We start from the raw sequence: 72,089 nt of genomic DNA on the forward strand, positions 1-72,089 counted from the left end.
AGATACAGACACACACTGCACCTGGGAGGCACCCCTTTTGCAGTGAGTGTGAGAGGATGACCTGAGTCTGCATTACTAGAGGGTGTGTGTCTTAAGATCATACACATGCACACACACACACACACAAACTGCAAAACAAACTGAAAACCCACCCACCGAACTCTTTTTTAATAACTATATCTTCAATGGTAAGATTGGCATCATTATTCAATATTGTTTTGCACATGGTGCAGGATAAAGCAAATGAGCATTTATATTGGTGTCAAACCAACTGGGTTTATCAACATGAAAGGAGAGAAAACAAATATGATGCCAATGAGTTTGGAGTGCTGTGGTCCTGAGTTAGGCTGGAAATATGAGTGTGAACTCACGATGATATTATGTGATGATTAAAATCCACAAGTGTTCTGGCTCTGGAAAGGTGTCCCCTGGCACCTGCACCCTGGTCTCCAGAGTCATGGGCACCAAGAAGAGCGGGTGGAGGTCAGCTCCCAAGGGGACTTCGGGAGGGCTCATCTGAGGAAAGGGGGTGATGGCCAAGAGGGCCCACCCAGAAGCAGGCGGGTGCACATGGCTGAGAGCACGGACCAGTCTCTCAAGTGAGCAAGGCCACTTGCTGAGAGCCAGGAGGGTGAACAGGTGTGCAGGTGTGCGAGCCAGTCCTCCAGGGCCTGGTTCTGGGAGGGGTGGGGAGGATATGGGTCAGGTCAGCAGATGGGGGAGGGTGCCTGGCTGCCCTGTGCTCAGAGAGCCCCAGGTGTGTGGTCTTCAGTGACCCGCGGGAGCCAGTCAGCACTGCTGCACTGTCAGCCCGGTTGCTGAAATCATCACGAGGTGTGTAGCACTGGCATGGAGAGAGGGCAGTGGTCCTTGAAGTGACAGAGGGGAGTTCTGGGATGTGGATTATGCAAATCAGCAGGGCTGGCCTGACCACAGCAGCTTCCAAGGAGGGTGTTTTTAGGCACGGGCAGAGAGAACCATCTGGAAGCAGCAGTGAGGAGCGCCAGCCCCCAGGCTCAGTAATGGGTGGACAAGAAAGAGTAAATCTGCCATCCCTGGAGGGGACAAGGGGGAAGGGGACACCAGAGGGCCAGGTTCCAGTTACAGGGAAGGGGGAGACCGTTGAGAGATGTGAGGACAGAGGCGCTTGCTTAAGGCTGGCCTGGCATTCCAGAGGGAAGGGGGGAGCTGTCCAGAGTGAGGAAGTGGGGAATGTGGACTCAGGAAATGAGATTTACAGCACGATATGGACAGCAGCACCCCGAGACGGGGCGTCCGGAAGGGAACACTGATGTGAACTCTGACTCGGCAATGCCGGGAGTCCAGCGAGATGGGGTGAGATGGATGGGAATCAACTTATATGACTGGAACCCTAAGAGGAAGAGAAAGGATGAGAACAACCAGGGGCTCACAAATTCCTGGTTGTGTGCCAGCCTCCACCCCAGTGATCAGAGCCAGAGTCATCAGCAGAAAGAGGTTAGTTGAGGAAGAGGCAGTGCCAGGGCAACAATTCTATAACTGGAGGAGATAATGAGAGTCAGTTTTATGAAGGTACGGAGACCTTGAGTTGTGCTAGAATGAGCACATTGATGTAAACGTGGGTAAGTGGAGCTGAGATTCAATGATGAGATTTACTCGAAGCTCAAGGCTGGCTCTGTTCTTGCCCCGGGTGACAGGTGGGGACACACCCAGGTGCCCAATGGCTGGGAGGGCAGAAAGGGTCTGGTAAACCAGAGGGGAGGGGCCTGCAGGAGTGACCAGGGCTCGGCAGTCAGGGGCCCAAGCCCTAGGGGACATTACCGAGCCCACCCTCAGGAAGGGGCCCCAATGTCTGAACATCCAAAGGTCTGAGCCAGACGAGAACAGGACCCCAAGTGCACCAAGGGCTGAACATCGGGGATGTATTTGGATTGCACCAACAACAGGTTTCTTGGTATCGAGGTGCTTAAAAAAGCTCAGAAGAAGCAGAGAAACAGCAATTTCTAATTAGCTTGCCCCATCTATTAAATATCCATAGAGTGCACTCTGAGTTGGACTTCTATCAAAATAAATTGAATTATAAAAAATACAAAAACCTGGTCTTCATTTACAGAGTCATGCTGACTTACATGTGACAGTGGTTAATACACTGTAATTTTTTGTCTCTTGGGCAAAGATTATACATTTTTCATATGTCATTCTTATTCTTTTCCTGATCGAAAACCCAAGTTTTTCTACAAATCTGTTAAAATACATATTGTTAGAAAATGATTATTGCTGATTTTGAAAAATTCTCTATTTCCTCATTATTTCATTCCATTTATTAATTTATTCCTCATCAAGTCATTTATTAAACCTGTTGGATTTTCTGTTCTACCAGGAGAAAAATCACAGAGCTATGTGGTTTCTTTCATAAAGCTGTGGAGCAGAAGCTGGGTCCTGAGTGGACCCCCGTGATGTCACATCACCTGGACCAAAGTCCCTGAGATCAGCCCACAAGCAGGAATCAGATTGGTCCTTGTAAGCGTTTTGTCGTCAGCTACTGTATCAGTTCACCACTTCCCTCTAGAACACTCTGGGAGGAGGATTGTAGCAGGAGGTAAGGACCAGGGAAGGTCCCCTCTGAAAGCACAATTTCCCGGGTGTGGCCAGGGGTCCCAGAACCCGACTGCATTCAGGCTTTGTAGGGTCCAAATAAGCTGGGGAGGAGAGAACCTGTTCCAGCCTGTTAGAGCAGAAAGGGGTTGGTAAAAGTTGTCGGCAGCCCTGGTATCTTCAGGACAAGTAAGGACCAGAGGTAGGTCTGAGAACAGCATAGCTGGAGGCAATGCCAACCAGTGGGCAATGTTCTTCTAGTGTAAAATCCCTCTTGCTACCTCACCACCCCTGAGTGGGGGCAGGGAGCTCCATGGGCTGCTCCAGGAGAACCAGATGTGGAGCCATCAACTCCCATCACCTGCTTGCATGCAGTCGGGCGCCAGCACATGAGGTCCCCTCTAGCTGTCTGGGAGTCTAAGAAATAAGGGTCTCTCCCCTCTATTAAATGCTGGTCTAACAGACTCATAATGTGGAAAGCTATCAAAATGTGGAAAGAATGTTCAAATGATTTGGGGGCAGCCACCAGGAGCACGTATCCAAGATGAGCCTCACTTCTTTCATGGGCTGAGTTATTTGTTTCAACCATTTTTCTCCAGAATTTACACTCAAACAGAAGAGAGACACAATCTTTTGAATGTTCTCAAGATATATTATGCATTATTTAAGAAACTAATGCATGGACTGGGTCTTTAAAAAAATTAACCTATGAATTATCAGCCGCACAAATGGGCACTGGCTATCTGTAGGGAAGCACCATAAAATGTGGACTCCCCCAAAAAATAATTCTTAATTTTTCTCAGAAATAGTCAATGACTGCTAGTATATGCAGGAACCACAGAGCAGAGCAGGGCAGGATATATGCCCAGGACGCAATTACTTTTACCAGACATAGAGATAACTATTATCACCTTGAAAACCTGATGTGTGAAATGTAATTATTTTAACTTTCTCAGGGCTTGAAAAATATTCAACCCCAACTCACCACCCCATGCTTTCCAAATACATCTTTTTTTTCCCCTCCTCTTCTGTGTCTTGGTAGAGATTTTAAGGATTCTAAAGCTAGTCCAAGATATTCAAATTGGGCATGGGAAATCCACATGAATCCCTGAGTGAACATCGAGGCTACAGATCAAGGAGGCAGCATCATATACTCCGCCGGCGCAGGCCCCCTGTCTCCACTCCCCCAGCTCTTCTGTAGAAGAAGCTCATAGTGGCACCAAGCAGCCCAGACAACTCTGGCTCGGGTGACCTGCTGCCCAAGACCTCAGATCACGGGAGGAGGCTTGAATAATCACAACACAAAACCCGGGGCTTCATGAATTTCATTTCTCACTGGTTATTGTTAGAAAATGCTCACCTTGCTTTTAAAATGCCCACAACATTAGATAAAGTATCCAGAAAGAGGGCCATAATAATTGAAGGAATAGAGTGACATGGAATTGACGGTTAATAAAGCTCTCCCATTCGTCTCCCAGATTCGGTGTTAACGTACTTGAGATGTGAGGTAAGTCCTAAAGGGAATCATAGCTGATGTCTTTTCCCCTTTTTTTAGGTTTTAACAGTCTTCAAAAATTTAATTTAATTTTAATTGAAGTATAGTTTATTTACAATGTTGTATTAGTTTCAGGTGTACAGCAAAGTGCTTCAGTTATATATATATATATATATATATATATATATATATATATATATATATATATATATATATATATATAACTTTTTTGAGGCTTTTGTCTTTACATTCACCTTATCATGAGTGATTTGTGTTTAATCATGGGTTCTTTTAAAACACAACCGTGTATCACTGCCCGTTTTTTTATTATTCTCCTTAATTCAGTCTTCTTTGCTCCTTGAAGAAGTTGGTCTTTCACCAAAAGGGCTAAACCAAGAGTAAAGGGACCCCCAACTCTGACAAGGGGATATAAATGTGTAAGTGTGTGTGTAATTGTAGCTAAATAGAATTTATTTCCAAATAAACACATATAATTTCTTTCAATATTTCAAGATAATCCCATTACCCCTTTTCCTCTCAGAAATAAACTGGAATTCATTAGATGACTAAAAAGAGAAACACTTAGAAGGGCTGGACCCGAGCATTTTCACGAAATGCTTGTATTTGACAGCCCAAGCTGACCCCTGCAGTGATTTGCATGAGAATAGTTACACTATAAGTACACATTTTTCTGTCACTATGATATGGAGGGTTCATATCACAGCGAGCCTGAGGTGTCTGAGACTGTAAAAGGAGAGTTTGAAAACAGAGTCGTTTCTGAAGGTTTCATAAATGACTTATTTATATACTGTCCATATAAAACCAGAAGCTAATTTGGCAAGTCTTTACTTTACAGCCTCCTTTTCCTTTCACCATTTTTCAACTTAAAGTAAGTTGTGGCTGGTCTTTTCGAGGGGCGGGAGCATTGCTCGCTGCTAAGCCCATTCTCCCGCATTCACAGCAAGCAGGCTGAGCACAGTCGGGCCCCACAAACATCCCGCTACCTGGAGGTGAGGAGGGAGAGCGGCAGGACTCCGCCAGCTGAGCGCTCGCACACCTGAGCCCCTGAGAGGCCTCCTGCTCCTGCTCCGCTCTGATTGGCTGACAGTGACGTCACGGAGCCAACATGCCAGCGTTCCGGGCAAGCTCCGCTGCCGCAGTGTCTGCTGTGATATGCGCCTCATCAGTCTTCCAGAACCTACCGGGTACCAAGCTGAAGTTAAGAAAAGGTGAAAGGGTTGTACATAAAATGAGGAGCTATTAATCCCTTTGTTCTAGGACGCTCACCTGCAGGGTGGTGGGGAAGCCCCATAGGTGACTTAGCAGAGAGTACTTCCTCTGATTTGAAGGGACGTCTTTCACTCAGGTTTATCTGTCCCCATGTAAATCAGAGGTGCCAGTGACCTCCTTCAGGGGTATTTAGCTGTGGTGTTTCCACCTTGTTTACATGGAGCTTGGCCGCATTGGTTCCATTAATAAGGGTTCAGAAATTTAGGGCTCTAGAACATTCAATGGAGAGAATATTTAATTTTCTACTAGAAATTCATACAGAAATCACCAGTACTCTAGCATCATCATTAAAACAGGGTTTAATTTCTTCCACATATAGTTTGAATTCATGTCATCCAAATATGTCAAAGAAACCTATGTGGCTGCTTTCCTAATTTTTCCAACACACATTTATCAACCACCTACTGTACAGCAGACACTCTACCAGGTTATCAATATAAAAATGATTATGGGGGCTTCCCTGGTGGCACAGTGGTTGAGAGTCCTCCTGCCGATGCAGGGGACACGGGCTCGTGCCCCGGTCCAGGAAGATCCCACATGCCACAGAGCGGCTGGGCCCGTGAGCCATGGCCACTGAGCCTGCCCGTCTGGAGCCTGTGCTCCGCAACGGGAGAGGCCACAACAGGGAGAGGCCCGCGTACCGCAAAAAAAAAAAAAAAGATTATGATAACAAGCCTAGCAATTAGACATCTGACAAAGGAAAGTTTATGTCCTGAAACAAGACAGTCAGGGGCCAGAATCCATGTAGCACTGAAAATTTGTGAAGCAGTTCCTCCCAGCTTTATATACGTTACCTGTTTTAATACTCATGAAACCCTACATGGTGGTGTATCCATCAGAATTGGCTAGGTTTTGCTGTAGTAACAAACATGTAATCATAAGAGGTTTACACAGCTGATATTTACTTCCTGTTGGTGCAATGTTTTTTGGTGTCCTCAGGGCTTCTGAGGACAGCTCCCTCCATGCATTGGCCCAGCTGCAGGCTGATTAGTCTTTGGACATCTTTCTGTTCACACATCCCTCCATGAAGTCAAGGGGAGGGGAAGATCAGGATGGAAAATAGAGCACAGGCTATTCAATGCTTCTCTCTGGAAGTGACCCAAGTCACTTTCATCCACATTTTATTAACCAAAGAAGTCACATAATCATGACTCCCTTCCAAGGGTTTGGGAAATGTGTCCTCCCTCTCCATGCCTGCAAAGATAGGAGAACTGCCTCTAGTGCCCTGCAGCCATGCAGACCCCAGGGTTGAACTACTCACAATGCAGTTTTATCGAGGAATAAAATGCAGTACAGGCAGCTTACATGATCAGCAAAGACTGTGCTGAGCTTGACCCAGGTAGCCCCTCTGTGGAACTGACCCTTTAACCACCATCCTAGTTGCTCCATTATAATGTGGCATTGCACCCAGAACCCAAGTGGTGGAGTAAAACACAGAGTGGTCACCTCAGGGAGTGGTGCCTAGAGTTTCCTCGGACTCCAGCTTTCCAGGTCTGGGAGCTGGAAAAGGGTGCCCTGCCAGGCAGCAGTGGCCATGGTCCTTCAGAGCCAGAGGAGGCAGTTAGGGGATTCAGGAAGGCTGTGTCCAGCATGGGCAGTAAGGATCAGGATATAGGATGGAGAATGAATGTCAAGTGTTTGCATGGCCAGGTCCAAACGAGCCCTAGGCCACAACTGTGGTTCATCTGCAGGAGGCCCTCATCTGGCCACTGGCCTCTGATTTACTGTTGAAGCTGCCTTGATGAACTGAAACAGGTGGATGCATTTTATTCTTGTTTACAGCCATTTACTCCACAGCAAGGTGTGTGGCATGGCTGTGACCCATGGAAGGGGGTCACTTGTCAAGCTTGTTGATACTATCCCTGAGAGACCAGACAGTGTGTATAATTTTTTAATTGAAATATATTTGATATATAATATTATGTAAGTTTCAGGTGTACTATGTAGTGATTTGACTTTTGCACATATTATGAAATGATCACCACAATAGTCTAGTGACCATCTGTCTCCATACAAGTTATTATGATATTATTGCCTATATCTCTTATGTAGTTTATTACATCCCCTTGGCTTATTTATTTTATAACTGGAGGTTTGTACCTCTTAATCCCCTTCACCTGTTTTGCCCCCACACCATGCCCCTCCCCTCTGGCAACCACCATTTTGTTCTCTGTATCCATGAGTTTGTTTTTGTTTTGTTTCATTTGTTTGTTTGTTTTTTGATTTCACATATAAGTGAGATAATATGGTATTTGTCTCTTGATATTTGTCTTTGTCCATCTGACTTATTACACCTAGCATAATATCCTCTAGGTCCATCCACTTTGTTATAAATGGCAAGATTTCATTTTTATTATGGATAATATTCTATTATTTATAGATCTATATCCATATCTATATCACATCTTCTTTATCCATTCATCTATTGATGGGCACTTAGGTTGCTTCCATATCTTGGCTATTGAAAATAATGGCACAATGACCATTGGTGTGCATATATTTTTTTGAATTAGTGGTTTTTTTTTTTTTCTTCAGGTAAATACTCAGAAGTGGAATTGCTTGATCATATGGTAGCTCTATTTTTAGTTTTTGAGGAACCTCCATACTGTTTTCCATAGTGGCCGCACCAATTTACATTCCTACCAACAGTGTATGAGGATTCCCTTTTTTCCACATCTTTGCCAACATTTGATATTTCTTGTCTTTTTGATGACGGTCATTCTGATAGGTGTGAGGTGATTGCCTCATTGTGGTTTTGATTTGTGTTTCCCTGATGATTAGTGATGTTGAGCATCCTTTGATGTGCCTGTTGACCATTTGTATGTCTTCTTTGGAAAAATGTCTGTAAGTGTCAAGAATGGGCATCTTTGTCTTAATACTGACTTTAAAGGAAATGCTTTCCACTTTCCACTGTTGAGTATGATGTTGACTGTAGGTTTGTCATATATGGCCTTAGTATGTTGAGATATGTTCCCTCTATACCCACTTTGTTGAGAGGTTTTATCATAAATGTTTGTTGAATTTTGTCAAAATATTTTTCTACATCTATTGAGATGGTCATATGGTTTTTATTCTTCAATTTGTTCATGTGGTGTGTCATATCAACTGATTTGTTGATATTGCACCATCTTTGGATCCCTGAGATAAATCCCATTTGATCATGGTGCATGATCCTTTTATTGTACTGTTGAATTTGGCATGCTAACATTCTGTTGAGCATTTTTGCATCTGTGTTATCAGTAATACTGTCCTGAAATTTTCTTTTATTTGTGGTGTCTTAGTTTGATTTTGCTATTAGCACAATGATAGCCACATAGAATGAGTTTGGAAGCATTCCTTCTTCTTCAGGTTTTTTATAGTTTGTGAAGGATAGATGTTAACTTTTGGTTTGGTAGAATTCACCTGTGAAGCCATCTGGTCCGGAACAATTTTGTTTGATGAGAAGTATTTTGTTTGTTTGTTTGTTTGTTTTTCCACTTATTCAATTTCATTACCTGTAATCAGTCTTCATATTTTCTGTTTCTTCCTGATTCAAGTCTTGGGATACTGTATATTTCCAGGAATTTATCCATTTCTTCTAGGTTATCCATTTTATTGGTGTATAATTGTTCATAGTTGTCTCTTATGATCCTTTGTATTTTTGTGAGCTTGGTTAAAACTTCTCTTCTTTCAGTTCTGATTTTATTTGGGGTGGGTGGTCCTCTTTCTTTTTTTCTTGATGAGTCTGGCTAAAGTTTTATCAATTTCATTTATGTTTTCAAAAAACCAGATCTTAGTTTCAATGATCAATTTTTTAGGCTCTATTTTATTTATTTCTACTTTGATCTTTATTATTTCCTTCCTCCTACTAACTTTGGGTTTTGTGTATTCTTTTTTCTAGGTCCTTTAGGTGTAAGGTTAGATTGTTTATTTGTGATTTTTCTTGTTTCCTGAGGTAAGCTTGTATTGCTATAAACTTGCATCTTAGAACTTTTGCTATGTCCCATAGATTTTGGAATACTGAATTTCCATTTTCATTCATCCTTAGGTATTTTTTTATTTCCTCTGATTTCTTCAGTGACTCATTGATGGTTTAGCAGCATCTTGTTTGGACTCCATGCACTTGTGTTTTTTGCAGTTTTTGCTTCTTATAGTTCATTTCTAGTCTCATATCATTGTATGGGGAAAGATGTTAGGTAGGAAAAGATGCTTGATATGATTTCAATCTTCTTAAATTTATTGGGATGTGCTTTGTAGATTAGTTGTGATCTATCCTGGAGAATGTTCCATGTGCACTTGAAAAGAATATATATTCTTTTTAAAAGAATATATATTCTGCTATTGGACAGAATGCTTTCTATATATCTATTAAATCCATCTGATCTAATGTGGCATTTAAGGCCTGTGTTTCCTTGTTGATTTTCTGTCTGGAAGATCCATCCATTGAGGTAAGTGGGGTGTTAAACTCCCCCACTATTATTGTGCTACTGTCAATTTCTATCATTATGTGTGTTAATGTTTGCTTTATGTATTTAGGTGTTCCTATGTTGGGTGTGTATATATTTACAGTTGTTATATCTTCTTGTTGAATTGATCCCTTTATCATTATGTAATGTCCTTCTTTGTATCTTGTAACAATCTTTGCTTTAAAGTCTATCTTGTCTCATATGAGTATTGTGTATAATTTTTGTTAAGTAGAATTTTTTGACCTGACTAATATAATTTGCTTAGTTCCAATGATTATCTACAAATTTTTCTTTATTTGTTGCAGGGTTAAAAATAATAATGCTTGAAATTGCAACATAAAATGTGTTAGCCAAATTTCTTGAATCTGAATAATTCTTAAACCCCTTCAAAATTCTTGCATGCTCCCATTGTTCACTTAATTTGACTTTTGTTATACTATTTCTTAAATATGTATAATTTGAAAGGTGGGTATAAGTGTCTATTCTTACATCAGCCATACAACTATACAACTAAAACATATTTTAAATTAAATACAAACAAAATTTCAAATCCAATATGATTCCAATTGCAATATAAATGTAATGGGACAGATAAGATTGTTTTGTTGAAACACAATTGGAGAAGGACAGAAGGTCAGCCCGCCTCCTGATCTTGTATTACTTGTCCATAGTGCCTGTAATCACATACTAGAGAGTAACTCAACTAACATGCAAGTATCCCAGGAGGGGTGATATGTTAACTCATGTTCATCAATCAACGTCTCTGCTCTGGAGTTCTGAGAAAATTCAAGGTTCTCTGGTTCCACAAATGTTTGATCCTGATTTAACCATAAGAAGAATGCTTTTAAACTCTAAGTTTAAAATAATACACAAGTCAATGCACTGTAAACCAGATGGAACCACTGGGGGTCCTGACATGTGATAAGTAGCTCTGGTCACCAGGCAGTTTCAGAATACAGCCTTTCCTTCAATCTGTGCCTACATCTAGACATGGCTGTTGGATGAGGAATGCTGTGGCTCTGTATGGTCATTTAAGAACAAAGCCTGTGTGTATCTGCTGATGTAAAGCACATGGAATCTTGGCATCCCAAATAGTTGTGCAAAAACAAATGAACATATGACACATCCCGCATAGTAGAGCATATACTTATTACATTTTGGAAGTTTTAATAACTCTTAGCTGACCTTTAAAAAGGTGAATAACCTAATTGGACAACTCAGGGTCAAAATATTATAATGCTTAGACCTGGGCATCAGGTTAGGGAAGAGATGGAAATTTTAAGAAACAGACATAACTTCTGGTTGTTTTGAAACTTTGAGTAGATACCTGACTGAAGTCAACACTGAGGTGTGTGAGGTATTAAAGTTATGATACCATTTAAGTTACACTTGAAAAATACTTTATATGGAAGAATGAAGATTCAAACTGACTGTTGAAACATCCATCAGATTTATGGACTCCCTCTGATCACATGCTTAGAAAACACAAGATGTGGTTTGGTGCTATTATGCATCCTCAGTGATTTAACTTCACAACTGTAATTTTCTTTTTTCTGTTCAAGCTGCTATATTGGTTCAATTGAAACACTACTTTGCAATTAGAAAAGTTGACTTTTCAATTTAAAAAGTTGCCACTAGCTGCAGTTGCTTATCTTTGTAAGTTGGAGAATTCGTGATGCTGTATAAGTTGAATAAATTATCATAAAAATGAGAGATAAGGCAAATATGAGTATAGTTAATAACCCTAATTAAAATTTTGTATTCATGAAAACATCTCAATTTTCTGATTGATGTTTGCTAAATGTTTATATAAATGTGAACATATCTAATTAATTTATATATGACTCAAATACTACTTTCCTCTTTTTTATATTCCAAGGCTTTAAAGAAAAAAAAATAATTTTAAGAAATAGCTATGCTGTAAAAAAAAGTTATCAATGTGTTGAAAACACTTTTCCTTGAAAAGTAGAGACAGAAATATTGGAAATAAGGGTTAAATTTTTTTTAATGAAGTCATTTTGATTAAAGAAAGGAAAAATAGGCATAGAATATTATAAAGAGAGAGTTTAGGGATAGGACACTGAAAGCTTCCTTGGAACAATGTGTAAGCACTGGATCCCTAGGTGGGAGTGAGGAAGGGAAACACAGTATCATTTAAATCTCACTCAACCCATTGTCCTGAGTATGTTGAGACGTCAATATCAACACATAGGCTACCACATATAAAGCTAGTTTGATACTGAAGTTTTCAAATTTTTCTATTACTTTTGCAATTCAAAATTGATGAAATATAAATTTACTTATGCAGTTCTGGTGTTGATAATGCATTATTGAGTATATTAGATATATAATACATCATGATTAAATTGAGTTGATTTTACATATTCAGTAATGTTCAATGATAAGAAAACTATTAAGTCTTCACATCAACCAGTCAATAGGCAAAAACAGATAATTAGATGATAAAAATATTTTAAAATATTAATTACTAACTAAAAATTCTCTTAGTGATCAAGAAATAGAAATTAAAATTTCTTAATATATTTTATAAAGATATCTACCTCAAGCAAATAGCTAAGGTCAGATTTAGTGTTAAATCAAGAGAAGTTTATATTAAATTTAAGAACCAGAGATAATCCCATAGTCAATACTATCATTTTTTTCCCTATTGGTTCAAGCCAATGCAATAAGGAAAGAAAAATATATGATTTATGAATAATGGAGAGGAGACAACATTGTCATATTTGCATAAGATAAAAATGTCTTCCTGGAAATTTAAGAGACTTAACTGAAACACTCTTAGAACTGATAAGAGAGGTGGCTTGTTAGGATAAATACATACAAAATTTACTTGCTGATCAAATATCAGCAGATGCATAAACTATATGGAAAAATATATACAATTTATAGTGATGTGTAGAGGGAAAATATGGAGATATGTACATATAATAGTACAGCTTTAGTAAGGTGCATAGAAGGAGGATTTGAATAAGGGAAAATACACAAATAGGTTTATGAATGGAACTCTCAGTGCTATAAATATGTCAAATTTTGTAAATTAACTTGTAAATTGTTAGTCCAGCATATATTTTTTTCTAAATTTACTTAGAATATTACTAAATCTTCTAAAGGTTATTTGGAAGAATAAATACATAGCAAATTGTCACTTTATGATGCCAAGCAGTAAAGCATCTTACAAAAGCATGATAATTAATACATTGTGAGTGGGCCAATGAGATATGCTGTGAAGCCCAGACACAGGCCCAACTATGAGTAATAACTTAATATAAGTCAGTATTTCCAATCATCAGAAAGGAGCCATTATTAAAAAAACAAATGGTTTTGAGCTATTGCCTAATCATTTCTTTAAAAAAATCACATAACACCAAAACAAATTTCTGATGGCATATATATAATTATACATATATATTTATATAGGTGTAATGTAAATACACATTATACACAAATAATATGTATGTGAAGGTATATGTATATGTACATAATATATATAATATGTGCATAGGTACACATATAGATAATATGTGTATATAATTATAAATGTAAAGTAAAATACACCAGGACAGTGCTGTACAATGGAAATATAATGTGAGTTACAGATACAATTTTTAAATGTCCTGGTAGCCACATAGAAACAAAAGTATGAGAAATAGGTGAAATTAATTTTAATATATTTTATTTAATCTAATATATCATAATTATGCCATTTCAACATGTACTCAATATGAAAAATATTTTTAAGTACTTTTAGTTTTTTTTTCATGCTAAGACCTTGTAATCCAGTGTGTATTTTATATTTTAAGCACACCTCATTTACTTTAGCCATGTTTTAGCTGCACTGGGCAATAGGGCCCCAGAAGATAAAAACAAGTGAGCATTTACCATTATAATCTCCTATGAGAAAAGTCCTCCTAAGCATAACACCAAAGGCAAAAAACACAAAGTAAAAGATTAACGTTGTGTCCATATTTGTTTAAAATATTGCCTATGTAAAAATAACACAAATATCAAGGTAAAACTTGAAAATGAAAAAATGAGCAAAGATCATTCATCAGTTCATAAAAGTAAAACACAAGAAGTCAGTAAGCAAATAAAACGGAAAAGAACTTTAAAAGTCCTGCAAATCCAAACAGTGGACCCTTTAAGACAATCTCCCTCTGATCCGCTGTTGCTTCATTTGTCAAATTAGAACAAGAATGAGGTCTCCACCATATGGCTATAGTGAGGATTATATAAGAGAGTGAACATAGGACCTGGAACGCAGCAGACAAGCAATAAATCTTACCTCATTACCAGAGACAATTTTTTGGATGATAAACATATATTGAGAAAACCAATTTGTACATTAGAATTATTTATACAATTATTTAGCCAATTAAAACAATTTTATTTTTATAGCACATTGATCATTTTCTGTAAGTAAGAGAAACATAATTTAATTTGACAAGTAAATGTGCATTGCACCTTCTTATCTCTCTCTGGGTTCTTTTCAGTCATTACTTGTGAATAAATATAGTTTAGAGAAGGCCTAGAGAGTTCAACTTAACAATCATTAACTTTTGCATTACAGGGCTGGGTTTCATCCAACCCACCAGCACCTGGGGACCCTTGGTACCTACGAGCCCATCTATTGCCTAAAGACCAGTTATAGGGGGCTAACCCTGGGATGGAAGGACGATCAATATGAAGACTTCTTAAAGCTTTTTTACATTTGTATTTATACGTGTTGTTGTCATTCCTATCCTCAGTTCTCTATGAACGATAATGCACTCAAAATTTGAATTTCAGACACTGTGCAATTAACTGTAAAAAATGCCATTTAATTATTATTTTATCATCATATATTTTTAGGACTGGAAGGCATTTAGAAAATATTTAGTCTAAAAGTATTTTAAGTAAATTTGGAAATGAAAGTTGGAAAAAAATTGGTGCAAGCCACGAGCCTAAAATCCAGAGCCTCAGGCACCCAAGTCGTGATTTTTTCATGGTGTCTCCTTGGGCAGAATTTTTTTATGTTAAAAGACGTCTAACTTTCAGAATGGAGTTTAATTTTATGTCTGTTTAATAAATTGTGCTTTTCTGATGGAAACAGTTGCCATGGGGGTGTTTGGTCTAAACACACAGGCACTAGCATATGCATTCACGCATACCCTCATACACAATCCACACCGGCAGGGGCAGCCAAGCTTTTGAACCTTCAATGTCACAGAACTGCTAGATCCTGACAACGGCCAGAAACTGAAATCACTACCTTGCAGGTGTCCACATTTGGTTGAGTCTCCAAATTAACTGCTTCAAATAAAGACTTAATTTAAACTTAATAGGACAGCTAGTGCATGCTAATTAAAGACAAAATGATTCTTTAAAAGGCATTTACTGAGGTTTAACAACTATGTGACAGAAGCAGACCAGTCATATACTGTGCTTGCTAAACCTCCATAGCTGGGTTTTTATTAATCACTTGGGGTTTAATCATCAGGAAAGACCTTTCTCGATAAATCTCAATCACTTTATAGGGTGGATTTCACTACTGCAGCTAAACGTCTGGGGCTTAATTGTTTCGAAGCACACCACGGGCATTCACAAGACACCTCTGCCATAATTCACTGAGTCCTTTTACTTTGTTATCCTTTTCCCTCAATGTAATATTTTTATTTTTTCTTATTTTAATTGATACCATTCAGACATTCTTATACTTTATACTGCTTTATATATTTTTATAGTTTATAGTGAAACATTAAAATTAAAATGAGATTTCAGTACTTTTCTATTTTTAGGGTAGAGATATTTTTAGGCACTGCAAAATTCCATGTTGAAAAAAACAGAGGCATCATCAGAAATACATTCAAATGATTAAACTTTTTGATCCAGTAAAAATTGAGTCAATAAATCAGAACCCACTTATTTTAGTCAGCTCGGGCTCCAAAACAAATACCACAGATAGGGCAGCTTAAACAACAGACGTTTATTGCTCACAGTTTTGGAGGTTGGGCGCAGGGTCCAGCAGGGTCGGCTCCTGGTGAGAACTCTCTGCCCGGTTTGCAGATGGCCACCGTCTCATTGTGACCTCCCATGGCCTTTGCACAGAGAGCATGTGTGGAGAGAGATCTCTGGTGTCTCTTCCTCTTCTTATAAGGACACCAGTCCTATTGGATCAGAGACAACTCCTTAACTACCTCCTTAGAGGTCCCATCTCCAAATACAGTCATGGGTATTAGGGGTTCAGCATAGGGATGGGGGTTCAGGTCACTGTGGAAAGACTAAAGGTATGTTTCCCATTGAAAATAAGGGATCAAGGAAAGAATGTAAATATAGCACCATGATTTCCTAATCTTTACCAAATTCTTTTCTTGTAGCTAGTTTCCTAGAACATCAATAGAATGACCCTCTTCCCTGGTCCTGGGAATATAGGAAATACTGGACCAGCTCCAAGTCTGCACAGGTATTTTAAGTGACAACCAACACATAGTTCATAATAGTTGTATCTGATATTCAGTTTTGTAAGGACAGAGCAATGGCCAGCAAATACACCTGTTTCACTGCTTGGCTCCTCCCCAGCTTGGAGACTCCCAGGAACCAGGTCCATCCTTCCAATGGATGCCTTGGACCAAGGATTCCACATCCTTCGGTTCTGCCTTCCAGGTAGCTGCAGGCAACTCTGGCTGCCACCTGTGGACCCCCTTTCTGCCGAGGACCACACTCTGGGGAGTGGCCACACGGCACCCTGGGATCATGCAGGAGCGGGTGGGCTGAGGGTGTCCAGCTTTGTCAGAGGTGCCCCCTCGTCTCCTGCTGGCCAGACTGTCACCCCCCTGCCCTCTGGCCTTTGGGCCCCCAGCCTACTTCCCCCTGCTATGGGGGTTCTGTTTTCTTGGGGTGATCCCTGGGTACTGGGAGTCTGTTTGGTGGTGCAATAGGAAGCGGGCTAGCAGCCTGGAGAGGGGAGTACATGCAGGGTCGGGAAGGACAGTGAGGAAGACCTCGTGAGGCTCCTGCCAAGGTGAGTGGGGGGGTGGGGAAGGCCCCAGGTAAAGCTCATCCAAGCTCTTGTAAGGATCCAGGGTGACCTCTGCCTGGAACCCTGAAGAGGGAGGACACACACTTTGTTTCCTCCTGGCTACACTGGGTGCTCAGCAAATAGCTGGAGAGTAAATGGTTTATCACAAACACTAGGGGAAGCCTGAGACCCCAACACACTCTTCTCTTCACATGGAGCATGAACACACTTGGACAGAGTAGGCGCGCCCCACGTGCTAGATGGAAATCTCGGCAAGGCTCCTTCAACCTCATTTATAATCAGAGGAGACTTTTTCTTCGTATTCAACTTCCCAGAAGTTTGTGTTATCTGAGAGGTTCCTCTGGGCTGGGCTCACCCAGACACCAGGAGCTGAGCCCTGGCCTGAGACCGTGCTGCTCTGTACCTGGCATCACACACGACCTTGATTCTCTCTTCTTTACAAGTGATGAGCTTCTCACCGTGGATGAGCTTTCAAATCCAGTGGCGTGCCTTTTCCCCAACAGTAACACCAATATCAGAAAACCACCGTCTGGGAAGCTAACTCTGATCATAAAATTATTAAATTCTAATTATAACAGCATATTTAGACTGGATGTTTTTCAAAAAGAAAAGCTTCGGAAGAAGCCTCATTGTTCATTTTTCTGAATGGCACATGCATCTGGGCAAACCTGTGTAAATGCAATTCTATACATATAATTTTAAAAGTAATTTTTCAAATAGCATTTAAATAATTTTTTAATAATTAAATAGGAATGTTAGTGGAGATTTGTTCTTTAGAAAGAATTACATCATTCTTCATCTTTTTTTTCATTACTAATTTCACCTAACGGATCATGATAGGATGAGGGTGGAATTTTAATTTTAACTGTACACATCTCTGAGTGATGTATACTCTACTGAATGCTCCAAACTTCATCATAATTATGTCATGTATCATTGGAATTTTAATAATACAATGAGTTTGATGGCTGCTGGTAAAAGCAGATGTGGGTGTGAGGCACAGCCAAAGAGGTGAGCATTTAGTCTCTCCCAAATTCAATAAAAGGGCATGAGAATTTATAATAAAGCAATGATTTCAAAATCTTTCTACCTAAATAGTGAAGACATATGATTTATTATCCACACTGAAGTGAACCTTACATTATTACATGTACCAGGACAACAGGCAGAAAACAGACGGCTCCAGGTAAGTTCAGCCACGGGGTCAGAATAATAATAATGAAATTAACAACAACAACCACAGCCAAGAAGATAGCACAGCCTCTGAGCCTGGTCTTGCCAAATCGGCTCACACAAGGTCACTCGTTCGCTTGTCACAGTGAACCCAAGTGGAAGGTTCTGTTAGGAGGACCCCAGTTCACAGATGAGGATGTGGAGGCTCAGTGGGTCTGAGTAACTCACACAGGACTCAGGGCCAGACTGTGGTGGCCCTACGCCCAGACTCAGCTGCCAGCCAAGAACAACTGTCTCACTGCTTTACACAGGACTGCTTCTTCCACAGCCCATGTGAGCACACACACACACACAGAATCCCAGACACCACATGCACTCATGGACCTTCACACACACATCTGTGCACCTGTACACATTCACACAGGTGTGTTTATGCACCCACAGCCATGTGCGTCTGCATGTGCACACAGACACACACATGCACACACTCACACACCTCCCACTCAGGTGTGCACACATGTATGTGAACACACCAGGCAGGCACTGACACAGAGACACAAAGGCACACATGTGTAAAATGCATGCACACAAGCAAGCACATATGAACACATATAGAAAGCACGTGTGCACACATGAACACAAAAGAACAGGTACTCACACAGGTGCAGGCACACACATACAAGTGTAGCCTCACAAGGCTACCCACAAACATACACACAAGCACACATGCATACCCACACATGCATGCTCACAGTGGCACTCACACACTCGTGCACATGTGCACATGCACATGAAAGCACATTCGGTACACTACCACACATGCACACACACCTAAATATCATGTGCAGATTCATTTTCACATATGTGCATATGTGCACACATGAACCTCCATGTGTATGCTCACACATACACACAGATGTGTACATGAACACATACAGTCACAGACATGTGATACCATGCACCTACATGTAGTGTATGCACACACAAGCACTCATGCACACAGGGGTGCACATTCATGCAGGTACTTGTGCACACACACACACTCACATGCATTCACGTGTGGCTCACGCACAAGTGTACACACAAACATGCGTGCACATAGGCACTCATCCATACACATGTGCACAACCCCACCCCCACGTGTGTGCACCCACTAACACACACAAATGTGCACACACACTTTTGCACATAAACACACATGCATGCATGTGCCCACACTCAGAGGCACATGCAAACATTCACACTCATGCACACAAAAGTATGCACTCATGCCCACACCCGCAAGGCACTCGCACAGCTGCATGCACACATATGCGGCCAGTTGCACCCATGCACCAGTGCACACAGCCAGGCACCCCTGCCCCACATACACAGGTCCACTGCCAGCATGAAGGTCAGCTCGGCTGGTGTGGCCGAGAGGGCTGGACGTGCAGTCTGGGAAAACCTGCGGTGTGACATCGCTTCATCTCTACCTGAAGTCTTGGGGAGCAGTCACCGAGGAAGGCTTGAGCTCTCAGGCCAATCAGCTAATCACTGCCATCACTTACACGAGACACACATGCATAACAGACAACCGACGGTCCATACCAGCAGCTGCTGACCCCTCATCTCCCACAGCTGGCAAAGCACATCAGCTTGGAACAAATGCACTGACAGAGACGTCTTTGGGTGGGATCTTCCACTTTTGGCTGCCCTGTCCCCCAACTGCTCCTGTGGCAGCTGAGCCTGCGATCCTCGGCACACCTGCTCCTCAGGACCCAAATCCCACCCAGAAACGCCCTGGGTGGATGGGCTTGCCTTGGGCACCTACTGTCAAGTCACATGCACGCTCACTGCCCGTGGTGCCTCCTGACACGAACATGCGTCCAAGCCCCTGTCTACACACCTGCCCGTGTGAGACAAGATTGCCCAACACTGACTGAGTACCCACTTTGCACCGACACGAGGCAGAGCTCTTACGAGCCGAGTCACAGGGCACAAAGACCCACTGTCTTACCTGCATGTCACCTGCCTGCAGTGTGGCCTGGGGGCTGCCGCCCTGTGTGCAGGAGAGCCCTGTGACCGGCTACCACACTGCTGCTTGCCTGGCCACTGCCCTCTTTCCAGGAGGTGTCTGGGTCTGGGTTTGGCATCCAGACTCCTCTCAGCCCTTCGGGGGCTGGAGCATCACACCATCACCATGCTGGGACAACCCACGGTCGGCACCTGCAGCTCCCGCGGGACTGGGACAGCAGCCCCCTCCCCCCTCCCAGTTCAGGCTTTGAGGGAAGGGCTCTTTCCAAGAGCTGACCTCTCTCTGCCTGGGGCTCTCACTGCCCCACTGGGGTCTCCTTGTTTTCCACGATGCTTCTTCACCCCAAGCCGTGGACACACTCGCATCTTCCCAGAAGACGTGCATCTTTCCCCAAAGGTCCAGGCACAATTGTTTCTGGGAGTGGCCGGCTTCCCCACAGCTGTCCATTGGGTACCGGCGTGTGTGCAGAGTTGGCAGCCTTGGCCACAGGGCAGGAGCAAGAATGACACCCAGCAAGACCTGTTGAGGCTCTGTCTTGGCCAGGACGGCCCTAGACCTCGTGCACCAGCCTCTCCTTGTGCCTCATGAGGCCCCTCCTTCCAGCCCCTGTCCTGCTCCAACTCAGTCCCCAGGCGGGGAGGCCCCTCGCTGTTCTGGTGTCCCAGAGGCAGCTCTCCTTGGGGCACGGTTTGCTCACCTGTCTCAGCATCTGCTTCTGATGCGTCCTCTGGGCTGAAGCAGTTCTCCCGACCCCAGAGGCTGGTGCCCCGGCTCCACACCCCCATGCACATGCTCCAAGCACAACCAGGAATGTAAACCACGCTTCTTGGAAACACCTCATTTTCAACTTAATTGGGTGTTGTTTTGAGTAGTTGATTGAACACGTGTGTGCCTACTTCTCAGCACCCCTGCCCCTCACCTCCCAGATCAGGTCGGGACCTCACAGTTGACAATTTTTCCCACCCTGATAACTACCCCCTTAATCACCAGCAAACTGTCCCCAAGCTTTAACCAGCCTATAACCAGTTCACACGAGTTTGTTTACTCACTTGTCTCAGAATTTTTTGTAGTAAGCTTTCCTGCCTTCTTACAACTGTAATGTGCCAATTTGTAATAGCTGTTTGAGGAACTTAATACATGCACAGACAGCATGTAGTGATGCTTCCTGCTCTCCTCGTGGCAGCATCCTCCCCTCAGCCCCCCAGGCCCCAGGGCCTTACCCCAGGGGCACACAGGGAGAAACTCTCAACATCAAAACATGTTGTACCCATTCATCTAAACCTGAGTGCTCCTGGGAGACTGAGACCCCTTGTCCTGTCCGAAAGATCCAACTTACTTCATTCTTAATTTCTGTTTAATGATCTCATGCTGTATCTTCATCCAATAATGAGTACATTTTAAACAAAGGGAATTAAATTTCATTGAGGAACAACCTTCAGAACTCAAACAAAAATATCATCTTTCTCCTTGTGCCTTATTACCTACGGTGTTGGGGAATGCCTTTCTGAGCATCATTCAGAGAGAAATGTGTAGCACTATGGATGATTTAAGAAGAAACATTTGCCTTTGGGAAAGCCAGAACATTTGTTTCATTTGGGACTGGGGAGGGAATTGGTGATGACCGTGGACGTTCGGTGCTGGCAGCCAGATCATCACCCTGTGAATGGACAAGACAGGGTCTAAACAGGAGAATTTGTCTTTAGAACCAGACCCACCAAATCGTTTGAAAGAAAGGTTCCCCTGACACTTGCCGAAGTTAGAGCTAACTAGCAGGAATCTTCCTTGTTCCTTATTAATAATCTATCCTGAGGATTTGCAGCCCATGCCTGCCTTTGTCTTCAGCATGGGTTTTCAGTTTTGTTTCCTTTTTATGCTTCAGAAGCTGAAGCTGTGAGAGGTGGTGGAGTGGCTTCCTGCTCCCATACTCGGGCTCTTGTGAAGGGAACTGGGGCACGCAGCTGGATCTCAGCATTAATTCCTCAATAATTAATAACTCACCAATGAAACTTTAATGCAAGTTGATAAGTAATGGTGCGGCTGCCATGTCACTCGATTGTTCACAGAGCAAGTTGCCTGGAAATGTTCTGGATGTTCTGCCTGAAACCAACATAATGGAGGTAAAGGAATAAAGCAGAAAGGGAGAGTTTAAGGAAATGCTTTGCCATCTTGTAGCCACTTAGAAGTAAGCAGAATATCATTTGGGAAAGTGAAAATTCATTAATACATTGGGTGAATGACCACAGAAACTCAACTTGGTGCCCTCCATCCCAGCCCACCTTAGAAATAAGCATCATGGTATCTTTAGACTAGTCACATATTTGGATAGTATTGAAAGAGAAGGAAAAAAATGTATATATATATATATATATATCTATATATCTATATATCTCAGTAGTTTCAAAGAGAACCAGGGCCAATGAGTGGGTGCTACGGGAAGGCAATGTGGTCTCATTATAAGGAAGACCTTCCAGTAGAGTCGTCATGAAAGTATGAGAGGCCTCATGGCAGGGAGGGGGGGTAGTGTAAATACTCAGAAAGAGAATGGGAAATTTAAATGTTGAGGGCATGGAAAATTTAAATGTTGAGGGCGTGGAATCAAATCATGCAGTTTCTATGGAAACTGGCAAGGACCCGTTCCAAGCCACCCCGCTTGGTATCTCCAGCAGATGAGAGGCTGGGCCACTTGTTCCATGGCTGCCATTGCCACTGACTGCTGCACATGCCCTTCCAGCTGTGAAGCCTGGGATGCTTTCCTGAGAAGGTGCCAGGGCTGGACGCAGAAGGAGACACTGACATGGTCTTCCAGAGCCAACTTTCATCAGGTCTGACCTCTGGATCCTTGACATCATCCCATTACCCAAGTAAGCACAATGGCAAGAAGAAGAAAAGGCAAGAAAGTCGGAGACATTTGGGGCCAGCACTGACCTCCCCACTGAGCACAGTACGCCCTGCCTGGGCAGATGGCACTTTTGGGGGCCCATGGAAATGTTTTAATTCTTTTTAAAATCAGAGGGAAAATAATTTTCAGGTCAAAGAAAACATTTTAATATGTAATGTGGGCGTAGTTGTCTTTACACCAACACTGCTGCATAATATAACTTATCTTTATGTACTGAATATTTGTTCTAAGCAGGAAAGGACCCCTGCAGGGGAGGAAGGGTTGGAGCCCATGGAGTTCCCAGCATCGTTCCACTCAGGGGACTTGAGGACATTCAGTAGCAGGGCCCAGGGAGGACTCTTGTGACAAAAGTGTGCAAGATCTGAGCCCTGCAAACAGATGCAGGGCGTGGTGCACACAGGCCTGAGGGTCAGAGTGGAGTGGGGTCATCCTGGAGGAAACGAGGAGCACAGGGGAGTGGTGAGTCTTACAAACAAATGCTGGGCATCTATTCGTTTATTTTTTCACCACACCACACTGTCTTCATTACTGTAGCTTGACAGTAAGTCTAGGAGTAGGGTAGTGTTTGTCCTCCAACTTCGTTTTTGTCCTTCAATATTATGTTGGCTACTCTGGGTCTTTTGCATCTCTACATAAACTCTAGAATCAGTTTGTCAGTATCCAAAAAACAGCTCACTGGGATTTTCATTGGAATTTCATTGAATCTATAGATTGAGTTGGGAAGAACTGACATCTTGACAATATTAAATCTTCCTATCCATGAACATGGAATGTCTCTGGATTTATTTTGTTTTTTGATTTTATTCATCAGAGTTTTGTAGTTTTTCTTACATAGATATTGTATATATTTTATTAGATTTATACTTAAGCATTTCGTTTTTGGTGGTGTTAATGCAGTGTTACTGAGTTTTTAATTTCAAGTCGAATTGTTTGCTGCTGGTATATAGGAAAGAGATTGATTTTTGTACATTAATTTTGTACTCTGCAAACTTTCTTTAATTGCTTATTAGTTCCCAGAGGTTTTCATCAATTATTTAGGATTTTCTACATAGATAATCATAACATCTGTGAACAAAGACAGTTTTTTCTCTTCTTGCCATTTAGCTAGAATTTCCAGTATGATGTTGAAAAGGAGTGCTGAGAGGGGACATTCTTGTCGTGTACCTGATATTAAAGCTTTGAGTTTCTCACCATTAAGTATTTTGTTAGCTGCAGTTTTCTTTTGGTTATTGAATGAAAGATTCTTTAAATTCCATAGTGCTTTGCAATTTTCAAAAGTTCACACTCATGATTACATATAATTGAATAATAACCCTGCCTTTCCCCCCAGCTTATGTTACCCGTCTCCCCTTCCCTCTGCCCACTAGTAACCACTAATTTGTTATGTATATCTGAGAGTCTACTTCTTTTTTGTTTTATTCGCTAGTTTGTTTTTATATTTTAGATTTCACATATAAGAGATATCATACAGTATTTGTCTTTTTCTGTCTGACTTATTTCACTAAGCATAATGTCATCCAAATCCACCTGTGTTGCTGCAAATGGCAAAATATCATTTTTTTAATGGCTGAGTTATATATATATATATATATATATATATATATATATATATATATTCTTTATTCATTCATCTGTTGATGGATACTTAGGTTGCTTCCATACCTTGGCAATTGTAAATAATGCTGCTAAGATCATTGGGGTGCATGTATCTTTTCAAATTAGTGTTTTTGTTCTTTGATATATACCCAGGAGTGGAATTGCTGGGTCATGTGGTAATTATATCTTTAGTTTTTTGAGAAACGTGCCTGCTGTTTTCCACAGTGGCTGCACAAATTTACATTTCCACCAATAGTGTAGGAGGGTTCCCTTTTCTCCACATCCTCACCAACATTTGTTATTTGTGCTCTTTTTGATGATAGCCATTCTGACAGATGTGAGGTGATATCTCACTGTGGTTTTGATTTGCATTTCCCTGATGATTAGCAATGTTGAGCATCTTTTCATGTGCCTGTTGGCCACCTGCTTTTCCTCTTTGGAAAAATGTCTATTCATTTCTTCTGCCCATTTTTTAAATCAGTTTTTTTTCCTATGATGTTGAGTTGTATGAGCTATTTATACATGTTGTATATTCACCCCTTATCATTCATATCATTTGCAAATATCTTCTCCCATTCTTTTCATTTTGTTGATGGTTTCCTTTGGCGTGTAAAATATTTTAAGTTTAATTAGGTCCCGTTTGCTTATTTTTGCTTCTGTTTCCTTTGCTTTAGAAGAAGGATCCAAAAAAATTATTTCTGCGATTTATGTCAAAGAGTGTTCTACCTATGTTTTCCTCTAGGTGTTTTACAGTTTCCAGTCTTACATTTAGGTCTTTAATTCATTTTGAGTTTAATTTTGTATATGGTGGTAGAAAATGTTCTAATTTTATTCCGTTACATGTAGCTGTCCAGTTTTCCATACACCACTTATTGAAGAGGCTGTCTTTTCCTCATTGTATATTCTTGCCTCCTTTGTTGTAGATTATTTGTTGTAGTTTATTTCTGGGTTTTCTACCCTGTTCCATTGATCTATGTGTCTGTTTTTGTGCCAGTACCATACTGTTTTGATTACTGTAGCTTTGTAGTACAGTCTGAAGTCAGGGAGCCTGATTCTTCCAGCTCTGTTCTGCAGTCAGTTGCCTCGTGACCAGAAGCCAGCAGCATCCACATAAGGCAGGGCCCAGCAACCAACTAGGCCAGAGGCCAACCAAGCCTACCAGAGCACCCACATAATCAGCCCACCACAACAGAAGGACCCACACAGACCTCTTAGGGAGCATATAGCTTGGGTGATGAGAGGGGAGTGAACAGTAGAGACACATAGGACTTTTGGGGGTTTTTTGTTTGTTTTTGTTTTGTGTTGTGTTTTAAAGATATTCTTTGTCAAGTTGAGGAAGTTCCCCTCTATTCTTGGTTTATTGAGATTTCTTATCATGAATGGAAGCTGGATTTTGTCAAAATCTTTTTCTACATCTATTGATAAGATCATGTGATTTTCCTTCTTTAGCCTGTTGATGTGTTGGTCCAGTGGTTAGGACTTTGCCTTTCAGCACAGGGGGTGTGGGTTTGATCACTGGTCAGGGAGCTGAGATCCCACATGCCTAATGGCCAAAAAACCAAAATATAAAGCAGAATCAATATTGTAATAAGTTCAATAAAGACTTAAAAAATGGTCCACATCAAAAAAACAAAAACCTGATGTGTTGGCTTACATTGATTTTTGAATGTTGAACAAGGCTTGCATTCCTGAAATAAACATGCTTCATATGATGTATAATTTTCTTCCCATCATTTACTAAGGTTTTTTACATCTATATTCATAAGAGATATTGGTCTGTAGTTTTGTTTTATTTTTTGTTTGTTTTCTTTTTGTTTGTTTTTGTAATGTCTCTGTGTGGGGTTGCTATTAGGATAGTGCTAGCTCCCTGGCCACTTTCTGCAGGTTTTCTGTCTCACCCATTCCTGAAGGGCCAATGCTAGTGTTTGGTTCTGGCTGTCCAAGGTTACCCTCTCAGGACTCACGTGGGGTCATCTCTCCTACCTGTTCCAGTTATAGCCTTGAACAGGCACCTTCACCACACTCTGCCTCATTCACAACCTAAGCCCTTGGCTTTCTGTGAACATGAAACTACAAATCCAAAATGGGCCTCTTTCCTCCCATAAACCCTATCTCTGTGAAGACTCTTCCATACTCCCAGTTCCTGTGACCAGACACCTGTGTCACCTCTGAAGACCTTTTGGCATTTCCTTCATGCATGTCCTCAGACTCAGTTCCCATGTTCTGGCTGAGTCCAAGTCTCCCCTTGGGCTGGGCTACACCAATGTTTTCTTTGTGGGTCTCCCTCTTTCCAATATCCAGCTCCTATCCCAGTGTTGGTCTCCTATTCATATTGCAAAGGACTTTCCTGACATGAAAATCTGACCCTGCCACACCAGTGGTTAAAATTCTCAGCACAGGGCAGAACCCACATCCACAGCAAGCCTGGTCTCCCGCACTCTGCTCTGGGCCTCAAATCTACCTTTTTGTGCACACCTGGCCTCTCAGGGATGTGTGTGTCCTGGTTTTCTCTGATGAGAATGGCTTCTACCCCTGGCAGAGGAGACCTGTCAGCTAAGGCAGGGAGAGCCTGCAAACTCACAGGCTGGGCCCAGAGTCTGGCCACTTTCCTGTTTGGCTAAGCATGAACTCTTATTTTTAAGAGTTTCCTTTATCTTCTGGATAGTAGTTTTTTGTTGGAAAAAAGGTATTTCAAACATCTTACCTCATTCTACTCTTTATTATTCCACTTTCTTAAACTCACACACACATATACATATAATATATGCTGTTGACTCTTGAACAACAGGGTGGGGGATTTAGAGGGGCACCTACCTCTGTGCAGTCATAAGTCTGTGTATAACCTCACAGTCTGCCCTCTGTTTCTGCAGCCCTGCACCCATGGCTTTGGCCAACTGCATTTGGTAGTTCTGTAGTAGATATTTATTGAAAAAGTATATGTGGACCCACACAGTTTAAACCCACGTTGTTCAACATCAGTTTTCTCCTTTATTTTGTGGAAGTAGTGAAATGCATTGACTGACTTTCAAATGTTAAATTCAAGCTGTTATTCTTGAAGTAAACTAAATATTATCATGGCATTTTATTATCTTTTATATATTAATGAATTTATAGATATGGCTATTTGAGCTTAAAATTTTTTAAATTTTAATCATGTATTTAATTTCATAGTAAATTCAGGGCTAGTTCAATATTCTACTTCTTCTTGTGTCAGTTTTAGAAAGTTGTGTTTTTCTAGTAACTTAACCATTTCATTTAAGTTTTCAAATTCATTGTCTTAAATTATTCATAGTTTTTTTCTTTCCATACCTGTGAGATCTCTAGTGATATCACCTTTTTCACTAGCATATTGATTTTGTGCCTTCTGCCTCTCTTCCTTGCAACCCTCCCACCCCCACCCTGGTGATCTCTCTTGCCAAGTCTTTATTAATTGTATTAGTTTATCCAAACCAAACTTTTAGCTTTGATAATTATCTTCACTATATTTTTCATGTCCACTTCATTAATTTTAGCTCATATTTTATTATGCTCAACATTTTTTTGCTAATTTCTTGATGCATAAATTATGAAAAATACATTTAATACCATACTATTTCTCAGATAAAACTTTGGAGGCATTATTCAAGTTTTTATATAACATTTTAATTTTTCTTTAGTTGAAACTATTTTCTAATTGGCATAGTGATTTATTCCTTACATATTAGGCATTCAGAAGTGCATTGCTTCATTTTGAAGTATATGGATATTTTCTAGTTTCTTTCTCTTATTTTTGATTTATAGCTTGCTTCCACTGTTGTCAGGGTGTGTACTGTGGATGATATCAGGTGTTTGAAATGTTTTGAATCCTATTTTATGCCTCAGCATATGGCCATCTTTCATAAGTGTTCTATGAGTCTTAAAAAAATTCATATTTTGTAGTAATTAGCTCCAATGTTTTGAGCATGTTAATTAGTACATACTTATTAATATGTTGTTCAAATCTATATCTCTACTGGAATTTGTCTTTATACCCTATAGATACAAATCCCTTATCAGGTATATGACTTATAAATATTTTCTCCTATTCTGTGTGTTAACTTTTTATTTTCTAGATATTGTCCTTTGAAGCACAAGTGTTTTGTTTTGTTTTTTAATTTGATGAAGTCCAATGAAGCTTTTGTTTGTTTGTTTTTTGCTTTATTTTTATTTTGGGATTTTTGTTTTGTTTTGTTTTATTTTTTCTTTTGCTTGTGCTTTTGGTGTTATGACTAAGAAACCATTGCCTAATCTAAGGTCAGAAAGATTTGCACTTATGTTTTATTCTAAGAATCTTATGGATTTAGTGCTTATATTTAGGTCTTTAGTCCATTTTGAGTAAATTTTTTATATGGTGTGAGGTAGAGGTCAAATTTCATTGTTTTCCATGTAGATATACTGTTGTCCCAGCATCTTTAGTTAAAAAGACTATTTTTCCCCCACTGAATGGTCTTGACCCCTTGTCAAAAATCAATTGACCATGGATATATGAGTTTATTTCTAGACTCTCAATTCTATTCCATTGATCTCTATCTTTATGTCATTTTCACACAGTATTGATTATTGCATATGTGTAGTAAAATTGAAATTATAAAGTATGAGTCTTCTAACTTTGTTCTTCTTTTTCAAGTTTGTTTCAATTACTTAGGATCACTTGCACTTTCATATGAATTTTAGCATCAGCTTTACAATTTCTGCACACACACACACACATACACACAACTCCAGTTGGGAAATTGACAGATATTGTTTTAAATCTACAGATTAATTTGGGGAGTATTGCCATCTTGACAACATTAAGTCTTCCAATCCAGACACAGATGTATTTCCATTAATTTAGGTTTTATTTAACTTCTTTCAATTTAACTTCTTTTTGAAGTGTTAAGTGTACAAGTCTTATACTTCCTTTGAAAAATTTATTTCTATATGTATTAGATGCTATTCTAAATGGATTGTTTTCTTAAAATCATTTTCAGATTGTTCATTTGTAAAGAAATACAATTGATATTTATGTATTCATCTTTTATTCTGAAACTTTGCTGAACTCAATTTATTCGTTTTAATATATTGTTTTTTCTTCTGTGTGCTTGTGCAAGCAAATGTGTGAATTCCTTTGGATTTTCTATGTATAAGAACATGGCATTTACAAACCATAGTAGTCTCATTTTTATTTTGAAGACTGGATGCCCACCCCCCCTTTTTTTTTCTTGTCTAATGGTCCTGGCTAGAGTGTCCAGAACGATTTTGCATAAAAATGATAAACAGATTCCTTTGTCTTGTTCCTGATCTTAGAGGAAAAATTTTCAGTCATTCACCATTGAGTATGATGTTAACTATGTGTTTTGGTTTTTTTTTAAATAAATTTCCTTTACTAGGTTGAGAACATCCCCTCCTATTCCTAGTTTGTTGTGTGTTTTTATCGCACAAAAGTGTTAAATTTAGACAAATGATTTTTCCACATCAATTGAGATTGTCAAGTGCTTTTTGTCCTTTATTCTACTAATATAGTATATTCATCCATTGATTTTCATATATGGAACATTTTTGCATTCCTAGGATAAATTCTACTTGGTCATGGTATATAATCCTTTTTATATATTGCTGGATTAAGTTTACTAGTATTTTATTGAAAATTTTTGTGTCTGTATTTATAATGATGTTTTTGTCTCATTTTGGTATCAGGGTAATGCTGGCATCATAAACTGAGTTTAAAAATGTTACCTCATATTCTGTTTTCTGGAAGTGTTTGTGAGGGGTTGGTATCAATTTTTCTTTAAATGTTTAGTGGAATTCACCAATAAGGTCATCTTCTCTTGAGTGTTTCTTTGTGGAAAATTTTTGATTACTAATTCAATATTTTTATTTGTTATAGGTTTATTCAATTTTTAAATGTCTTTTAGTCAGTTTCAATAGTTTGTGTCTTTCTGGGAATTTTTTCATTTCATTAAGTTTATCTAATTGTTGGCATACAGTTTTCCACAGTATTCTATCATGGTTGTTATTACTTTAAGGACAGAGGTTATATCTCCTCTTTCATTCCCTTTTAATAATTTGAGTCTTCTTTTTCCCTTTAATCATTCTAGCTAATTGCTTGCCATTTTTTGTTGATCTTTACAAAGAACTAACTTTTCAATTCATTGATTTTCTCTATTTTTTAAATCTACTCAATTTATTATTCTCAATACTTATGATTCCCTTCCTTCCTCGTGTTTTGGGTTCTGTATGCTCTTCTTTTATCTAGTTAGTCAGATGGGCAATGAGGTTGAGATCTTTCTTCTTTAATACAGGCAGTGTAGCTATGAATTTCCCTCTAAGCACTGCTTCACCTGAATGCCATAAAATTTTGTATACTGTTTTTGTTTTTGTTTATTTGAAAGTATACCTATTTTACCTTGTGATTTCTTTTTGACCCAATTAATATTTTAAATTGTGTGGTTCAAATTGCCTATGTTTGTGAATTTCCCAAATTACTTCAGATACGATTTCCAATTTTATTCTGTTTTGGTCAGAGAACATACTTTGTAAGATTTCAGTCTTTTTAAAGGTATTGAGACTTTTTTTTAATTTCCTAACATATGACCCATTCTGCTAGTAACACATTTGTCCAGTATTTGTTTGCTGTGGAATATCTTATTTTCTCCTTCATTTGTAAATAATATTTTTTCAGCATATACTTGCTTGGTTGACAGACTTTTGTCCTCTGGCCTCCCTGGTGTCTGATAAGAACACATTATTAATCTTACTGAGAAACCCATGTGGCTGCACTGTCTGCCCATCACGTCTTTAGAAACTTCCTGTGCTCCTTTGTGTTTCTCCTCTGCTCTCAATCCCACGATGCATATGTTTGCACACTTGATGGTTTCCACAGCCCTCTGTTCACTTCTCTTCATTCTTTATTCTTCCTGTTCTTCCAACTGGATAATTTCAGTTGACCTTCCTTCAAATCCATGGAATTCTGCTCAAACCAGCTGTCAAGCCTTTTTAGTAAAATTTTCATTTCAGTCATTATACTTTTTAGATTCAGAGTTTGTATTTATTTCTTTTTTCCCCTAATTTATATATATATATATTTATATTTTCTGTTTGGTGAGACATGATTCTCATACTTTGTTATTTTGACATGGTTCCCTTTAGTTCTTTGAAAATACTTAAAATAGATTATTTAAATGTGTTGACTAGTATGTCCAATGTCTGCGTTCCTAAAGGATAGTTTCTATTTACTGCTCTTTTTTCCCCCTGTGTTTGGGCCATACATTCTTGTTCCTTTGCATGTTTCATATTTGCTTTTATTGTTGAAAATTGCATTTTCAATCATATGACAGTTCTGGAGGTCAGACCCTCCCCGCTTGCACTGTTTTGTGTTGTTGTTCTTTCCTGTTGTCTGGATTTGTTTATTCACTTTTTAAACTAATTCTGTAAGTCCGTATTCTCTGTCATGTGTGGCCACTGATATCTCTGCTTAGGTAGTTTAGTGGCCAGCTAATGTCTGAACAGAGACGTGCACAGGGTTCTCAGTCTTTGCTGAGGGTCTGTGTGTGTGGTGGGGAACGCCTTCCACAGACAGCAGACAGGTGGCAACTCTGCCTCTTCCTTCCTGCTTGTGCAGAGCCTTGAGAGTAGGAAAGGTGAGAGCTTAAGGCATGCTCAGCTCTTTCTGGAACACAAGCAAAGCTCCGGACACATGTCTGTCCATATTCCAGGAACTATCTTGGAGTTTCTTTTATTTAAATACACATAAAACAAAATTTGTTATTTCAACCATTTTCAAGTATACAAGTCAGTGACATTAAATACATTCACAATGCTGTGCAACCATCACCACTAACCATATTCAAAATATTTATGTCAAAAGATTGAGCAGGACCTCAGAAAGATGGAGGCAGAAGCATAGAATCTCTCCAAACCCTTTCATGGAAGAAGATCAACTAAAACCAAACACCCATAGGTGGCATTTATCAGCATTTATCATTTCCAGAACTTTTTCACCATCCCAAACAGAGACTCTATAGCCATTAAACAATAACTTCCCATTCCTTCCTCAATCCATGTTCTTTCATCTTTTCCATTGTTTTTCCTAACATCTTTTAGCCCACTTTGAAATAATAGGTTACAGTTTTGATCTGTTTTGTGGACCTGTCTTTTCCAACTTGATTTTATCGTCTGAAGAGATGATATTCTGCTCCTTATTCTCTTTTTCTTGCACTAACTCTGTATGGGATTTGATCCCAATCCTTTTCTTTTATTGATTCTTGGATGAAAAAAGTTTTAAAGCACTTTGAAAAGGAGGTGCGAGGCCATGTGGAAACATGTTCTTCATGGGTGTTTCATCAATGCTTCAATTATACTGTTTTGAAATAACTGTTTTCCAGGAGGCATAAACCAGTGGGCTTTATCATTGGACAGGGTGCAGAGAAAGGACCCCACGAAAGCTGATCACCTTAGCAAAAATGATTTAGTTATGATTTCACCCAAGATTGGTCACAACCCAGCCTGGGAAACTCAATGAACCAGAGACAAGGTATAATGTCATCTTTCCTTCTCTCTGCCTCAGCTCTCAAGGATTGGTCACCTACGTGTTATTAGTAATTATTATTTGGCGTCTGTTCATAATTACTATCAGAAGACACAGCACTTATGGGCCTAATGACACTGCCCAGCTACGCACCATTCTTCTTCTTTTTGGCTTCCCGTCCACCAGCAGGAACCTCATTTATTTTTGTTCTCCCTTCACCACAGCCCAGTCATTTCTGTGAATGACTCTCAGTCTCACCATAATCTGTATCTCTCACTCTGCCCCAACATCCCACCCCATCACTCGCTCCCTGAAGTGTACTCTAGGAATTTAGGTAAACTGGATATTTTACCACTGTTCACCATCTCTTATGAAACCAGAAGAAAAGCAGCTTTCTTATGGAATGATGGAGAACTTGTAAAGATAAAACACCAGTATCCAATTGCATCATCTGGCCGCATGCCTTCTACATCAATCAAATATCTGCAGATGTGGTAGCCAGTCCTGTTTAAACCATGGGTACAGGGGACACCAATAAGTCTGTCATTATCTTTATTTTCTTTCAAAAACCCATTAACAGCACATTGGAATTTAAAACTAGTGTCATCATCTGGCACCTGATGCCCAATTGTACAAATTTTTAAATAAGGAATAGTTTCTGGTAAGTCCTCTGGCTTATAATGGCGGCGAGTATATGTTAAGTCAATAATCAACCCAAGTTCTTCATTCTGTTCTTGGAGTTTGTTAAAAAAGATCCAAGGGGGAAAAACATTCTTCTGGAGCAAGATTCTTTTCAAAACTCTTTTTTAAAGGAACTTTGAAAGCAATGACACAAGTCCCAGGCATCCGCTGTCCAACTAGGATATAGTCTTTCCACCTTTCTGGGATGTGCTTTCCGCCCTTCCTCTTGGCTGACGAACGTCCGGAAAAGCTGCGACCCTGACCCCAGCACCCGCGGGCATGATGCCACTGGCTCATGTGACCCCCAAGATGCCGCCCACCCAACGCCAAGAGTGCCAAAGTCGCCAACCTGGTGGCTCCGTTGCCAGCACAAGGCCCCGAACCACAGTTTCCTAGGCACAAGCCCATGCAGCTCGCGGACCTCCTTCTACTGCGCATACGCCACCGCCCGTCGAGATGACGTCATCACGCCGGCCGACTGACACGCTTCTCTTTGGAGTTTCTTAAGCTTCCATGGACATCTCATTCCCTTGCTTTCTGGGATGGTCTAACAGTTTCACCAACTGTGATCTACTGCCTCAAACAAGCTCAGTGTTCAGCAATTGTCTGCAATTGTTTTCAGAATTCTCCACTGGGAAAAAGGCTGTTCTGCTGGGTGAGCTCCAAATCGAGTCAAACAAAGACAACCTCATGAGTGAGTCTCCCAGGGAACTACCAGACAGGTCAAACGAGGCCAGTTCTTGGGAAGGGAGTTTGAAGAATCTTCCACATTCTTCCTGCTCCAGTCACTGCCAGGCTGCTGTTTACCACCATGAATGTGGGCTACTTGTTTTAAAGCCAACTGTAGAAATTGGGGGTGGGGTGGGAAGAGGATGGAAATAGGGTAAATTAAAATGCCCACAGCTCACTCTTCCTAATGAGATTCAGATGTGTTTTGTTTTCTGCTTTTTCTTGAATAAACACTCTCTGGTTTGCTACAAGCCTTTGGTTAATTTCCAGAGTTTTGAAAAAGTTGATGCTTGTAAATTTTGAACAGTGCTAGCCTTGGTTTTATGGGTGAGACAATTTTCAGAGGTCCTTTCTCTGCTGCTTTCATTGACATTCTCGTTCCTGCCATGGCTTTTGAAGGTTTGTGTCACGTAGCAGAGAGCTCTATTTTGGCAGTTGTTTTCCTTCTACATTGAAAACATGTCATATATTATATTCTAGTTTCCATCATTTCCATTGAGAAGTCAGCCATCAGTCTTATTGTCTTAGTTTTGAAATTGGTACGACCTTTCTTTCTGGCCCCTTCAAGACTTATTTATTGTTTGTTCGTTTTTGGTGGTTCTCTCTTCTGCTAGATATTTGAGGTGTGTGGGAGCACTTTTATTGTCACAATGACTGGTATCATTAGTGGCATTTGTCGGCAAAAGTCAGGGATTATATTGATAAAATTTCTGTACTGCGTGGGAGAGCTCCACAATGCCGTAAAGAATTCCTGGCTAAAGTTCCAGTGATTCCTCACTGAAAAATTATAGCAGAGGCAAGTTTCAATGACTGGAGAGAAATCTGTCCCACATTTGGACCTCCAGCCTGTGGCATTTGAAACTTCTGGACCCTCCACTGGTGGGACTGAGGTTCTTAATTCGAATTTCCAAGGGCAACATTAGCTCAGGTTCTGGGCAAGTTCAGTCTCCAGACAAAAGTCCTCAGAGGTTCCTACTGCTGTGTATCTTGGGAAACCATTTAGAGAAAAACAGAGCAGGAATTAAAATATACTTTCCCTCAGAAATTGGCAGTCAGATGGAGGGAGGGATAGAATCCTTGTCCCAGAGGAGATGAAAGATCAGATTAAATTCCACAAGGCACTTCTGTTCTGAGATGCCTTGATGATCCTCACAGTGGAGATGTTGAGTGGTGGGACCCAGAATTCAGGCAAACACCTGATTTGGCCAGACTTGGTTTTCAAAAAGTTACTCTATAGCAATAGAGTAGATGGAGAATGATAGAATGATTCCACCTCTCACTACCAAGTAAAGGATAAAACTTAAAAAGCCCATCCATAGTTTTCCAGCAGCCAACTCTCTCAGTTTTATTCCGATGGAGGCAAAGATGTACATTCTTCATGTACATACATCCTTCAGTTTGAGGAATTTGTAAGGGACAACGTTCTAATAGGGACAGAGCTCTCTAAAACCACCTCATGCCCCTACGATTCCTAACTATTAACCTGAGGTCAATTCACTTCTCCCTTGTGAATTCTGAACTCAAGCTAAAGAGGAATATGAACGATGAGATACTTTCTGTGTGTCATGTCAGTGAGATGCTCATTTTCCTATGAATATTGTCCTTTCATTAAGGAAGTAGGGAACAACTGAGATGCTCAAAATTTTCTCACTGATGTAATTCTTCAAGGGAAAAAGCAAATAAAAGTATTTCCTATGTGGTCAATAGTCAGTTTTCATGTTACCACATCCTTCTGAATGGATTTCTGTAGATAAATTCCTGGGGTTGTAGAAGTGCCTAGTGAATCATTTTAGACAGATAAGTGTATCATTTTATGGCAGCCTCAGTGGCCACCCATGAACCTGGTGTCATCTCCAGAGAATTGTGTTCTCTGGTCTGTTCACCTTCTCAGCCCAGAGAGATATATTCTCCGTGTTACATAAAGTCAGCCTATTCCAGTGTCCTATGACCCTGCTCCCGAACACATGTGTTTACTTCCGGCTGTCTGAACCAATCACCTGAAGTCCCTCCCCCACATGCATGCTCACTGTCACCCCTGTGCCCTCAGTGTCTGGAGACTTGTATTCTTGCTGCTTTCTTAAGAGAATAAATGCCATAGTCCACGTCCTGCAAGCCAGCCCACTGGAGAAAGGGCAGCTTTTGTAACTCAGGAGTGCTCCCGAAATTTGCATAGGTATTTAGATTTCATCGTGGCAAGAACAACAAGACCATTTAATGGGGAGGAAGAGGGTTTTGAATAATAGAAACTCCTATTAGGTGAATTTATGAAGAAACTGTGAAAAGTCATAACAATAATGTGTACCCTTCAGTACATCCTACTCACTGAATAGATAAGTGGTCCTGAATCATTTATGCCAACATGCAGGAACCTGATAAATTTTGAACAAATTTAATTGAAATCCCCCCTGGAGTGAGTGTGAAAGAAGGATTAAATTTAATGGTCTCATGAGCGGCGCAGCCCTAGATGGCTCCCTTCTGAAGACTCTCTTTCTTCCCCCCGAAATAAAAGATTCCAAACCTCAATCGGAACAGATGTGAGTTTAATCACATCTCAGAAATGAAAAGCATGTGACTTTGAAATGTAATGAGACTTAAAGAATATGTCTAACCAGACAAACCATACATTTAGCTTCATTTTAATATTGGGATACGCGAGAGGTGAGCCCTGGTAGGAAGACCACATCCCCTCTTGGGGGGCTGCACCCCCCACGCCCCCAACATCCTGTGAGCCTCACACACGTCCTGAGCAGGTTAGGGGTGTCTGGGCTCTATGGCAGGACGCCCACAGCATCACCTGGCCCCACTGCATGGCTTACTCAGAATTCACCACTTTTCAAACTTACTGGTTACAAATTCTTGGTTGGCAGATTAGCGGACTGCCCATCTCCATGGTCTGCAAAGGCAGCTGGCTCCTCCACACCCTGGGAAAGTTGGGTGGCACGGATTCCCTGAAATCCAAACCACTCCGTCTGGTAGGGAGCCTCGTGTGGTCTTCCAGAAGGACCCAGAATCCATGTCAGTGGCAGAGAGGGGGCATCCACTTCTGCAATGGTGGTCTGTACTCTGAATGACCAGCAGACTCAGGGTCTTCTGTCTCCCACACGGGAAAGTTTACACATCCTGGGAAAGCGCAGTTCCACGCCCCCACCTCTGACTGTGGTCGTGGGTGGCAAGACGTCCTCTGTCTCACAGAGGTCCCTGGTGGTTGGGGGATCTACCCCTCGCTGACTTAGAGCTGATGGCCCAGGTGCTGCTGGTTTCTTTTCTGAGCCTCAGTGGACGCCGACACGAGCAGGAAGGGGCCGGAGCTCATTCTTTCAGTCAGGCTGGTGCCCGAGTCCAGTGGGAACCCCTGAGGGGGTGCTGAGAACCCAAGCTTTGTCTCACTCAGGGGTCCTTGGACTCTCAGTCAGGAGATGGCCTGTGGATGCTGGATTGCAACCCTGAGAAAACTATGTCTGTTAATGGAATGAGGGGTGTCATGACCAGTGTCTTAGCCGGTTGGGGCTCCTACAAAAGAAAGCCACGACAGGGTGTCTTAAACAACAGGCATTTCTTTCTCCCAGGTCTGGAGGCTGGACATCCACGATCAAGGCCCCTGCAGATTCCGTGTCTGGTGAGGGCCTCCTGCTGGTTCACATATGCATCTCCTCGCTGTGTCCTCACGTGGAGGAGAGGCAGGGAGCTCTCTGGGGTCTCTGTTATCAGGATACTAATGCCATCCTGAGGGCTCCACCCTCGTGACCTCGCCACCTCCCAAAGACCCCACCTCCTGACACCTGCTCATTGGGGGTTAGGATTCAACTATGCGAATTCTGGGGGGACTCAGATATTCAGTCTCTAGCAACCAGGGAAAGGAAATGAGGTGATTAGAGCCCCAGCCTTCATTTCAGCTGAGGTTTCTATAAACAAAACGAATCATTCTACACGGGAACAGAATTTAAGACAAAAACAAAAAATAGTTGCTGCTGGCGTCAGGGAGAGACCGGGAGCTGCAGCTCAGGGAAGAAGTCCACGAGGGCCTGGGTGCCTGTGGCAGGGTGGCAGTTGCTGGGGCCACAATCGGGGGCTGGGGGGCTTCTTTCTTGACCCTGCAGGAGAGGAGGGAGGGAGGGGCTCTCCCCAAGGGACAGTGCCGACAGCACCACCCATGGGCTGCCTGTGGCTGCGTGGACCACACAGGGCCGGCCTCACCCACCTTCACAAACAGGCGGTGGTGGCGTTAGTCATGATGTAACACCCTTGAGGAAGAGGAATTGAATCACCACGAAGGAGCTGTGGACTCTCTCATTTCAAGTCTGAGTTTCCATGAGAATTCCAGTTCAACAGAAAACGAGACAGTGTTTTTTAAAGAATCCTTTCCACAGCCTCTGCAGTTTTTATTTTCCATTTTAATCTCCATTTTGCAGGTACTGCCCAATAAAGTCTCGCTGCCTCTCCCTCTCTCTTCTTTCTGCCTCCCCCCTCCTCTTTTCTGTTCCCACCCCACCTCCCCATAAATATGTATTTGTCTCCCTTTGTGGAGTCCCTCCTATGATATTCTGAAGCCAGCAGGGTCCAGCACGTCCACACAGCAGAGTATTTTCCATCACGAGGTGGCCTCTCCAGCCCTGCAACAGCACAGCCGTGTAGGAAACATGAGGTGTGAACAGCTTCCAGAATGTTCGCTGAAACGCCTGAGGGCAAATTAAAGAGGGCAGTTCTGGGTCCTCTTTGCCATAACCAAGCTGGGCTCAGCCCAGCTGAATTCACCAGTGTTCGTCCCAACTCCTGCATTTCAACTTCATTTCCAAATATAAAGCCTTCAGCTGTGTCAGGCACTTTGATTTCTCTGGATGTCGGGCTTGGTTTTCAAATGTAAATGTGCCCCCAGGTTAGTCTCAGTAAGTTGCCTGGCGTGGGACCAGGAGCACACCTGTCAGGTGCGGCCCTGTCCTTCTCCTTCCGTGTAATCCTTCATGTCTCGTATCAAAGACACCCTCCTGCCTGGAGTTGAAAGCAAAATTATTCTCAAAGGAATTTATGACAAATACAATAATTCCTTTTAATGCAGGGATGTTTTATCTACCAGCACATTAAGTACATATGCTACCAGGAAATAACCATTATGTCTATGATTCCCATATTATATTTAGAGAACACAATGAATCCATTAATTGGAGCGAGAAATATATGGTTTCCTCTGCACAGCTCCTCTGATGCTCATCAGTGGAAAAACGTTGGTACCAGACCTTCAACTCAACCCACGACCCCTTCGACAACGCTGCAGCGGCATCTTTGGGGTAAGTTCATCTCCAGTGGGAAACTCCATGGTTGTTAACATCTTTAAGGGGCCTTGTGGATGGAAATGGCTTCACCAAGCCCTGGCTGAGGTCTCCTTCCTTCCTAACTTTCAGGTCACAACAGTTTGATTTTCCCCCTGGGAAGTCAGAAATCGCTCAGATTTAGTCTTTTACAAACAGAATGGCGGGGGGCTGGTGTCATCCTGCCCCTCCCCAGGCACCCTAAGACCTCCTAGGGATTTCTGTTCTCACCTGAAGTTTCACTGCTGTATCTAAAGTCCCCAAACCAGGTGTTAAAAGGAGCCTGGGAACGCACAGCTACTCATTCCTGTAAAGAAGCGGAAGTAAGTCAGGCACCGAGTGGCGGCAGACAGGCGACGTGTAACTTCCTCCTTCTCCCAAACATGTGTCACAGTGTCGTCCCACACCACAGGCCTTCCCCAGAGCCTCTCTGAGAGTCTGTGCCGTAGTCCCTGCACAACTCCCGCGTGCCTATCAGACTTTCAGATGGCTCCATGTTTCCTCATTATTATGAGAAATGGTCCAATGGGCATGTGACCTTCCTTTTCAGTTCATAATATATGGGGAACATTTTTCCTGGCCATAAATTTTACATGAATATATGATTTTAAATGTTCTGATGATGAAATCAGTAATTTAGAAAATAGTAAAGAATGTATTTTTTAAAAAAGAAAAAAAGGGCTTCCCTGGTGGCACAATGGTTGAGAGTTCGCCTGCCGATGCAGGGGACACGGGTTCGTGCCCCGGTCCTGGAGGATCCCACATGCCGCGGAGCGGCTGGGCCCATGAGCCATGGCCGCTGAGCCTGCACGTCCGGAGCCTGTGCTCCACAACGGGAGAGGCCACAACAGTGAGAGGTCCGCGTACAACAAAAACAAAAAACAAAAAACAAAAAAAACACCTGTAATCTTACTTCCTAGGTCCATTTTAAACTCATCGGGGTAGCTTCATCCCCAGACCTTGTTTTTCCACCCTCCCTGCCACCCCCCCAAAAAGAATTATTTTCAAGTCCTGTTGCTCCACGGGGTACTTTCCAATTGGGTGTCATGTGGCCACATTCTGTAACATCCAAGAGCGTGTGTGTGTCTCCCCAGATCTTTTTATTTTTATTTTTTTCAACAGAAGCCTCTGCATATTATATTTATTCAATTGATTTTTTAAAAATTAATTGAAATATAGTTGATTTACAATGTTATGTTGGTTTCAAGTGTACAGCAAAGTGACAGGGAACTATCCCCAGACCTTTCTTAATGTATATATAGATATTCAAGCTTTCCTCTTTTAAGTCTGGAACCATTACGTGGTTGCCTTTTTAAAAACATTCTACTGTTTGAATGTTCATGGTCTGAGACATTTTGCGTGCCATCGCGTGGGGTTTTACTACATGGACCCACTGTACCATATCAATCCTTGCCCAACGGGTGGACTTCTAAGCTATTTCACGTTGCTGTTATGAATTGCATTGCAATGTACATGCGTGTGCATAACTCCGCTTGGCATTTCTAATTATTTTCATAGGCTGTAAGTCACAGGAGGTGATCCCTCAGTGTAACCAAACAACCTGGTATGAAGACACATTAGACAGGGGGGTCATGTTCCATCCTCCGAGGAGAATGGGCTTCGGAGGGGCTGGCGCTCTGCTGGGAGCGGCCCCAGGGAGACTTCCTGCAGCTGAAAGGCCAATGCCTCTCATCCTCTCACCCTCCAGTCACCCGGATGCTTTAAAATCAAAGTAAAATAAGCGGAATCTAATTATTCAGTAAAATAACCTGATCCAGGTAAACATTTCATCCTTCTCAGGAGGCCTGTGGGTCAAGCCAAACCAAAGCAACCAACAAAAATTAAGACATCCCTGTAGAACCCTCAGTTTAGGACTCTGTGAACTTTGTAAATGAGGAGTGGTGGCCGGTGGACACTAGGAGGACAGAGAATCAGAAGTAAACCCAGAAGGGCTGCAAGTGGTGCTTTGTCTGGGTCTTTATAAGAAAGTATCTGAATCGGGGGCACCCTTTTTGGACAACTTCTGTTGTGAGTTATGTATTTCCACATGGTCCTTCTAGATATTTTATGTTCAAGGCTGTGTCCTTCGGGACAGTTACGATGACGAGAACTGTTGTAAATACACTCTCATTTTCATCTGCTGTTGGTGAAGAGAAATCAAGGATTAAGTGATAACTGAGACAGCCATTTGTTTGCTCAACATTTTTAAAGATTACTTCCTGCAGAGCAGAATGAACTGGAGCTAGCCATTGGCCGCTGGATTTGGACAAAGAGAGGCTTTGGATGATGCAGGTGCGTGGGAAAGGTGTGCTTCTGCTCCTGGGAAAAAGTCCTGGGAGGGGCGTAGTTTCTCCTAGAAGCTGCTTCCGGGGACTTAAAATAGTTGTAGGGGCCACAAGGAGCTGTGATCCACAGATAAAAATCTACGCTGTGAAAGGTTTGATAAATGTCTTGCTCTTTATTGTGCAACTGCAAAGTCAAGTCTGCATGAAAATAGAGCGTCTCTTTGAAGATGTTCAAAGGCGTCCCTTCCATTTTCTGAAGCTGTTTATGAAAAGATGGCTATTCATGTGCTCTTATGGGAGTGGCATGTTACCGGGGCCTTTGTGTTAAAGAGTTCAAGTACATAGGAGACAGGTCGTCTGAGAGTGCATTAGTTATTACACGAGGTTGAACTCTCCAAGGACCCTGCCCTGGAGTGAGAGTCTAAGTTTCGTGGCACAACACCGTCTAGAGGGTTAGGAAGAGAAATATTAAGGGCTTTTATGATTTTTAGCACCATCTGTGTTGTGTTCTTGAGTGTAGCAGAATTGCTTCCACCCATGAGTGTGTGTGGTGCTAATTCTTGCCTGTGATTTTACTTAAGGATTCTGTGCATATGACTTCACACGAAGGCAAGGCTGACAAGTCTGTACTGTAGCAAAGTATGAGATTCCACGTGATTCCATGATTCCGATCTTTGTCATTAACTGAGCTATGGCCAGATTAAAATAATGTTGCAAAAATAGGTTGTGTGGGTGGTACTTCCCCCAGCAAAGTAACAGGTCACGAGGTGGAGCCATGACCAGGAGAGAAAGAAGCACTTAACTGAAAACTAAAACAGAATGGTGCATTGTTTTGCAGAAGAGAAATGGAAGTCCTTTAGGGCTGGCCTTCTCTGCAAGTGTGTTTGCGTGCACGGTGTGTGACTTTGCCTGGAGTCGTTAGGAATGTGAACACAGTCTGATTTGGGGGCTTGTTCTCCTGGTCTCATCGCTTTTGACCTCAGAGTCCCAGCCAGCCCACGGATCTCTCTGGGCCCACCTGACAAAGCACCCCGCCGTTTCTCCCCAAGTACCGAGCCCACACCTCCTATGTTTTATCCGAAATCCACATTTTTCATAGAAGAAAGTTCCTGTGCAAACATACTAACAACCTATGTCCTGAGTTTACTTTGCTGCTTTTGTTAACAGGAACCCACTGTTGGTGAGAGAAGGCCCTTGGGGGGGATGTTTGTTTATTTGTTATTTGGTGTATTTGTTGGCTTATTTATTTAGTTTTATACCACATTACAGACACAACTGAAAGATCTTTTGAAAGTATTTTTTTTTTGTAGTTGCTAAACCAGAAGATCAGCAGGCTTGGAACGTTTCCTGTGTGTGTCTGTAAAAACAGCGTTCAGCTGATGCTGCCAGCACCTCAGGGTCACTGCACCCCGGCACGGGCTGCGGCGTTACCTCTGTCATCACAGTTGCTCAGCCCAGCAGCCCTCCCAGGTGGGAGCTCTGATCATGGCTCGATTTTATGGGGGAGGAAGTGGACGCTTCTGGAGGTTGGGCGATTCTTCTGGGGTTCCACGAACCAGGGAAAAGTAAGACCTAGATCTTGGTGGGGTCCAGCTGTGGCCCAGCCTGCAGGTCCAGCTGAAGTCCCCCCAGCTCCCCTGATACATTGGGCTGGGCTGTTTCTGGTGGTGGGCTGGCCCTTGGCCCCTGTCAGGACACTTGGTGGCATCACCGGCCTTGACTCACCAGCCCTGACACCAAGAGTGTCTCCAGTGCCAGATGCCCTCTGGTTGAGAGCCGGTGTCCTCCTCCCTCCCCTGACACGTCCACCTATGTCTTCCTCCCAGCCCTGGGCTCCAGGCCCTGGACCGGCTGGCCCTGTGGCTGCGGCCCTTTGGCCTGTGTCTGTCCCTCAGTGCTGTGACGTCCTTCACCTCTCGGCTGTCCGGCCGCTGTACCCACGACAGTCGGGGTTGGGGAGCTCACGCATGTGGGGAGAGACCACACAGCACCCGCCCCCTCAGGGGAGCTCCAGCCACCTGGTGATTCCCAGGTCTCTGTGTTCCGTGGACAAGTGCAGCCAGGACAATGTGGACCCGAATCTCAGCAGAAATGCAACAGATCCAGGATGGCTAGTTCTTCCACAAGACGGGCCTGAGCAGCTTAACCCAGGGAACCCTCCCAGGAGGCAGCCTTCCCTGGACGACAGTGGAGGTCCTGCCCTCGGCCTAGCACCCATCCCAGGTGTGTCCCGCCTCCTGCCCAGTCCCCCTTGGGGAGATGCAGGAGCCTGGCCTCCTGGACTCTTCATGAAGATTCCACACAAAAGCCCAGGGACCCACAGTCTTCCGTTCAGGTTCACGGAGCCTGGGATTCCTGCAGCAGCCCCATCCCAGCAGAACAGTTCACGTGCCACGGCTGCCAAGGGTGTCTGCGGTGGGAGACGGTGGACCAGCAGGAAGAGCAAGGCGCTCACATGTGGGCCAGAGACACAGTGAGGACGGAGGAGTAGCAGAGGACCCGGAGCTGGGCGGGGGGCCGGGAGGAGGGACGCAGGGCAGGTGGTGGGGACCACACGGGGTAGAGCAGGAGCCCCTCACCACAAGGCCAGGGCAGTGGTCGATGCTCTCGATGATAAGAATAAAGAAAAAACATAATACAATTGTGCAATGGTTATTCACGCATTTACTTTTTCCTATTTTATCCCCATACACCATGCTGAGAGGCCCAGTGGCCTTTGTTTTCACTTGCTGGTTCTGGTTCTTTCTGCCTCTTCACCATTTACCAGCTACAGAGCAATGCATACACAGTGACCGCCATCAGGGCGGGCAGCCCAGCCTTCCCTGCTGGGCCCTTTCCTGCGCAGGGACCGGAAGCTGGGCTTACGCAGGGCCGGTGCCGAGCCTGGGACTCGGCTGCTGCTCTTCCCACGATGTGCTCTTCTCACAACACCCACCTGAATCAGTTATTCTTAAAACATACATTTCCATTTAGTGATTCATGCTGGGCCTAATTCACTCACCATTTAATATCACTTAGAATCATCCAGGGACTAAAACAGGCCCACAGAGAACAGATTTTAAAAGTATATTTTAAAGATAAAAATGGACCTTTAATATTCTACAGGATTTCAAATCCCTGGACAAAGAGTGTCTGCTTAAATTTAAAAGAAGCCCTCTCATACCTGTCTTTGATAAAAGAAAAAGGCAGCCTGGGCCTTTGCTAAAGCAGAGGATGCACCTTTTTCAAATTACAGTTCTCAGGTCTGATACAGCCAGATAATCATCAGCAGCTCAAGTAAAATCATTATTTTGTCAGAGAGAGAAAGCATGTTCAAGGGGGAAATTAATGACAGTAGAGAAAGAATGCGGTTGAGCCCTAATCCAAAGACAGTTGCCAAGATGAAAGGAGTGCGGATGCTTCACTTTGCTTCAGGTGCTACTCTAGACTCTTCTGAAAGGCGGCACCAAAGTCTTGCCTTGAAAGCAGGGATTGGAAAATGCTTTCTGCAGAAATGAGAAACTTTGCTCCCACCCACATCACAATGTTCAGGGAAATCTGTTTGCCACAGGCTCTTCCCTCTTTTCATCCTAAATATCACAACATCGTTTTAGCTTAGGGGCCAAAGCAGGAGTAGAAATGATGGTGACCCCACACCAGCATGCCCTCCTCCTGTGGAAAAAGAGAAGAAAGTTCATTCTTGGTGATTCAGAAGGACATTTAAAGGGGCATATAAACCTTTTGGATCTAAACTCAGAGTGCAAACTCTTGGAAGTCACGTGGCCGTATCCTGGCCACCAGCTCTTCCCCTTAACATCACCAGATTTCAAGTCGGGGACTGAGGTTTGGGAGGGAGGGGTGAGTCGTTCTTTTCCTGAAGTGCTGCATCCCTGGTGTCTTTCTACGGGACCCGAGAGCAGGATGGGTCTGGCCAGGGCTGGGAGGCCAGGGGCTCACTGCCTGGAGTGGCTCCTGAAGGACCAGAACCCTCCCCTCCCCAAAGGTCCCTCCTGCTGGGGTCTGGACCCAGGTCTCGTCCCTGCAGCCACACTGGTCCCGTCGTGACCCTCAGGCTCCCATACAGGTGATGGAGCTGCAGTGATGGGCCTGGCCACTGCCTGGAAGCCTGGGGCAGGTCGAGGGCTTTGAGGTCGGCACAGGAGGGCAGGAAAGACAAGGTTGGGAGCCACGGGCAAAGGAGGCCCCCGAGTGTCCGTGTCACTCAGAGACCCTAGGACGCCGTGCCGTCCTTCCGCAGGCTGACTCAGAACCTCATGGGGGGACTGTCCTCAGTCAGCTACTGGGCACCTTTTCTTCCTTCGTTTTCTGTTCTCTGGCAGGTGTAAGCTGCTCAGAGACGCAGAGCAGGGAAGGCATGGACCTGGCCCAGCCACAGCTGACCTGTTCTAATACCCACTCCTTCCCTGTTTCAAGAAGCCCCTGGTCCGGTGGGAACTCCTATAAGAGAATAATTTCATGCCTTGCTAGTTACTGGGATCTGGGAGAAGGCGGGGTATCTGATATTAGGATCTGTTAGCGCACTTCACTTGAATGGAATCCTAATAAAAATAGCAAGTTTCACAGTCTTGGCGTGGCCGCCAGTACACGTGTGAATTGTGCCCCAGTTTTTCCTGATGCTGAGTGATCTCCCCTACATGAACAGCACCCAGGTCTCCCGAGGCTGGGTTGTTTGCATAGCCTACATTTCCAAACTTCTGACTTTGAATAATGTGGAAATATTTATCATAAGCCATTTCTAGAGAGTTCTGGGTCTATGGGACTGAATTAGAATATGAGGAGCTCTGTTTCTTCAGCCCTCGAAAGCCTGGTCATTCCATACACCAAGCCTCCACCAACTGATGTGCCAACAAGATGCACTCAGGGCAGGAATTTGGAGAAGATGAAAGCGTCAAAACAGCACACCTGCCTCAGTCCTGGGCACAATGTGTGCTTTGGCTGAGGGTCAGTTAGTGTCTCTGCTGGGGAAGGCCGATTTACACAATCCCACTAGAGAAACTTACTTCTGGTTCTCTTATGGAGGTTAATGTTTGCGTTCATAGCCTCACAATAGCAACCAGTGTCTGAGGGCAATGGACCCAGCACTGGGCATGGCACTGCTGTACGGGCCACACAGGCAGGAGGTCACAGGCAGGAGGAGAAGCCAAGGTTTCCCGGCCATGAGATGCCCGACGCTCAAGGAGCCAGGGAGGCCCGTGCCTGCACGTGGGGATCTGTTGCGGGTGCTGAGGAAGCCCGGGCCGCCCTGATGCCCCTAGTGTTTGCCTTGTCCATAAGAACTAACACAGTTACAGATATTTCACACCTTTTAAGTTTCTTGTCAGAGGAAAAAAAAAAGAAACCTCAAGTTCAAAACCTGCCTGGAATCTAGTCCCCGCAACGTAGGCTTTATTCAAGTGCGAACAGAATACCTGGACTTGGGCATCTGTCCGGGGCAGAATACAGGCTTGCTCTTGGGAAATTTTACTTCCCGTGAAAGATACTGCCTTTCTAAAGAGCAGAGAGAGAGAGCACACACACATCTTGCAAACAAGTAACGAGCTTAAAATGGAGAGATCAAGGGTATGCAAACTAGAGCCAGCCATCCCGCCTGGACTCTGGGGCTGCCCTGCCTGGGACCTGGGGTGCTCACCTGGGACCTGCACTTCTCATATCTCTGGTCGTGGAGACAGCTTTTCTGACCTGCTGAGTCTGAAACTGGGAATGTAGAGGGGCCGCTGGTTAATCTCTCTCTCTGCTCTCCGAATTCCAAGTGAACAGAGTGAGTGGGGGAGGCAGATGTGAACCCAGCAACACAGAAGTTGCCGCAAAGGGAAGCAATGCCTGGTGAAGACGGCGCCCGTGCCAGAAAGCGTCTGCTACAAGTTTCCACACAACCAGGGCGGGACTGCAGCTGAAGTGGCTGAGAACTACCCAGAACACGACCCAGCGACAGGAGGGTACATGTGTCCAACCAGGAATGGCCTGGGCTCTGCAGAACCTGACGGACAGATGTATGCCTGATGTCTGTGAGATTATATCTAAAGATGCACATTGCTATATTTAAAATGGATAACCATCAAGGACCTCCTGTGTAGCACAGGGGACTCTGCTCAATATTACGTAACAACCTAAATGGGAAAAGGATTTGAAAAAGAATAGATACGTGTATATGTACAGCTGAACCACTTTGCTGTACGCCTGAAACTCACACAACATTGTTAATCAATTATACTTCAATATAAAATAAAAAGTTAAAAAAAAATGATGAACATCAGCCCAGGAGCCTCAGTTTTCCTTGGATCTTAGAAACATATGATGCTTAATTCTAAGCAGTCAACTTGGTACCAGAGAGCTTATGAAGAGATGTTAGGTCAGAACGGTGTTGACCACGTCACTGTGTGCACCCATTCTTTTAGGGGATGATTACGGGTGCTCAGGACACACATTAGGGCTAATTCAATGAGGTTCTCTCAGCCTCCTGCGGGATGTTTTTCTTGGAGCTCCTGTATAACCGAGCCCTAGGAGTCGTGTGGGTAGAGCTCCGCTCTGCTTATGCAAAGAAGCCATGATTGTCACCAGTTCCGACTGGATGACAGATATGCTTAAGGCTCTTAGGCAGGCTTTGGCAGTGATGTTTACTTTTGGGGTGAGTGCAAACATTACAATACCATCAGGACTATGAATGGAGCTTTTGTTAGGGTATTATGGGAATTACAGTATTTAAAGAGTACATCTCACTCAAAGATAACTTTGAATGTACTTAAAGTGCACTTCTTGACAGACTGTTATTGTAAGTTGATCTGGTTAAATCACCCATACTTTTAGGGATTCTGTATCACAAGAGGTGGCCCTGCCTTGTGACCCTACAGTAGGAGCACAGGAGACAGCGAGAAACACAGATGGGGAAGACTTACCCATCATCTGCCCGGCATTTTCCCATCCAGGACCAAGTTTTAAAATCAAGGCAGTTGCTTCAGAGCAACTGACTTTCTGACATGCAAGTAGACCCATAACCAGGCACAACCAGAAAGAAGGTGCCGTCCTCCGGCTGACGCAGCCACTTGGGGAGGGGGATCTCCCCTCAAGGGAGCGTCCTGCCCCATCCCAGAAGAAATGTCAGAGAGTCTGAGGAAAGGCACATGTTGCAGAAATTCACACAAAACCTGACTTGCATGAAGGATATGTATTGTCGCGGATACGGAAAATACCATGTAAATTCTCCAAAGCAATGTTGGACGATTACGGGATTGAAAAACAAAATAAGAATGTGGAGGAAAGCTTTAAAAACCTGTATTATTAAATTGGAGAGAAGAGAAAGAGTCATCCCCTGTCCTCTCTTACTTCCAGAAAAGACCGAGAAGGATTGGCAGTCAAGGACTGCATGTTCAAGGTAGGTTTTAGGGAACCTTAAAAGGTTCAGCTGCATCACTAGAGGTCTGGAATAATCTAGCAGTGTGTCTGTGTCAAAGCAGTTAAATGACCTCGGTGACACTGGCTGACTCCAAGTTCTTTACTTCCCAATATCATAAGCACAGATTTAACCAATAATATATCTATTGGGCATCAACCATGTGTCACTATGGTAGGCAGTGCTGGCAAAATGAATGAAGACTAATGTACAACATGCACGCAGTTGGGGGCTCGGAAGCTAGTGAGAAGGAGGCTTAAGACACGGTCACCACTTACCCTGCAAATACCAAAGACCTGATTAATCGGTAAGGACACGCTGCCATCACCATGTGCAAGACTCGTCCACGTCTACACAGATGCCCGGCCCTGCGAGGGCAGCATGCACCACCGGCTGGCTCATACCCACCTCCTGACCCAGCATGCTGACTCACCACCCTGCCACCTGTTTGAGTTACAAACTTTAAAATATTTATCCTATATGGTTATGGAAACTTGATACTGGTATAAAACATTTGATCTTGTTCCTTAAAAAAAAAAAGTCAGAGGATGAGAGAGGAATGGAATTGCATCTCGGCGATCAGGGCTTCCTCTAGGAGAGCCATGTGGAAGGTCATTTCTGCTGTCATGATCAGAGACCCCCTCCCCCCGTCCAGCTCCTGTAGCATGGATCAAGTTAGTGAGGAAAGCTGCAAGGTTTAAGTCTGAAATTAATGTACTGGCAGCCAAATGTCAAAGCAAAAAAGCCCTTATTCAGAGCAAAGAGCTTAAGACAAGAGAGCTCTTGGGTGGGGACAGGTGAAAATGACCAAATTAACAATTTGCCATAAAATGTACAAAATTCAGTTCGATTCCTAAGTAGAAAGAGTAATATAATCCCAACCGTGCAACAAAATAGCATTTAAGCATTTACAAGGGCCAGCACAGGTGTACCAAATACACAGGAAATCAAAGCACGTGTCTGTGTAACGACTTCAAGCTTGATGGGGACTAAAGCCTCGGTGGGCTGCCTTGCCTGTCCTGCTCTGGACCCTACTTTAGTGCAGTGAGTCTGGGTCCTACCGCGATCGTAACACCCTGAACAAAGCCCTGCACCCTACTCTAACCATCGGGTGGGAAAGCAAATCACAACGAGATGAAAAAGTACATTTTGCAACTTCTGACCATGGGCATCCTTAACTAGCTAACCAAATAGCTGAAATCTGGTAACCGTGACGAGAAATTCAAATTTTATATATAACCTGGAGGCTGTCAGGGCCAATTTTGCAGGGAAGACAAGTCAAGGGAGACCTCAGTAAGCACAGGTTTATATGCTCTTCCATAAAACACAGTCAAGGACAGGGGTCTTTATCCCCCCGTGGAAACAAAGGGCAGGGCCACTCCTGAGCAGTGGAGGAAGGCAGCTGAGGACAGCAGTCTGGCCAAGGGGCAAACACAGGGCCCCTGGAGGGATGAGCTCAGTCCCGCCTGGGCGAGGACTGCATCCAGAAGCCACCTCTGGAAAAGGTCATGCGGCCCCAGCCCTCTGTGCACAGAGAAGGTTTTACCACATCTGGACCACGGGACCTACCTGGTGGGGATGAATTTAAGTAAAGTCTCAGGTAAGACATGGAGACTCAGACCCCTCAGGGCCTGAGAGGATGAGGCACAGCACGATTGGCTTAGGAGCAGGGGGTGAAAACTGTTTTGCTTCTTCACTTTTCCCCTTTGTGACCCAGAAGAGCCTGGCAAAGGGAGTCTGGGTGGGAACTGTGTCCGAGCAGATGAGGCAGGGCTCTCTGGGGCCTGGACCAGCCGGGGTGGCCCTCAGCCCTCGTCCCTCTGCAAGGGCCAGCCTTTCTCCGCGGTGCGGTCCAAGTCCTAGGGGTGTGCAGTGTGCTCTGGGCCTGGACCTGTGGGCCCGGTCCGGCTGTGCTTTCAACCCAGCAGTGATCACGGGTGGCCCTGGGCTGCAGACGCACCGGAGCATCACCTGCACAGCGTTCCGGGTGTGGTGGCCCGCCATCCCCAGGGCCCACTCCTCCCAGCACTGCTTCCTCCGTGTCAGGGAACTCTCCGCTCCTCACACCTCCTCCCATCTGAGGGCCTCCGTGCGCCATGGCTGAGTCTCACATCCTGTGTAGCTATAGACACCTGCACCCCACACGCAGGGAGGGGCCTTCCCACCGGAGGAGGAGGAGGGACACCACCCGGACCTGGATCCTATCTTGACTCCTCTGGGCCGAGCATCCTCTGTTCCCCAACAGCGACTGCGCCAGCGTTCACCTGGGGACCCAGGTGTCCGCTGCCTCAGCATCTCCAGTGAACTGATGCTGACGCAGGGTGGCTGACCTTCTCTGATGGAGTCCCCCTCCCACAAAAGACCCGAGCAGCAATCCTCGCAAGACTGGGGGTGGGTCATAACCTTGTCACCATGTATGGAGGTCAGGGCTGGGCACATGGAGTCCAAGGAACTGCCAGGGACCCAGCCAGAGCACAGCAGATCTGGAGTGCTCACTGGGTGTTACCCCAGTATCCATGTCCTTCACCCTGGTGGCCACTGTCAGGGTCCTCAGGTTCCCTCTGGAGCAGGGAGCCATGGGAAAGCAGACACTGGGGCGGGGCTGGGACAAGGAGACGGAGGCACGCACTTGGTGGACCGTGTCCTGGGGCTGTGCTGACAACGTAGCCAAGACCAGGCAGCTTGAAACAATGGAAACTTATTCTCTCATGGTTCTGCAGATTAGAAGCCCAAAATCTAGGTGTCTAGGAGGCCGTGAATCTGTCCCAGGCCACTCTCCATCTTTTGGGGGTGTGCTGACCACCACCTGTGTTCCTTGGCTTCTTCCCTGTTCCTTGATCCTTGGCGATGGTTCCTTCAAAGCATCACCCCGTCTCTGCCTTCACGTTCACAGGTATCTCCCTGTGTGTGTCTGTGTCCACACGTCCTCTCCTTTCCAAACACCAGTCCTGTGGGGTTAGGGGTCCACTAATCCAGCTTGGCCTCATCTTAATGAATTACATCTGCCGTGACCCTATTTCCATAGAAGGTCACATTCCGAGATCCTGGGGGTTAGGACTTCCCTATAAGAAGTGGAAGTGGGGATACAATTCATCCCACAGCATCTCAGGCACAACATTTAGGGGTGCCAGAAACTCAGTCATCAAGATAAATAGTATGTATTGAAGAATATCAAACTGAAGATTTGAAGAACTGAAGAATATCCAAATTCATGCAGCAAATCCATGGTGGACAAAATGCAGGGAGTTTGGGCTTCCCTGGTGGCGCAGTGGTTAAGAGTCCGCCTGCCGATGCAGGGGATATGGGTTCGTGCCCCGGTCTGGGAGGATCCCACATGCCGCAGAGCAGCTGGGCCCGTGAGCCATGGCCGCTGAGCCTGCGCGTCCGGAGCCTGTGCTCCGCAATGGGAGAGGCCACAACAGTGAGAGGCCCGCGTACCTCAAAAAAAAAAAAAATGCAGGGAGTTTGCATACACACAGGATCAGTACTGCTGATTTGCCCTTCTCCCTTGGGCTCAGGGCTGGCTCAGCTCAGCTCAGCCTTTATTTAAAAATTTGCTCTTTTCTTAACATGGAATTTCGTTAGCATTCATGTTAATTTTCTGAAATAGCTCATTAAATATTATTTATCTTGATGACTGAGGCTGTTGGTGCCCCTCAAGCATCACCCACACAAGGCAAGTGCCTCCCCCTCCCCAGGCTTCCGTAGGGCTCAGTCCCAGAGGCCAAACCATTGGCCCAGCCAGTGAGGAAGCTGCATCCCGGGGCTATCAGTACCCATGGATGACAGTCCTCCCACGTGCGCCCTGAGATCTGAGTGTCAGGGGAGCCTCACCCTTGTGTCAGGGCTGCCCCCACTGAGACCCCGATAGAGGCCAGGGAGGGAAGACCACTGGATTTCCTGAGACACACCGGACCCCCGCCCATTGACTCCCCAACCCCAGACTGTCCTTCCTGTGGTAGAGAGCAGGGCGGGTGTGCGTGCAGCGGGCATGGGCTCCACGCGCCCCGGGGAAGCAGGAGGCCCACCGCCCCCATTCTCCCTGACGAGGGTCTTCTTCAAACGTTCCCGGGGGGGGGCACTTGGAAGAGAAGGGGGAGCTGACATGCGCTCGAGTGGTGGTGGCCTGCCCCTGACCCCAGCCCTCCCAGGCCTGAATCCCCACCTCCTCCCCGGCCTCTGGGGAGTAACAGTAGCCTTCTCGCGGCACTGAGCTGACCCTCTGCCCAGTATCACTGCATCCCAGTGACCCCAGGTCACCGATTTCCCCAGAACCACGTGAGACTTTGCCTGGGAGAAAGTCTACCTGCCCTTTTTGTTTAACGGGGCTCCTGGTAATAAAACTTGTACAATGATTAGAAGAACGATCACATCTTTGGGGACCAGCCAGGCCCTCTTCATGCATTAGTAATGTGGCTTTTCAGTAAAGCCTCATCTGCTTTCTGCTGACAATTGTTTAACTTTTCCCAACATCGTGCAGCTCCTGCTCTTTTAGCAGCAAGACAGAGCTGAGCGCCAGGGATGAGAAACGCTTCCACTGGCACGCGGTTTAATTATGGGTGTCCCTCACAGGACAACTGTCCACAGGTTTCTTCCCTCCGAGGGAAGACTCGGAGGGTGTCCGGCATCAGTCAGCGATCACAGACAGGTGGGGAGAAAAGCCGTGTATTCACAGACCCAGCCCGAGGTGGCCTTATCCTATACCAATGATTTGCTGTCCTCCTGTCTCCTCATCAAACTCACTCAAAGATCTCATCGCTGACATCCCCACGGCCTGTGCTGAGCATCTCAGCAGATCTTTTCCCCCTAAGTGGCTGCAGTCCAGAGGCTAGAGCTGCACTCTGCTCTCTGAGTCCATCGAGCAAGGTTAGGGCCTCAGATGGGCTGGTAATGAGCTGCGGAGAGTTCCTCGCGGTCTTTGCCCATCCTCCATGGGTCTTCAAGAGGCTAAAGCTTCTGGAAAGCAGTGATGTGTTCTGGACTTTCTGGGATCTTTTCTGCCTGCTTTAATCATGTGTTTAACTGATGCTAATCCAATGAGTTGCCCAGCACCAAGGATGCCAGATGGAACGAAGACACAGCCAACCTAAACTCCGCCATCGTTGGGAAGACATGTTGGGTAGTTATTCCAAAGTCTCCAAGAGACACCTGGCTAGACTGTCCTGCCCTCTGAGCCCAGCTTTGGCTTTATGATAAAGACCGTGGTTTCAGTCTGATCCTTGAGATTGGCTGATGGTTGATTAGATTATGCACTTGGATCTTGATTTGGAATATTCCAGGTAAAACAGGCAAAATAGATCAGGGCCCATCATACTGGCCGTTTCTCTATTTTCTCTCACCTTGTGTTGGAGAGTCACCCACCCTCCTTGTTGGCATCGAAAGGCCCCTGAGTCTCCAGGGTCAAGGCTGGACCCGGGACGTCTGTCCCTCACACCAGGTGAAGCAAGCTGTGGAGATGAAGCAAGTGCACATTTATCCAATGGAATGAAGGTGTCACCTTCTTTTCCTAAGCTGTGCCAGTCTCCCATCCTGGAAGAGGCTCCCTGTGACATGGTGCCTGAAGGGGCCCTGAGGGTCGGTCACTGCCAGCCCTGCTGCCCCAGCACACATGCGCACGTTCGCTCACCCACACACAAGCCTCTCGCTCCACGGGGTTCTGGCCTGTGCTCATTGCTGCTGTGCCCCCAGGAGAGGCTGCAACTAGTCCATCGCTGCTTAGATATTTGTTTCTCTGAAGAAGTGCTGCTGCATGCTGCTGTGTAAGACAAACACTCAACTCTGCATTTATATGTGTCTGAAGTTTTTAAACAAAAATATTCTTGCTAGTTCGAGATGCAAAACGATTCCCACACCTCTTCCTTGACGTGTATTTTTTTAAGTGCTCAGAGGGATTTCTGTGCGGCCGTGTGAGCCCCCTGTATTTCTAGAGTGTTTGGTTGATGTGCTTCAAAGCAGCGGTGAGAGGAACCGTGGGCAGACTTCGGGTTTTTTATGGTGGACTCTGAGACCCTAGGGCCACACGCCTGCTCCCGGAGCAGCAATTCGGCCCCTAACGCCGTGCCCTCCGCGTTGAAAACATATCCCCCGCACAGCTGTACTAGCGCAAACAGTAGGCAGCTGGTTTTGTGTTTTTTGTTTTTTTATCATTTCCAGGTGCATTTGAGGGAGAGGAGAGTTCTAATGGATCTCAGTGGGCTGTGTGATCCAAACCCCAAAATTATACCAACGTATTTCAATTAGATATTGCTTTGGAGACTTGAAGGAAGAGAAAGTGTCTCCAAATCGTGACTCCAGAACAGCATCACCATTCAACACATATAAAATAAGTGCTTAAACACCGTTTTCTCTCCCAGCTAGTCCTTTTTCAGGTACTATTTTCTGATTCCAAATTCTGGGAAGAGATGGCCCTGCTGCCGGCCAGGGGAACCTGTGGTACTAGGCTGTGTCTGTGCTCAAAGATCTGAGGACTCAAGATCCAATTTAAGAACAGAGGCCAGATGCCAGCTGTCACCTCCAGACCCCGGGGCTCTCCAGCCGGCCGGGCAACCCCAGAACTGAGACTCTCAGATGGCAATTCCGCGTCCTGCTCGGGCAAACAGTTTCTCTCCCTGTCTCAGAGAGAACGCTGTGTCCTAACTATGCTTTACAAGGTTGAAATCTGACAAGAAATTTATTTCTCATGAAAATGTTCACCAATTCAGGTCTGTCGAAGCAAAAGTGCGATTCATGTTTTGTTTTATTTCTTTTTTTTTTCTTTTTTGAGTAGGATTAATTTAGTACAACCAGGTGGGGAGCTTTAATTTTAGACCTGGGGTAGATTTCATCCACCACCCAAAGTTGTACATTTCACCTTGGGTTCTTCAGAGCATAACTTTGGGACAAAAGGCTAATTGAAGAGACCCAGGAAGCGGCCACCCATCTGGTGACAAAGAGCGCATCCTCGCTGCACGCAGGCCCTGAGCTGCAGACCCCCCAGCGCTCCCCTTGGGACACCTCAGGACCGCCCGAGTCCCCTCATCCCGAGGACCACTGACCAGTCATCACCTACCCCTCGGAGTGCTTTCAAAAAGCCCTGATTCTTGAAAGTACATATATTCTGACCTCTAGAACCCCCCTCCCTGCCCTCCATTTACCAAGTGTGTTTCCCACTAGCCCCCGTCACCAAGCCCCATTTCCTTAGGCTGTTATGGTGCCCATTGTCCCCGTGTGTTGTCCCCAACCTGCCTCCTGATCTGGGGCATCTGGCTCGGCGACTGCATCCGGTCCAGACTCAGAGGCATGAGATCACACCCTGCCTTCACGAGTCTCCAGATAACAAGGCGCTCCCCACCCCACCCTTCCCTGCACCCCCTTCTGTGTCCCGTGTGGGCGCAGGGACTATCAGAGACCATTCGTGCCTTGTTGGTGCCCCAGCACCCAGTCAAGGTCTGGGATCACGTTCCTGCCTGGACACGCTTCTGCTTTAAATCCTCCTCGGGAATTCAGGACACCCCTGGGCCCAGCCCTCTGCGTCCAGTCCCTGGCCCCTCCCTAACTCAGGGCCTCTGTCGCTTTCCACGTGGCAAGGTCTTGGCAATGAGGAGCAGGTGACAGAGTTATCAGGGCACCGAGGTGACACCCAGGGTTTCCCTGACAGAGGGTGAGACGCCAGGACACCTGTTCATTGCCCGGGATGATGTGAGGACACTGGTCTGGAGGCAAGGCCTGGGCAGAGGGGGCTGATCCAGAAGGGGGGTCAGAGGGGCCCGGTTCCTCTTCACGTTTCCTGCCAATGCGTCCTTGGGAGCCATTTTAATAACTGCCTACTCCTGAAATCTGCCACTGTCCTCTGTTTACCAGAATCAGGGCCTCATGTCAATTGGGTCTCCCTTGCACCCCTTCTCTGATGGTCAAGAATTCTCCCGAACACGCCAAGGGCTCCTTGGTGGAGTTTTGCATCTGTATCCAGGTCTAGCTGAGAATTAACGTTGATACTCACGGGAAGCCTGGCCCAGTCCCTTTAGGTCACAGGCCAACAGCACTTGTACTCGGTCTTTACTGCAGCTCTTGGAGGCTTTACTCCTTTTGAAACACATTTTTAAAAAATTTATTACAAGAATGTTTAATAAGTGTAAGCAAACTGCTGATGACTTTCATTAAAGAACCTTGTAAATGAACAAGCCTCTCTGGCTGGATAATCATTCACAAGATGCTTCTTAGAGTTCAAGACACGTCATTAAAGGCACAAATCCTTTTTCTTCTAAATTTCACCTCGTTGAAAGGAACAATCATTGCCTCTAAAATACTTGAAAAGGGCTGTGAGTGAAGAGGGGTGGAGATGAATGTGTCCATTTTAATGCATCCCACCGTTTCTGGCTGCAGAATTACTGATTTAATTTGTGAAATTGGATGAATTTAATGCAAGATAAATATTTATGTACAGACCCCTGAGACAGATGAGCTGTCTGTGAAAGAATAAAGGTAAAGGCCAGTATTTTCAGAGAGCAGGTCACTGGTGGCCTGGCAGACAGGATGAATTCTCCGTGTAGAAGCCCCACGTGGTCTGTCCGCGCCGTGGCCCCCAGAGCCAGCCCCGTCTGGACGGCAAGATGCCCTCAGGACTCAGCACAGGCCAAGCCCTGCTGTCCTTCCTCTGAAACACAGTGTATCTCACACCCATGAGAGCACACACGTGGAGATATCCCCTCATCTGTACAAGCATGTAGATGACACCTGACAGCGTCTAGTACAGTGTCTTAAAGGGTGTGGCCGAGAGGGGCCCGGTTGGAGGAGGGAGGCCTCACCCGGTGGCCCTGGCAGTGGGGCTTGGAAGGCCCGCGTGGGCTGCGAGCAGTGGGGGCGTTCTTATGATGCTGTATATTTGCCACCCTTACCCTGGAATGGGAGGCAATCTTGTGCAGGATGAGTGCTCCCACCATTGAACAGAAGCGGCTGCTTCAGAGAGGTTCTGGATTTCCATGCATTCTTCCCAACACAGCAACGGCTCCTTGGTGGAGTTTTGCAGCTGTGTCCAGGTCTAGCTGAGAATTAGCCTTGACACTCGTGAGAAGCCTGGCTCCGTCCCTTTAAGTCACAGGTCAATAGCACTTTGCACCTGGTCTTTATTGTAGCTCCTGGGGCCTTGTACTCCTTTGGACACACACTTTCGTTTGTTTTTGTTAAATCGCAGAATGCGAACGCAACAGCAATATAATGATCAAGTGTTAATTTATTCTATAGAAGGATGTTTTAATCAATACTATAAACAAACACCTCACTTTTCTGCACTGAGCTGGGAGAATGATGTGCAGTGGAGGAAGACAGCCCCTCCAAACTCCTGGTGAGGGGACCAGGATGCTGTCTGGGGGTCAGAAAATCTGTACTTTGAACCTTGCATGACCACCTGCCCGGCAAGCTGGTATTTTTCTCTCCCACCTGAGCGATGGGGAGCTCAGGGGTCACTAGGACAATAGCTCCCAGGCCTGTCAGAGCTCCTGGCAGGAGCCTCTGCTTCTGAGAACCACCCTGGACACAGCAGTCAGCTTGACCTGCAACTGTGGAGGTAAGCACTGCCCTCGGAACTTTTCACATAAAAGGTAAAAGGCAGGAGAAGGATATTGAACCCTGTTGCTGTGGGGTCCCTCTATCAGCCACTTGAATGCTGTTGCTAGCCTAGACCTTATCAGGCCAACTGCAGGACGGTCCCCATTACATCTGTAACTCTTCCTTCTGGCCCCATAATTTGGGGATGGAGGCCCAGCAGATTCTTCTGGGCGGGCTCAGAATGTGATGAAGGGTTTGGACACCAATGTAAGTACCTACAGTCTGATTGCTGGTGTTCAAAAAGTCATGACAGACAGGCAGAATACAGCCTGCCTTGGAAAAAAGTGTTCTACAACGATCATGTCTTCTCATGGAGAGAGCAAAGTACTGTATGAATATAACTTCAAAAAGAAATTTTAAACCTGATTGATTAAGGCATTTGCCAAAAGAAAGGATATTTGGAGAATGGTGCTGAGAAAATAATGCTGCTTGAGTTTCCAAGAGATCGTATTATCCATGACTTCAGTTCAGAGTGGCGCACTGGAAAAACAAATGCTGATGGTGTTCACGTGTGTGAGGATGTGTGTGTGGTTTTTGTGTGATGTGCATGTGTCTGCTTTGCATGTGATGCGCATGTGTGTGCTTTGTGTGTCATGTGCATGTGTGTGCATGTGTGTGGGATGCATGTGTGTGGGATGCATGTGTGTGTATGTGTATTTTTTTTCAGCCAGTCATGAACTTTCCTGCTTTCACTGCTCTGGTTCAAAGTCGTGTCTAAAATAAGCAGGTGCGTGATCTCTAGAAGGGCCCTCAGGTTTGCCTGAGTGTCTGCATCTACCCAGTGAGGTGTGAGGTGAGCCATGTGACTTGGGTCTCCACTGAAGGCATCCACACCCTCACGATCTCCATCACTAGAGAGGGGGATCTGCCCAGAGGGGACCCCACTGTGACCCATTCAGTGCAGCCCAGAGAGACGAGTGACCTGCTTGCCAGCTGTGCCACACCTCAGAATTCCATCTGGATACTGCACATCTGTTTTACTTCTTATCTGAATTTCTTATCAAATTAAAAAGAAAGAGATTCTATTTGACTGGATTTCTTGTCAATATTGAGATGGCAAGTTGGCCTCTTGTTGTCCTCACCTGTGAGTGAGAAAGTGTCTATTTGTGCAAAGACACTTTTTGATTCTGGGAAAGAATTCAAGGCTTTCCTCTAGTGGGGGAAAGTCCACCCGAAAGTCCACCCAGTGGGGTTCCCGTCCACCAGAGGGGTGTCCACAGGAACCCCCCAGCCTCTCCTCTGCCCTCCACTCTATGGCTTCATCCACCTGGTAAATACTGTTGAGTGTACCCAGGAAATAATGGAAACCTGGCGCAGCAGGTCGAGTTGTAAGGGAAATTCCACATTAGTCAGTCGAAGTTGGACTGGATCCCATGAAAATCAAATACTCAGTTGACACAGTGATCTCATTAGGGGGTAGATTGAGCTACTCGCTGGTCCCTCATGGGGATTCCTAAAGAGATTATTCAAAAGTAGTTAGAGTGTATTTTGTTTCTTGGAAAATTGAGTTAATCAAGTAGTGATAATATGTTTATTAGAAATGAGTATCAGTTATTACAAATATTCAACAAGAATTTATTGAGCACAGATCATCTGGCCAGCCTGTCTGGGTCCCAGGACACAGCTGTGATGATCATAGCCCCAGGCCTCATCATCCTTATCATCTCCCACACTTTATTTCCCATTTAGAATAATTTATCTCCTTTAACTCCTTTATTACTAGCTCTTTATTGTGTTCCTATGGTTATTATATTTTAACTTACAAAAAACAATAAGACATAACCATACTCATTTGGTGTTACTGCCTGATTGATGGTTTCTAGAGTCAATCTGTGTATTGGCAATAATTACAGGAATTTATCCTGCTCCTTAGCATATCCAGTGTTCTAAGAAAATTTCACTTAAATTTATAAAACTGTTAAGGAGTAAGATTTTTCTTGTTTTATCAACACATGGCATGTAGAATTTCTTTAAACAGCAATGCCATAGTCAGGATCAAATTATGATTCCACTTATATAAATCACTCCTCCAAATTCCACAGCAGAGACTATGTCAGGGCCTGTGCCTTGTCTGATTGGGGTCACAGTCTGGATCTGTGCCACCATGGGAGAGCTTAGGAAATGGAAATACCTCATCGGCACCAGATTTACCAATGTTCGTGGCCTGGGCTGACCACACAACTTATCACCGAAGGCCTCTTGTGGCCTGGTCTCAGAAGCCCTGGGATGATAAACCATCTCTGGATGCTGAGGACAGAGTGGTTTCCTGGGATGCTGGTTTCAGTGCTAAACCTTGGAGAGTCCAGGCAATTGGGACAGGCTGGTCATTCCACTCCCAGCGCAGCCCACTGGTCAAGGAAGTCACTAAAGCAGCTCAGAGTCCAGAGGAAAGGGATCGGGAGGGAGGAGCAGCAAAGATGCTGTGTCCATCTTTCCTCTGCCACACGCCACACAAGGGATAAACCGGCCAAGTGGAAAAGACACTTCCTGGAGGAAGACTCATTATCACAAAGATAACGTTCTCCCCAAATCCCAGGGGTGATGCCCCTGCGTCCATCATTTTTCTGTTCCTTTTAGAAAGATGGCTAATAGGAGCAAACTACAGGATTTCAGATGGAAGTGTGTTGGGTATAACATATTCTCTAGATTTTCCTCCAGACTTTTCATGAGCAAATGGGCCAGAGGAGATTGTCCAGGAGATGTGGCCCAGGAGCAAACAGTGGCGGCATATCCCGTCCACTCAAAGGAAGACGGCCTGCTACCTGCCACTGGGGGAAACGGCCCCCAAAGTCTCCACCAGGCTTGATCTTGTTCATTTATTTTAGCAGAGTAATTTTCAAAGGTCTTTCAAAGACAAGAAATGTACAGAACTAGGTAACTAAATAGAAGTGAGAATAACCTGGATTAAATAAATCAACTTCTAAAGTCCCTGGTGTGCTCCATTGGGAAGGGCAGTGAGTGCCTTAAAGGTGAACAAATCCACTTAGATTTTCCATCTACTTGCTGGTCATCTCCATCCTAAGTGGACTCATGTTGGTAGGAAGTGACTGTCCTTTCATCCACATCATAATGTAAATTTCACTTCTGGAAACATCCTTGCAATGGGAAGTGAGTAGGTCTCAGGTAACATGACAAATTTAGAGCAAGAGAACTTGGACGTCTTGGTTCTTACTTGTTGCAGGATGGGTTTCCCAAATAGTTTCAGGCTGAGACAGAGATTGGGGTTCTGGCTGTCCTGAGGGGTTGCCCTTGGGTTGGCGGCCTTGGAAGGTGGAGGAGAATGCAGGGTCAGGCTGTCTCCATGGAGGTCGTGGCTGAGCCCTTGAACAGCTCTGAAGGGAGATGCTTGGGGTGGTGACAGCTGTCACTGGAAGGAGGTGTGACCTGGGAAGGGACAGTTCTGCATCTGAGGGGATCCCTACAGACAGCTGACTGCTGAGGGCTGCTCTTCCCAACAGCTGAGGATCTGCATCTGTCCACCCCTGAAGGGACATCTGGGTGACATCTCCAGTGTCAGCCACACCAGACTTATTATATAAGCAAGAGAGCTCTGGGTTCATATAAAATCCTAAAGCACTTTACACTTTAAAACATGAGATTAATGACTCTCAGTGCAGCTTGAGTTACACAAAACCAACCCTCCTATAGTTCAGTCTATCTTCTAGACGTTTTATTAGGGGTTCAATTTTGTTTTATTGAGTTTTATTGGGTACGTTGTTGTTGGGAAAGTAATTTCGATTATTAGAGAAGTTGTATGGAGTTCATATCTTCCTTCCTTGAGGGTCCATGTGATTCAATTGCACTCAGACCCATCCAGCTCCAGCGCCGTGTTCCGTGCATCAGTGTGGCTGGGTGAGCTCCTCCAGCCTCACTCTCGACCCCCTTCCATCACTGAGCCTAAACCTGGAGCAGTGATGTTCTCCCAAGTGCATATTCTCCTCTCTGGTCACCCAAAGCTCTAATCAGCACTGTGAAAAGATCCCAGGCTGGGAAAGGAGCAGCCTGGATTCAAATCTGTTCCTCCCTCTGACCTTGGCAGACTGGAGACCTTCTTAGCCTCTGAAGTGTTAGTTTTCTCACCACATAATCTGGAATTGACACTACTTTCTGCATAGAGCAGTTTTTAAGAACAAAGTAGATTACATCTATTAAATGTCTGCTTAGATGTAAGTACTGAACTAATGCAAGTTTGTTTATCCCATTCCTTTGAGATGCTACTGGATTTTCCCACCTCATTTGAAATAACCAATTGCCCTTGTATCATTTACTAAATAACTCTTTCCCCAAATAGTTGGATATGTTTTCTTAAAAATTATAAATACTGGGGCTTCCCTGGTGGCGCAGTGGTTGGGAGTCCACCTGCCGATGCAGGGGACACAGGTTCGTGCCCCGGTCTGGGAGGATCCCACGTGCCACAGAGCGGCTGGGCCCGTGAGCCATGGCCGCTGGGCCTGCGCATCCGGAGCCTGTGCTCCGCAATGGGAGAGACCACAGTGGTGAGAAGCCCGCGTACAGCAAAAAAAAAAAAAAAAAAGAAAGAAAGAAAAAAGAAAAAAAATTATAAATACACATACGAGAGGCAGATATCTACCCTGCTCTGATAACCTGCTTGCCTACATTGTGCCAGCACCACATCCCATCCATCAACCCTTCTGGGCTCCATCGGGTTCTGAGACAAGCGGCGATCTAGATTTGGGGTTGGCCAAATCCACAGAGCCTTGACCTTGGACTCTGGTGTCCCGCACACTCCCCTGTCCGCTCTGTGGACACCCAGATCTGCATGGCCCTGGCGTTTGTAGCTTGGTTCCCCTCCGGGCCCAGGGGTGTTTCTGGAGTCACCCCTGGAAGATTCCTGACGCTCCCACAACATGTCTCTCATATTCACAGATGCGGTCGGCTCTCCCAGGATGCTCCCAACCTCTCCTTTCTCTGGACATTCTCCCCAAAATCTCCCTAAAACTTTGCCACTTCCATGGAGTTGCCCCCTGCCCAGCCCTTCAATGTGTGTCCTTTATCAGGCAAATCGGGGTAGTTAGTCATCCTCCACGAGTCAGGGTCCCTGCTGTTTCGCTCAGGCAGCTCCCCTACACCTACCTGGGCCCCCATCCCTCCTCCTCTCGGGCAGCACCCCCGAGGCCCCCCTGCCTGTGCAGGACACCCTTCAGGGTTCTTCCTGGGATGCTGGAGACCAAGGTCTCTCCCTACACTCAATTCCATCCTGCGATGCTTCTCCCCCTAAAATCCTGAGTGGCTCTGCTGCCTTTGCCAACCCCCCGGCTTCTCTCTCCTCTCATGGCGAGCTTCTCAACGTGATGGATGATAAAACTGATTCTTCATCAGCTTCTCCTTGATCTGTGACTCGGCGTCCCCTCCCTCCATTACCCTTGTTCTCTCCTCCCAAGGGCCCTCTGCAGCCCCGGGTCCACCGTCCTGTCCACAGTCTGCTTTGTGCGTTGGTCCTGAGCGAAGGATATGGTGATAACCTACCCCTGGAGCAGACCTCTCCCCTCCCTCCTAGACTGACTTCTGTTTCTGGCTCCTTCACCCTGGCTAATAGCGCTCACCTGTTGCCAGCCCTTCCTCTGCCCAGTTCACTTAAATCTGTCATTGCTCCTCATGGGACTCTCAGACTCACCTCTGCTTTTATCCCAACTCTGAATTATTTGAATGATCCTCTCACCTTCAAATAATACCTTGAAGATGATTATTCTTAGTTCCGCGTCTCCAGTCCCACCCTCGCTCCTGACTCCCAGACCTTTATTTGCAATACGCCTTGAACATTTCTATTCAGCTGCCTGAGCTTAACCTCGACGTGTCATACACTGAACATATTCCCCCACCCATTTGTCTTCTCTGTGACCAGAATTCCTATTTCCTTTACCAGGAATAGCTCCCAGGGTGTGAACACGTGGACTTAACTTCTAACCCCATCCTTTTCCTTCTTCTGATTTAGCTACCACCCCCACCAACAGAGTATGGATTTCTAGAAACAAGAGATTATACTCCTTTTCCATTTGAAATGTATGTCAAGGGTTTTACACAAAGAAGTACCTTATATGTTTCAAGACATCTGTTGAATTAACCCAGTCAACTAAATCTGTGTATTCTTCCAATTTCAGTGGCCCCTGGACTAGCACAGGAAATGTAGTGAAATGAACCCCTGTTGCTCTCCCCTCTAGCCTGGTCTCTTTCTAGTTCATGGTGTCTGTATGTTGTGTGTGTGCACTCACGTGTGTGTGAATTTTCCCTTAAGGACTCTGTGCTTCTTTATGTCTATATAATTAATTTTCATCCATCACCCAGCCTATTGTGAACTGATTAGAACGTTCATCTTAATAACCGACCTTCCGCAGTCTGCCATCTGTCTGTGTGGGGTGGTACCTGTCCCCTCATTAAAGACACTGATTCAACTGTTGGACAATAAGAACTTAGGACAGGGTCTGAGGACATTGCTAGGTGTCCTCTTTCAGGCTGGCGTGGATCCACTGGACCCATCCTTGATGCTGTCTGATGATGTGCTGAAATTCACATCCTATAGAAAGAACAGGTGCCTTTTGCTGAAAGCTGATTAGGTGTGGACACTTCCATATATTATGTTATTGAATTCTTACCATTGATGGAGTGGCTGTTACTGTCCACTGCATATGGAGAGGACCTCAAGGTTGGTCTCTGTGGCTCCATGGGCCACCCATCCCCCTTTGTCAAGCTCCTCTGCTGGAGTCATTCTCACCAATCAAACGTGCTCATTCACAGTTTCCTAAAACCTCCACACTTGTCCACCCCCCTTTTTTTTTACTGAAGTATAGTTGATTTACAATGTTGTGTTAGTTTCAGGTGTACAGCAAAGTGAACCAGTTATACATATATAGTTATATATATATCTATAATATATATATATATATCTGTTCTTTTTCAGATTCTTTTCCCTTGTATGTTATTACAAAATGTTGAGTATAATTCCCTGTGCTATACAGTAGGTCCTTGTTGGTTATCTATCTTATACACAGTAGTGTGTGTATGTTAATCCCAAACTCTTAATTTATCCCTCCACCCTCTTTTCCTCTTCGGTATCTATAAGTTTATTTTCTATGTCTGTGGGTCTATTTCTGTCATGTAAATAAGTTCATTTGTATGGACAGACAAATGAATAAAAAAGATATGGTATATATATACAATGCAATATTACTCAGCCATGAAAAGGAATGAAATAATGCCATTTGCAGCAACACAGATGGACCTAGAGATTGTCATTCTAAATGAAGTAAGTCAGACAGAGAAAGATAAATATCATATGATACTGCTTATATGTGGAATCTTAAAAAAAAAAAAAAAAAGAAAGATACCCTCTTTGTTTTTGTTTAATCCATTCAGCCTGCCTGGAACACCCCCTCCCGCCCCTCTGCCTGACCAGACTGCACCCACTGACTCTCTCCCTCCAGACATCCACCCCTCTCAGCCTTGCTGTGGGACTTCAAGTAAATTCCATGTCTTAACAGTCTTTGCTCTAAGGTCTCTAAAAGAGAACTGTTAAGGTTGTATTCTAAGGTTGTTATGAGATGAAATGGAATAATGTATAGAAAGCAGTTACATCATGCTAAAGCATTTATATCATGCTAAACATTTACAATGCTAAAGTTAGCATTTAGGCCTTTTCCTACATTTCTCCAAAGTGATATGACTACTGCCTATAAGGGTCATTGCTGATAAATCATCCATTTACTTGTAGCATTGATTTTCTATTACCATGAACTCTCCTGAAAACATTTTATTTCTATATCTATTAGTTTGTTTTCAAGTGCTTACTGCCTTACTAGATTAGAAGCTCCCTGGAAGCAAGAAGGAGTAAAAATATTTTATGTTCCCTGAGAGCACAGTGCTTTCATGGAATTTCTCCAGAATTCCAGCCTTTATATGCATAATGATACCAATTTATATCATTATAGATACTAACTACAATAAATGTATAATATAAATTCTGTAACATTTTAAAAATTATGGAAAAGTATGGATAATAAAATACAAATTACTTATAATTCTATAACTGAGTACTTCAGATCAAGAAAGATATATATAATTTTATATATTTTATATAATATATATTATATATTTATACATTTATATTATAATTACACCTAAGAATATATTTATAAAATATGTAAAATTATATATCTATAATTGTTTAAATTTTACAGAATAAACTCTTATTTTTATAATTATATGAGAGAATACATCTTATTAAATGGCACAGAAATGCATGAAATTCACTGATTTGATCTTTTTAATTTCTTGTGTGTCAGTTCTGTGTGTCAGAGTCCAGCTGTGTGATATGAGTGACTCTATCTACTAACAGATGAAAAGATGGAGACACAGGAGAGTAAAATGAAATGCTCCAGACATAGATCTTGATAAACAAATGTTGATTTGCAACAACACACACTGACAATGCCAAAAAGAAAAGAAAACACAGCGGCTTCTCTGCAGTCTGATACCGTGGCTCCCGTATCTCTCAGTGCTGTCGAGGTGTCCGGCAGTGCCCGATAGCTGGCCCGGCCCTGATGGAGAGAGAGATGGGTCATTAATCTTGGTTAGGGCTGGCTCTGCTGACACAGGGCCCTTCCCAGAGAACTTTGCCCTGTGGACACAGAGATCCCCTTGATGCCCAAGAGAGGGTCCAGCACGTAGATAATTTAAATCTTTTAAAGCAAACCTAAGGTTACCAAAGGGGAAACTTGGTGGGGAGGGATAAATTAGGAGCTTGGGATTAACATGTACACACTACTATATATAAAATAGGTAACCAACAAGGACCTACTGTACAGCACAGGGAGCTCTAGTCAATATTTTGTAATAACTTATATGGGAAAATAATCTGAAAAAGAATGGGTACATGTATATATATAACTGAACTACTTTGCTTTACACCTGAAACTAACACATTCTATACTACAATAAGATTTTTTTAAAACCCTAAAAAATCCTAAAACAAATGTATTTATTCATTTCCGCAAGGGAACAGGGTGAACGTTCTTTTTAAAGCCTTCATTCCTGAGCCCCAGGCTTCGTTACGACGACGTTGAAGAGTTGCCCTGTGTCCCGACAAGGAGAGGAGGACAGCAGAGGATCCAGTCCACAGGAGCAGCCGGTGGGGTTCCCCTGAGCAAGTCCAGGCTTGGACCTACGGATGGGGAAGGTGGGGGGGTGGGGGGAGGGCGGGGCGAGGGAGCCAAGACCCTCAGGGGGACGGGATGCTTGTGCGTCCCCGGGCAGCCGGAGCTGACCACGGCTGTCCGCATCAACCCTGGGAAAGACGGCCAATCAGTAAATCAGCAGCCTGTGTCAAGAATGACGTCCAACAGGTGACCATTGATGAACAACAGAGCTTATTGCCTCAGCCATCAGGAGCTGACAAAACCCCTCAGCGAAGAGCACAGGCGAAAAGTAACTTCTCTTGGGAAACATCCGCATGCCTTCAGGGGTCTTGCTTCAGTCATAAGTTGGGAGGTTTATTTTTAACCTTATGTATTTCATGAATGAATCTTAATAGAAAGGGAACAAAACGTGTTTTCCTTGCCTTTGTTGCCTTTCAGCCCATAAACTTTTGGAAGATGGAAGGCAGCCAGACTCACAGCGATTGCACAAAATATGAATCAAGTTGGAAATTGTTCCTGCTTCAACCAACAAGCACAAATGCACTCTTCAAATGCAGGCGTGGCTTCTTGTTCTAAATTTAGCTCCCTGGTCCCAGGGTAAGTTATCTGGGTTTTCCAAAAGTTGCCCTGTGTTAGTTCTGGTAAAAATGAGGTACTGATGCCTGCACTCTTGGGCTCCACTGTGAGTGCGCCCAGGGAAAAGAGTGGGAGGGGCCCAGCTGGGCTAGACCTGGGACAGCCGGACCCCAGGCAGCGGCAAGGAGTCTGTTAGGAGGTGTGGCGTCATCAGTTCTAAATGCCTGCTGAGGGACTTCCTTGGCCATCCAGTGGTGAAGACTCCGAGCTTCCACCACAGGGGGCACGGGTTCGATCCCTGGTCCTGGTTGGGGAACTAATATCCCATATGCCTTGCAGTGCAGCCAAAAAAAAAAAAAAAAAAAGCCTGCTGTTGCACCGAGGATGGCTTTCTTCTTCCATAAGTTAGAGCAGATTGAAGGGTGGCCAGGCAATAATAATGTTACACTCCCTGACTTGCATTCTAGAACGTTCTCTGGAATGCGAGAGAAAAAGTTGGGAGTGTAGCTGCTGGCTGCCCCCGGCCAGAGCAGGGGCTGCTTCCCCATCTGCTGTGCTGTGCTGGTCTGCCCACGGCTCCCATCCTGCTGCTGTCTGCAAAACCCTTGGCCATGAAGACGCGGGTGAGCAAGCCTGTGCTGGGTATGCAGCTGCCCCTGGCCAAAGCCTCCCCACCAGGACAGTGGGGGAAACGGGGCCCGTGTGTGGTGTCCCCAGAGCCGCGTCTCTGTTCTGATATCTGTTCTCACTGAGAATGAAGCTTTGCAAAGCAGTTCTGGCCTTGCCCCGCTGACCAGAGGACAGGAGCTTTGTAGGAACTCCTGGGCATTCATATTTTAAAAAAAGAATTGCCAATTTTAATTGGCAAAAATGTTATTCCATTCCTTGCGTATGTATATATCCAATTCTTTGTGAGACTGAACGTATTTTCATACTTAAATATTCATGTATTTGCCTGTTGGTAAATTTCCATCTATTTCCTTCTCTGACTTTTCAGTTGAAGCGTTCATGGTTTGCATATGGATCCCAGCCCTGCATCTCTGGACCTCCCCAGGGTCATCCGCCCCGCCATCCCCATAATCCCGGTGGCAGCTGTGGTGCCAACTGTGAGCTGGCCACGGAAGCCCTGGGGTGTGCGCTGCCCCGCACCACCGCCCTGGCTTGGAAGACCCATGGCCACACCCTGGGACCAGGAACCTGCCACGCAGGTCCCCGGGCAGGTGTCTGCAAGGCCAGGTCTCAGGCACGGGGGTTAGTTCTCACCTTTATAACATTGGAGAGCCTTTGTGTACTTGACTTCAAACAGAGCGTCGCTCTAGCCTGTATTGACTCCAGTGTGGCCTTAGCCCTGTGCACAGCTCTCTTCAAAGCCATGGGGTCCGGGGTGGGCATTTCTTCATTTGCAGAGACAAGAGCGGGGGCACCAAGGGGCAGGGCGCCCCAGGCCAGCCTCCTTTCTCTCCGCTGACCGGCAGCTCGCGCCTCCTGACCTGTGACACCCTCCAATTGTTATCTAATCAATTCAGCCGAAATTAAAAAGATGTGTTTGTGTTTGCTTGAACACTCACTCCGATGTCCGTGGCGGTGACCTTTCCGTATTGGATTCCACTGCTGAGAGCACGCGGCCTTCCAGATTGCTGGACTAATAAATAATGAAGCACCTTGTGAGGAAGAAGCCAGCTGCGTGCAGGGCTGTACGGGGGTCCTGCACCCACCCACCCCCGACTCCTCCCAGAGTCCCAGCTCTGAACCAAATGGCCAGCCTCCGAGGGCTGCTCCAGATCCATACTGCTTTTGTTTGTTTGTTTTACTTTCAGTGCATTTGCTTGATTTGCAAGGGGATTGATTTTTAACACTTTTTTATTGTAGCAAAATGCACAGAACATAAAACTGACAAATTGAACCATTTCTAAGTGTACAGTTCAGTGGCATTATATTCACAGTGTGTAACCATCATCACTATTTCCAGAACTTTTTCACATCCTGAACAACAGCTTCAGACCCATTAAATAATAACACCCCATCCCTTCCCTCCCCAACACCGGAAAGCTCTGCTGCACTTCTGTCTCCATGAACTGCATATTCTAGATGTTTCATGTAAGTGGAATCATGCCACATTTGTCCTTTTGTGTCTGGCTTCTTTCACTTAGCATAATGTTTCTGAGGTTCATCCATGTCTTAGCACAAATCAATACTTCATAAACAGGAGGTCAGTTTTTAGTATTTTCATTTCTTCTGCCACATACAAATAAGTTAGGAATTATCAAAGGAAAGATGGAATACATTTTAATATCAAACCAAAGCTCCCATAGAAAATGTACTTCCTTGAAAAGGAAGAGTCTCAGCGGCTTTGGAGTTCACGAAATTAAAAGGTTACTTGAAAGAAATCCTGAAAACTAAGAGTGGGTTCACTCTAATGAATATTTCAAAGGCTAAAGAATTGGCAATCTAGCTTTGGTATAGAACACAGATCAAGAAAATATCATGTGTGTATAATCATTATCATCATTTTTTGTGTTTTTGCATTGCAGTGATTTCCACGCTAGAGTCATAGCTGTACAAAACTGGTTAACTTTACAAATGTGAGCCAACGTTTAATTGAAGGCTATAAGAAAATGTAAAATAAATTATGATAATAATGAGGATGGAAAGTAGCCAGTTTTTAAAAATATGTATAATTTGGTATTTATTTTTAACTTTGAACTCAAGAATATACAGTTAAAAGTAACCATGTGAGATTTCTCCTGTTGACCAGATATTCTATGTGTTTCTGACGTTTGGTTTTCTGAGTGTCTATGTCCAAAGCAGCTGTTGCATCTGTGGCATCATAACATTCTAGCCCAATCTCTGACGTCCCAGCGGCTCTTAGGAAGACGTGGGGGCGCAGAACAACAGGGACACAGGCCGGATTGTCCTGCTCTGCTCCTCCTTTGGGCTGTGGGGTCATAAACACAGGACCTGGTGCTTGGCAGTTGAGGTGTGAATAGTGAACATATTAAGAAGGAGAGTGACCAAGAGAGGACCATCTCACGGAGCATTCTGGAATGTGCTCACCTTCCTATCAAGGCACCCAGAAGACACCCTGCAGCACAAGGGACACTTGGGCACAGTGACTCAAGGGCAGGTATCTCATGTGTCCCCTGAGACTGGGCTTCTTTTGGGCCACAGCCATTGACTCCTAGAGGCTGAATTTTGTGATTCTTAAGACTCTTTCAGTTCTTGGAGCTCTAGTTTATCTCTATTTGAGGTACTTAAAGGACAATGATGGTGGTGGTGGTGGTGATGGTGATGGTTACTATGGTGATAAGGATGGTGATATGATGGTGATGGTGGTTATAATGATCATGA

General features: G+C 44.4%; 1 pseudogene across 1 annotated transcript; it reads right to left on the minus strand.

The window, feature by feature from the left end:
• Nucleotides 1–33,417: 33,417 nt before the first annotated feature.
• Nucleotides 33,418–34,027, minus strand: LOC307051339 (RNA/RNP complex-1-interacting phosphatase-like; annotated as a pseudogene). Its single transcript has one exon. The product of its transcript is annotated as an RNA/RNP complex-1-interacting phosphatase-like (transcript).
• Between the last annotated feature and the right edge of the window lie 38,062 nt (nucleotides 34,028–72,089).

The sequence above is a fragment of the Hyperoodon ampullatus genome (assembly GCF_949752795.1).
Source record: "Hyperoodon ampullatus genome assembly, chromosome: 4".
NCBI classification, from domain to species: Eukaryota; Metazoa; Chordata; class Mammalia; order Artiodactyla; family Ziphiidae; genus Hyperoodon; species Hyperoodon ampullatus.